The 72,089-nt window shown below is 43.8% G+C and overlaps 1 non-coding gene across 1 annotated transcript; it reads left to right on the forward strand.

Moving 5' to 3' along the window:
* Positions 1–33,622: 33,622 nt before the first annotated feature.
* Positions 33,623–33,704, forward strand: trnas-gcu (transfer RNA serine (anticodon GCU)). The gene has a single exon. It is a non-coding gene; the product is annotated as a tRNA-Ser (tRNA).
* Positions 33,705–72,089: the final 38,385 nt, after the last annotated feature.

A 72,089-nucleotide genomic window follows, 5' to 3' on the forward strand; every position in this document is an offset into this window, starting at 1 on the left:
GTAGAATACCTTGGGGTTTTCCTTCATCGCGCCTCCTAAATCCTTTACATGCCCCTTCCTAGATGTCCTAAGTCTATTCTTCAGTTCCTTCCTGGCTATCTTGTAACCCTCTGGAGCCCTGTCTGAAGCTTGCCCCCCAAACTTAAGTATGCTTCCTTCTTCCTGTTGACTAGATGTTCCACATCCCTTGTCACCTAAGGTTCTTTCACCCCACCATCCCTTCCTTGCGTCAGTGGGACAAACTTGTCCTCCCAAACAACCTCCACATTTCTGTCGTGCATTTCCCTGAGAACATCTGTTCCCAATTTAGATGCCCCAGTTCCTGCCTAATAGCATTGTAATTCCCCCTCCCCAAAGTAAATACTTTCCCATACCATCTGCTCCTATCCCTCTCCATGTGTACAGTGAAGGTCATGGAATTATGACCATTGTCACCAAAATGCTCTCCTACAGAGAGATCTGACACCTGGCTGGTTCATTGCCAAGCACCAAATCCAACATTGGATGTTGGTATCACAATAAACCACAAACCAGTCTCCAGCCGCCAGTGCTGCAAGGGCTCAGTTAGCACAGTTGGCTGGATGGCTGATGTGAGATGTAGAGAGGTGAGGTGGTACTTTGTTTAAACTCACCATCAGTTGTCTCTCTACCTCTCTCCAAGACAGAGCAGCCATTTGAATTGTGCGATTCCTTCGGTATCCCTCTGTCACAATCCTAGAGAGAAGGCTGAGAGGCGACTTAATTGAGACATACAAGATAATCAAGGGATCAATAGGGTGGACAGTGAGATCCTTTTCCCTCGGATGGTGATGGCTTGCACGAGGGGACAGAGCTTTAAATTGAGGGATGATAGATATCGAACAGATGTCAGAATAGTTGGGGGATGGAACACCCTGCCTACAACAGTTAGAGACTCACCAACTTTAAGGATATTTGAATGGTGATTGGATAAACATATGGATGAAAATGGAATAGTGTCAGATCGATGGGCTTCAGATTGTTCAAAAGGTCAGTGCAACATCGAGGGCCGAAGGGTCTGTACTGTGCTGTGATGTGCGATGTTTTATTTTAGTGACCAGTTGATCACTAAAATGCTGAAGGGTGAGAGCAAAGGAGAGACCCGCAGAGACCCAGAGATGGAGAGCAGAAGGAATGCTGTGATTCTGCTCTTCACCATCTCTGGGAGCTTCACCCTCCCGTGTTTAATCAATGTTGTAGATTTCTGATATTATGTCAAGTGAGGCATCAATCCTGATGATTACCCACCGTTTCTGTTAGTGTTCAGTATTGTTGGTTACATGCTGCAGAGGTAACGTTGTTGTACAAACAGATTATTTATGCAGCAACATTTTCTATGTTCAGAGGGAAGATCAGGAACACAGTAAATCCTCTGGCTACACAAATTCATCGCGTTCTGAATAAATAAAACTCCTCATCGAAGCCAAAGGATCGGTCCCATTGTTCCCAGACTGTGGAATATTTTTCATTGACCCGTGGAATATGGGCAGAACTAGCTGGGCCAGTGTTTTTTGCCCGTCCCTAGTTGGCCCTTCAGAAGGTGATGGTGAGCTGTCTTCTTGAACTCAGTGCACTCCTTGTGATGTAGGTAGACCCACAATGTGCCCCTTAGGGAGGGAATTCCAGGACTTTGACCCAATGACACTAAAGGAACAGCGATGTGTTTCCAAGTCAGAATTGAGAGTGGTCTGGAGGGGGACTTGTAGGGGGTGGTATTTCCATGTATCTACTGCCCTTTTCCTTCCAGTTGAAAGTGATCAAGTGGAGAGCTGACTGACCCCACTGTGTCAGGGTCACTGATGTAGGGGGAGCTACTGACCCTACTGTGTCAGGGTCACTGATGTAGGGGGAGCAGACTGACCCCACTGTTTCTGTCACTGACCCAGGGGGAGCAGACTGACCCCACTGTGTCTGTGTCACTGACCCCAGGGAGGGAAGGCTGACCCCACTGTGTCTGTGTCACTTACCCAGGGGAGAGCAGACTGACCTCACTGTGTCTCTGTCACTGACCCAGGGGGAGCAGACTGACCCCACTGTGACTGTGTCACCGACCCCAGGGAGGGAAGGCTGACCCCACTGTGTCTGTGTCACTGACCCCAGGGAGAGAAGGCTGACCCCACTGTGACCGTGTCACTGACCCCAGGGAGGGAAGGCTGACCCCACTGTGTCGGTATCATTGACTCCATGGAGGGAAGGCTGACCCCACTGTCTCTGTGTTACTGACCCCAGGGAGGGAAGGCTGACCCCACTGTGTCTGTGTCACTGACCCCAGGGAGGGAAGGCTGACCCCACTGTGTCTGTGTCACTGACCCCAGGGAGGGAAGGCTGACCCCACTGTGTCGGTATCACTGACTCCATGGAGGGAAGGCTGACCCCACTGTCTCTGTGTCACTGACCCCAGGGAGGGAAGGCTGACCCCACTGTGTCTGTGTCACTGACCCCAGGGAGGGAAGGCTGACCCCACTGTGTCGGTATCACTGACTCGGAGGAGAGCAGACTGATACCTTGTCCCTTTAAGGAGGCTGTGATAAGGGATGTTATCAACTTAGTGCCAAGGTGTATGCTCCATTGAAAGCAGAGTAAATAACTTTGGGTTTTCTTAAATTACGACCAAAGCAGAATGAGGAAGTGGAGTCTGGCTCTCACCGATCCAGGGGCTCGGTGCTGCTCTCAGTTACTGAAGTTGCATTATTTGGTGTTGAAGCTATTTGTCACAGCTGTCACCTCTCTCTGCTGTCGGAAAAACGCCTGAACTCTCTCTCTGCTGTGAGATTGTTTGTTTTGGTGTTCCCATCTTTTGGATTGGAGGAGATAGGAAGTGAGGGAAATCTGTTTTGCTGATTTTGCCTTTACTAAGGATCTGTTCATATTATGTGGCTGTATTGGAATAGTTAATGTGTAGAATTAAATAATATATTATTTTGTTCTGTATTCCGACAGGTTCAAGTTGTTTTTTTTCATTGTTTGTATTTTAATTGTGGTGTAAGAATTAAGTGTATATTGTGTCAAGCTCAACATTCTGATCAATCGAATTCCATCCAAAACAGAACACTCTAGATCTGTCCACGATGCTACCAGCGACGTCTAAGGCTCGACATGACCATTCTCAAACTCACTGAAATATAGACCAACAGAGTTCTGTACATGCTAGAAGGGATGTGAGTGCATTGGGGAGGGTGCAGAGGAAATTGACCAGGATGTTCCCTGGGCTTGGAGAGTTTTAGTTCTGTAGACAGTTTGGACAGACTGGGATTGTTTTCATTTAAGCAGAGCTGATGGAGAGAAGACATGACTGAGATGTATAAAACTATGATGGCCATAGGGTATACAGGAAGAGAACATTTCCCATGGTGTGGGGGGGGGGGGGGGGGGTGGGATTAAGGACCATAGATCTAAGTGAAGGAAACTGAACCCTTTAGTTGAAGGAGGAGTAGAGTGTCAACAACTAAATGGCTGGAGGATAAGAGAAAGAAAGTAACGTGGGCGTCTGAAAGCGCAACCTAAATGAGTGGTAGAGGAGTGAAGCCTGAAGACAATTCGGAATTATATGACTGATATTTTGAAATACCACAGTGGACAAGGCTGCAGACTGATGTAGACAGTGAGGCAAGAGGATATGACAGACAAGGAGTGAAACCCACACCTCTCTGAATAGTGGGCCCAGACCCATACCCTTCCTGGTCTCACCCCTCCATCTCCCTTCAATCTGCTCCATCATCAGTCAGCTGTTTTTTGGTTTCTTCACTGAGCATGCCCAGTACACTGCAGGGAACAAAGAATGATTCATCCCCAGCTGCTGCTGTACAGATCGCGTTTGTCTCAGAGTCAGCTCTGAGACATCTCCTGGGCAGTCTCAATCTGTATCTGTGTGTCTCTGACTCCGTGTCATTGAGCATCATCCTTACACCCGAATGTCTACGTCTACAACTGCTTTGTATATTCTGGAATATGAACACATTGTAAACTGAGAAAGGTGAGGGTTTCAGTCCTCCCCGGCTGACTCCCTGTTTGATCGCAGTGAGGCAACTTGAACTGGACAGGTAAAAGTGAGACCTCACAGAACAAGTATGACCTCACCGTGTACATCACAGAGAGAGTTCTGACATCACAACTGGTTTGTGAACTGGCTTCAACTGAGACACGATGCTGTGTCAGGAAACGCAGGGAAGGCTAGGTCACTGCACTGACCGTGTCTCGGGCTGACCTGTCTGGGAATGAATGTGATCAGAGAGATGATCAAAACAGCTGGATTTTACAATGAGAAAACAAAGCTTTGAAAACACCATCAACAATCCGATCATGCAGAAGTTGGAAAGGTTTTTTTTGGATATGAGATTAGATTCCCTACAGTGTGGAAACAGGACCTTCAGCCCAACAAGTCCACACCGACCCTCCGGAGAGTAATCCACCCAGTCTCATTTCCCTCTGACTAATGCACCGAATACTACAGGCAATTTAGCCTGGCCAATTATTCTGACCCGCACATCTTTGGACTGAGGGAGGAAACAGGAGCACCCGAAGTAAAACCACACAGACACTGGGAGAATGTGCAAACTCCACACAGTCGATCGAGGCTGGAATCAAACCTGGGACCTGGTGCTGTGAGGCAGCAGTGCTGACTACCGAGTCACCATGCCGCCCTAAAAAAGGTTAGAGTAAAATTCTTCCTCTTGCACTGACTCAGGATGTGGGGGTTACTGGGGAGTAATGTTCTAGACATCTATTCTGAGGAAGTTTCGAGCTTATTGAAACCGGTGAGATACACAGAAGGTTCTTCATGGGGGACAGAAACTATCCCAATTGTCACCCTTCTCCTCGGACCGAGGCCAATCCTTGTGTTCATCCTTTTGAAAAGCATAAAGGGTGGAGAAAATTGTTCAGTGTAGAACTGATGTGCCAACACTTTGAGGAGAGCCCAGCGACAATGTATGTGACTGGGAGGAAGACGGGTCAGAAATTGAGTTGGAGAGAGATTGATTGAAGTGGAGCTCCCTGTGAGAGAGAAGGATGGGAGAGGAGTTTGATGGTGAGGAGTAGAGGGTAAGGCATTGTGGAGAGATGATAGTTATGATTTGGAGATGCCGGTGTTGGACTGGGGTGTACAAAGTTAAAAATCACACAACACCAGGTTATAGTCCAACAGGTTTATTTGGAAGCACTAGCTTTCGAAGCACTGTTCCTGATCAGGTGGTTGTGATAAAGGAGCAGCACTTCAAAAGCTAGTGCTTCCAAACAATTCTGTTGGACTATAACCTGGTGTAGTATGATTTTTAACTTCTTGCAGACACATTTCATAGTCAAAGAACAAAGAAAATTTACATCCCAGGAACAGGCCTTTCGGCCCTGCAAGCCTGGGTCAATACAAATCTACTCTCTAAACCTGTCGCCCAATTGATAAGCATCTGTATCCCTCTGCTCCCCACCTACTCATGCATCTGTCCAGATGCATCTTAAATGAATCTACCGTGCCTGTCTCTACCATCTCTGCTGGCAATGCATTCCAGACACTCACCAACATCTGTGTGAGGTACTTGCCATGTGTATCCCCATTAAACTTTTCACCTCTCACCTTCTACGCGCGAGCTCTTATGTTGGAATCCTTCACTCTGGGTAAAAGCCTATCTCTATCCACCCTGTCTACATCCTGCTTGAATTTGTAAACATCAATCAGCCCCCCCCATCTCCTGTTTTCTTATGAAAATAAACCTAACCTACTCAACCTCCCTTCATAGCTTGCATCCTCCGTATCAGGCAACATCCTCATAAACCTTCTCTGCACCCTCTCCAAAGCATCCACATCCTTTTGGTAATGTGGAGCCCAGAACAGTACACTGTATTCTAAATGTGGCCGAACCAATGTCTTGTACAATTTTAACATGACTTGCCAGTTCTTATACTCAATACCCCGTCCGATGAAGGCAAACATACCATATGCTTTCTTGACCACTCTATCACCTGTGCAGAAACCTTCAGGGTACAATGGACCTGAACTCCCAAATCTCTCTGTTCATCAACTTTTCCTAAGGCTCTTCCATTCATTGTATAATTCATTCTAGAATTAGTCTTGCCTAAATGCATCGCCACTGGATTGAACTCTATCTGCCACTTTTCTGCCCAACTCTCCAGTCTGTCTATATTCTCCTGCATTCTTTGACATTCTCTTATGCTTTCCGCTACTCCACCAATCTTCGTGCCATTTGCAAACTTGCTGATCATACCAATAGTGCCCTCTTCCAGATCATTTATGTAAATTACAAATAACAGTGGCCGCAACACTGAACCCTGTGGAACATCACTGGTCACCTTTCTCCATTTCGGGAAACTCCCTTCAACTGCTACTCTCTATCTCCCGTTGCTCAACCAGTTCTTTATCCACCGAGCTAGCCCACCCTGCACAACATGTGATTTCACTTTCTCTATTAGTTTGCCATGAGAAACCTTATCAAATGCCTTATTAAACACCATGTATATGACATCAACAGCCCTCCCTTCATCTAACGACATCCCTCGCTTTGTATATTCTGGAATATGAACACATTATAACCTGAGAACGGTGAGGGTTCAGTCCCCTTTTATCCCTCTTGATTCCTTGTTTAAGACTGGCCATACTCTTCCGATATTCTTCCAGGGCCCGTCTGTTCTTAGCTCCTAGACCTTATATACGCTTCTCTTTTCCTCTTGGCTAGTCGTACAATTTCTCCTGTCATCTCCGGTTCACCAATCTTGCCCTTCCTATCCTTTGCCTTCAACAGGACATGCCTATCCTGCATTATCTTTAACCTCTCTTTGAAAGCCTTCCACATCTCAAATGTGGACTTCTCTTCAAATAGCTGTGTCCAATCCATATTTCCCAGCTCCTGCCTAATTTTGATATAATTGGCCTTGGCCCAGTTTAGTACTCATCCCTTAGGACCACTCTCATCTTTGTCTACGAGTATTCTAAAACTTACAGAATTGTGGTCACTGTTCCCAAAGAAATCCCCCACCACTACTTAAACCACTTGGCCTGTCTTGTTGCCCAGTACCAGGTCCAATATGACCCCTTCCCTCATTGGACTATTGACATACTGCTCTGGGAAACTCTCCTGGATGCTTTGTACATATTCTACACCATCCAGACCTCTGACGCGAAGTGTATCCCAGTCAATGTTGGGAAACTTAAAATCTCCCATCACTACTAGCCTACTGCCTCTACATCGTTCCATAATCTGAATTACCTATTTGTTTTCTACCTCATTCTCACTATTGGGAGGCCTGTAATACAGCCCCAACAATGTAACAGCACCCTTCTTATTTCTCAGCTCCACCCGTGTTGCCTCACTACTCAAGCCCTCCATAGTGTTCTCCTTCAGCACTGCCGTGGTATCATCCCTGATCAACAATGCAACTCCACCCTACCCCCACTATGACTTCCCTCACTGTCTTGTCTGAAGCATCTATATCCTGGAACATGCCAATCATGCCCCTCCTTCAAAAAAGTCTCTGTGATCATAATAACGTCATACTCCCAGGCTCCAATCCAAACCCTAAAGTTCATCTGCCTTATACACTATATTCCTTGAATTAAAGTATATGCATTTCAGGCCACCAGTTGTTTTGCATTCATCTGGTCTCTGCCTACTCTTCCCTTTATTCATGCTATCTTCATTATTCTTACCATCCACAGTCTCCATCTTATTTCCTACTTGTTTTCTCTTCTGGTTCCCAGCCCCCTGTCACATTAGTTTAAAATCTCCCCAACAGCAGTAGCAAAACCTCTCGCAAGGACATTGGTTCCACTCCGGTTCAGACGTAGACCATTTTGTAATCGTCCCATCTTCCCCAGAACCGGTCCCAATGTCCAACAAATCTGAACCCCTCCTTCCTACCCACCCCTCCATCCACGTGTTCATCTTGCCTATTTTTTTTTTCATTTCTACGCTGGCTAGCATGTGGCACTGATAGTAATCCCGAGATCACTACATTCGAGGTCCTTCCCTTTAACTTCTCTCGTAGCTCCCTGAATTCTGCTTTTGGGACCTCATGTTGTTTTTTACTTATAACATTGGTGCTTGTATGCACCAAGACAACTGGCTGTTCACCCTCTCCTTTTAGAATGCTCTGCAGCCGATCGGTGACATCCCTAACCCGAGCACCTGGGAGGCAACATCCAGGAGTCCTGTGTTCGGCCACAGAACCGCCGATCTACTCCACTCACAAGAGAATCCCCTATTACTATGGACCCATGAGTCTTTTTCACGCCATTCTGACCAGCAGTGCCCACCAGTGCCGTGACGCTGGCAACTGCCTGGTCGGCCATCTCCCTTTAGTTTCCAAAATGGTATACTTGTTTTGGAGGGAGATGAGCTCAGGGGACACCTGCACTGCCTTACTACTCTTTCTATGCCTTTTGGCCACCCATTCATTCTCTCCCTCAGCAATCCGAACCTGCGTGTAACCAGTTCACTAAACATGCTATCCACGACCTCCACAGCATCGCGGATCCTCCACAGTGAGTCCATCCGCAGCTCCAGAGCCGTTATACGGTCAAACAAGAGCTTCAGCTGGACATACTTCTTGTAAGTGTAAGGTTCAGGAACATCAGAAACGTCCCTGACCTCCCATATCAAGCAAGAGGCACAGGGCATCGTTCTGAGGTCCCCTGCCATTGTAGGCTTAGCTTTATATCAAATAACTCAACCCAAACAATGCACTTGAATATATGAAAAAGAAAGATAAAGAAAAATGAAAGCTTTATCTTACAGAATCTTTTTCTTCCAGTTCGAGGTGGGGGGGTGGGGGGATGTGCGGGAGGGCGATACTACACGTGTCGTATCTAGGGTGCAGCCATTGCCCAATTAAAAATTAAGCCCTTACCTTCCCAGCAGCCCTTTCTTCACTCCACCTTCTCTCCTCGCCGCTCTGTCAAAATGGAGGTACAGCCAATTCCATTTTCATCTGTCACCCCGTGATCAGCTTTTCCTTTCGCCCTGCCTCACAATTATCGGTCCCCTTTATCTGTCTGCCTGCTCTTCTGTCTCTTTACAGGCTCCATCTCCACCTATTGCAGCAGTGAGAAGCCTCGTCCCCCCAACCCCCCCCCCCCAACCCCATCCGCACCTTTTCCTAGCTACTTTCAGTTACGATGAAGGATTACTGGATCTGAAGCGTTAACATTGCTTTAACTCCGCAGAATCTGCCAAACCTGCTGAGTTTCTCAAGCAATTTCTCTTTTCATTCACATTCACATCCAGACGACGTTCCCAAGGTGGGACCGAACTTCCTATTGGCTATAAGCTCGAGATGGACTATGAGTTATAAAGTAATCTCACAACTAACAACAGGGCAATTCCAAACTATTCTTTCAAACATACTGCAGCCTTAGTGCACCACCACTTCCCAGACAATGTTGAAAAGAGAGAAACAAAGAACATAATAAGAATGGGCCATAAAAAGTGAATTTCACCAATCACAGTCTCGATTAGATTACCTTTCCCTTCCGATGTCTCCAGGACGGAAATGAATGAAATGGGAGAAATTCAATAACATATGACATCTAAATTCATTGGAACGATTTTCCCATTGGCCAGAAAACCAAATAATGACGAGTCGAGTCAACGCAGGACTTTGTTTCGCAACAACGATGAAATAACAGTCTCCATTCGGTTCCAGTAAAAACTCAACTTGCCTGGAACAGCAGAGCTGTTGGCGATTTTCCGCACGGGAGGCGAACACGATCATGACAGCAGAGACACTTTGAAATATTCAGCACTGTCCCACACCACAGGGAATTCCCCTTGAAGCAAGCCCATTTTTCTTTTGTTTTCAGCATCAAAACAGTGGGGACCAAAGCAACATTTCAACAAGCGGCGTCGTTGGAGTTGGTCAGCAGAAAAGGCAGCAGTGGGATTCAAAACCACGCCCTTATTGAGCGAGGAACCTGGATTCAGCAACTTAGACAGCTCGGCCACACGACTAGACACGCCCTACATCTCCAATTGTACTCCTGCCTAACAACAGATGCAAAGGGTTCCATGATCCCTCTCCGACTCGCACAGCTGCTGGGATGTGCCCGGATACAATGTCAATTTCGCTGCAGATAATGATAACCCATGAATCCAGACAAAAATCAATGGTAAGCTGAGTCTATCTTCTCAGACTCTTTTCAGCTACAAATGTATCTGTGAGTGCGTGAGAATATATGTTCGCTTATGATTTGGTCAAATAACCATGAGCTGCTTGACATTATTGCAATTTCGATTCATGCTTTGCTAAATGATTTCACCCATTGCTCGAAACAGGACAACTTTCACGTTTACACGGAACATGAAGCACACCGGACTACAGGGAAAATGCACAAAGCTGAGCAGGCCGTGTTCCACATCATACCGTGCAGCATAGTTTCAGTCACTGTGTCTGTTTTGCAGAATAAGGGTCCCAAAGAATGTTCTCCACCCTAAAACCGGAGGTCGCATTACAATCCGAGAACGACAGATCACATTGTCAGGGTGCTCTGAGCTCGGGGCCAGTTCGAGATGCCACTTTCCTTGCCTTTTACCGTAACCATGGAATTTGCTGCAGAGATGTTCACTCCTGGACATCAGCCACATGGATACCAACTGAGTTGGAAACCTGTCTGGGAATCGATGAAAAGCGACTCAATAAATTTTAATAAATTACATGGTGCTTTTTAGAAGTGCAGTTTGTGTTCATCTCAATCTAAAAGGCAGTTTCTGAACATAGTAACAGAAGTCAAAAGGTAATTACCTCACCCCACCACCACTCTGGAAGTGTGCTAACTGCACGTGAAGAGCTCTCACGCCTGAGTCACCTTCACGTCTCTGGTTGCTGAGTGAAACACAAAGAAGGACTTTCACCAGAGCTGCAACTGCCTCACTTCCCCACTCCCCCTCCCCGTTTACATTTTCCTGCTCGTCAGTGATTTAAAGAAAACCAAATGGATGCGAAGTCATTCTGTAGCCTCACTGTCGATTCCTCCGTTTCAGTTCCAACGTGGCTTAGATCTCGGGGCGCACCTCAATACTAGCGACGCTATGAAAGCACAAGTCCAAAGGTTCCTCTGAGAGTGTAATTTCTTTCATTGCTGTTGCTGATTGAATGAGCCACTAACGTGCAAACTGCTCCGAAACATGATTCAGGACCTCTGGTGCCAATTCTCGCACGTTCAATAACGACAGACACCTTCCAAATGAGGTCTTTCAGAGACGACTTTGGGGTACATTTGACAGACAGACAGATTCAGGAATCCGTGGTGCGCTGTGACACCAGCGCATCAGCTTCTTCCCTATCTTTGAACCGGGCCGGCTGCGCAAGGAATGCTAATGCGGTACTGCTTTTCGTGGAAGGATCAGAAGGGGGTAACTACACTCTCAAACAGAATAGCATATGATCAGAACTAGCTTGGAGAAACTCTTTACAATGCTTTGCACTGTAAGTAAATGGAATTTCATTAAATTTCACTACGAGAGCAGATTTGTTCAAGCAAACTCGAATGCAGGTTTGCAGATGGGAAAGCAAGCAAGAAAGCTCCGTTCTTGTCCATGTAAAAGGCTGCCTTTGAAGAGCAAAGCAGTTTCTGCTCAGTTTCGAGCTGGTGACCTTTCGCATGCAAGGCAAACGTGAGGACCACTACACTACAGAAACATGCCTCAGTCAGCCCTGCTGCGGTTCAGTGGCAGCCAGCACTGAAAGTTGAAGCCATTCTACGTTTCACCTTTCTGTTTCCAATAGCTCGTTGTTTAATGGGACTTGTTTAAATTTGGCTATGTGGTGAGCATGGACGAGATACACCGAAGTATCTGTTTCCACGCAGTGTACCCCAATAACGATGTGTTGCTTGCACCTGCTTTAAAGGATTACTTTTTAGCGGAGTTTGCCGTCGCAGTCTGTGGCAAAATCATTTAGTCTGTTCGACTGCTCACAGCAAAGGGAGCATTGTGAAACACCGCAGAAACGAACGACTTCCTTAACTTTGCTCCGACTGACCATACTCAGTGAGAGTTTCCCAGATTCTCAGTTGAGGATTTTTGCAGCTGGAAGTTACCTCAGACACCCTGTTAACTAGTACTGTACTGAGCGATTCGCAAATCAGAAAGCATTTAACATGGAACCCAAACAAAACTGGCATACCAAATCCCTTTTCAGACAGGGCGAGCATGAATGCTAATTGTGAGACAGTCCGAGGGCATGAGCCATAAAGTAATCTCACAACTAACAACAGGGCAATTCCAAACTACTCTTTCAAACATACTGTAGCCTGAGTGCACCACCACTTCCCAGACAATGCTGCAAAGAGAGAAAGAAAGAACATAATATGAATGGGCCAGAAAAAGTTAATTTCACCAATCACAGTCTCGATTAGATTACCTTTCCCTTCCGATGTCTCCAGGACGGAAATGACGGAAATGGGAGAAATTCAATAACATATGACATCGACATTCATTTGAACGAATTTCCCATTCGTCAGAAAACCAAATAACGACGAGTTGAGTCCCCGCGGGACTTTGTTTCGCAACAGCGATGAAATAACAGTCTCCATTCGGTTCCAGTAAAATCTCAACTTTTCTGGAACGGAAAGCAACAACACAGCTGCTTGCGATATTCCACACGGGAAGCGAACACGACCATTACAGCAGAGACACTTTGAAATATTCAGCACTATCCCACGCCACTGTTAAATTCCCGGGAAGCAAACCCACTTTTCGTTTGTTTTGAACATCAATATAGTAGAGATCGACACAGCATTTTAACAAGCTGCAGCGTTAGAGGTGATTGGCAGGCATGGCAGTGGGGGCACTCGAAGCCTCGCTCCTATTGAGACGAGAATCGGGAAATTCAGCGACTTAACAGCAGGGCAATTCCAAACTGCGCGTTCAGTCCTACCTCAGATTTAGTGCACTACCACTTCCCAGAAAGTGCTGGAAAGAAAGGAAGAAGGAACATAATGAGAATGGGCCATAAAAAGTGAATTTCATCAATTGATTAGATTATCTTTCCCTTCTGTCTCTAGGACGGAAATGATGGAACACACGACATTGCAAACATTTTCCCATTCGCCAAAACACCAAATAACGACGAGTTGAGTCACCGCGGGACTTTGTTTCATAACAGCGATGGTATAAGACTCGGCTTTCGGCTCCAGTGAAATCTCGACTTTTCTGAAATGAAACAGCTGCTGTCGAGCTGCTTGTGCCCGCGATTTTTCGTACGGGAGGCGAACACTGTTATGTCAGCACAGGCACTGACTCCTTTGCCTGAGTCTATATTCGCACCCACCACTGTCAAGTCTTTGAGAAGCAAACCCCAACTTTTTAACTTTGACCCACATTTCAACATGCTGTAACATTCCAGTTGATCCACTATAATGGCAGCGCAGGCATTCGAATTTACATAACAGAGAGTCAAAAAACCTCAGCACACCTCTTTAGCCCACTGTGCCATGTGACCTTGCTGGATGCTTTCAGACGTTTTCGCATTTGCACCTGCAAAGTAACAGAAGCACTTTCCCAGGGAAAGGATTACGTAATCCCTCTCCTGCTTGCATAGCTGCTGGGAATTTCTGGCTACAATATCAATTTCGCAGCAGATAAGGATATCTGAATCTATCTTCTGAGCCGCTTTTCAGCTGCAAATGTACATGTATGTGTGTAAGAATGTATGTTCGGTTTTGATTTCATAAAATAACTATGAGCTGCATGAGTTCGAGGTGCACTCGGTAAAGTTGGAGATCCCAGCCTGATGTCCCAATGTTCCCAGATCGATGTCAATCAAAGCTATTCCAGGTGAGTTTTGGGCTCCCAGCCTGATGTTCCAATGCTCCCTGTTCCATGTCAATCTAAGCTGCTCCAGGTAAGTTTGGTGATCCGAGGTTGATGTGCCAATTTTCCCTGCTGCGCAATGTCAATGGAAGTTGCTCCAGGTGAATTTGGAGCTCCCAACCTGATGTCCCAATGTTCCCTGCTCCATGTCAATACAAGCTTCTCCAGGTCCCGTTGGAGCTTACCGTCTGATGCCCCAATTATCCCTGCTGCTCCATGTCAATAGAAGCCACCCAAGTTGCTATTTGAGCTGAAGACCCGGCATCTCATGCGCCTCTATACGATCATAGAAGTAACGTGCGCTCACTGGTTGCATCTCTGGGGGGGCACAGAGTAGTTGGACTATTAAAGTTGTATCCAAATACAGGTATTTTCCGCAACATGAGAACCTTACCTTATTTTTAATAACCACCCAAGTATACTTTGTGAAAGACTTTCTTTCCAATGCCTTGTTTAGCATGTGCCTGTTGCACTCAACGGGACATAATGTAATAGTGGTAAATAGTGGATTTTCAATAAATATTACATCATATGTTTCATGCTGAGTAACTGCTATTTAGCAAGGATGACGTATTTGAGGAAATTAGCAGTTTATTTCCTGTGAGGGAATGAGTTTTGTATTCATTAAATTTAACTTGTTAAATGTGTAAACTGATCACAATAGATCTCAATTTGAAAGATGTTTGATAATGTTGTTATCCAACATGAAATGAGGCGTTGTCTTCTCTTGGCAACACCAGTGTTCGAACTAACTACCTATTCATGACAAGAGATTAAATGAAATTTAAATAATTTCACATGTTTGTTCTACATTAGTGAGGGGTTATTGATCCACAGTTTTGGTCAGTCCCTGCAGTTAACATGATGTCTGCTCCAATTGTTCATAAAGAGAGGGAGCTGGCTTCCCACTTCTTGTCTTTGTCTGCGTCTCATGTTCAGCATTCATCACTGGCAAGAGCAAAGAGAAAGGGAGAGACCAATGTGTAACTGTGTCCATGCCCATGCACAGTACCTACATTGCCAAGTTCTCTGCTGTACATTTACAGCCAGTACTCGATGTCCCTGAACCCTTCCTTTGCCGCTTTTGAAATATCTCCATTATTTTCTGCTGTCTGTCTGTGCTTTTGTCACTAAGATGAATCACTTCTACCCACTCTGCTACAGGTTTCATCTGACAAAATACTCATTACCAATCCATTGGATAAACATGCGCTTGCCATCTCTCGTTATTTGCTTTTCCTGGATCTCATTCATTGGATAAAAGCTCACAATAACTTGTCTTCGAAAGTAAACCCGTGTTCCTTTTCATTATCCGAAGTCAGTCTGCATTTCAATATCATTTGAGGGACAGATTCGACTAATTAATGGAGACTTTACGGCATCATCGATGGCAGTAAACTGACTAATTAGCACCACTAATCCAATTTACTGGATTAGTGGTGCTGGAAGAGCACAGCAGTTCAGACAGCATCCAACGAGCAGCGAAATCGAAGTTTCGGGCAAAAGCCCTTCAACAGGAATAAGGCTTTTGCCCGAAACGTCGATTTTGCTGCTCGTTGATTGCTGTCTGAACTGCTGTGCTCTTCCAGCACCACTAATGCAGTTTTGACCTCCAATTTAGCCGAGACTCAAACAAAAGCAGTGTCATGAACGACTGCACTCCATAAGCGACGAGAATGCGATTCAATCCCACGCCTGCAGAGAATCAATCACTTTAACATCTCAGACACCTCGTCACACATGCTCTGCACATCTGACCATATGTTTAACTGAGTTGAGAAAATTGTGCATAGAATCGGATTCTTCTCCCTGCTGTTGGTGAAATGATAAATAGCATAGTCCAGTTCACAAAGAATGGCCTCACCTCTGCTCGATGGGGCAAGCGCATTCCCAATGTGGCATTCTGCTCACATGATCTGCACAGAAATAAAGAAATGACGAATTAACAAGATCTGTTGAATTGAATTCTATCAAGAATTGGAGCTGATGAAATGAAAAATCACATGACAGGGGCGATGTAACACTGTCTCTGAAGAATTGTTTTCCCCACTCGAGGACAGTCCACAGTGCTTAGTTGCAGAACTAGCACTCCCTCTCTTCTGGACAGATATTTTTGACCAATCGCACTTATGCACAGAGCAAACAATTTCAAAATCTTAAATAAGACGAACTGAAAATTGAATTGAACAACGCAAAAAAAACGACAGGAGAGACTCTTTACCAGTAAAGTTCATTTTGCTCAACCTTGGCCTGTGTTCTTTTCCTGGGTTGGGTAAAGATCACAGCAACACAGTGAGCAAATGGCAGAGGGAAAATGTGTGTAGTACCACAGGGCATGCTGGGAGCAGGAGCAGATACACAGGGAAGTGAATTTCCCACAACGGGAAAACTTCTCAAACAGTGGGCTGAGATGGAAGAACTCAGAATATTATGAAATGTTATAACTGAATCCGCAGGCACTGTGGAGATCAATAATTGAATCAGTTCAAAATTAAAATTAAAGGATTTCTATGAATTAAATTCAAACTAGAAATGTCCAGGGGTTAGTGGATGGAAATATTGCAATTATATTAATAATTAATTAACTCATCTTAGCAATGAGTAGCTCATCAATTTCCTCATAGAACGTTGGAACCCCTGGTAAAGGCGATCATATAATTCCAGGTACCAGCCGTGGAATCAGTGATACTCGTTTTCCCATCCGTTTTGATACAATCATGCAATGTGGCAGTAAGCATTAATGCGTGGATCCAGTGCAGCAGTTAATCAGTGGATGGTATCTCTGTGCCAATGTAGTACGCTGTGTTGAGTGGAGATTTTAAATTTGACTCTCACATGGAGCTGCTTCAATTTGTTATTGTATTGAAGTTTCAGGATGGAAGGCGATGGTCAAAGCCAAGTTGATTGGAAAGTACCAGTTTGTTTGAATTGAGAAACGACCTTTTCTGGAAAATGACTCATTACCAACAACCATGCTGCAAAATTTTAAAACGTGACAACATGTGTGGACAGAGAACCGAAAATAATTTTTCAACGAAAGAGATCTTTCACGTAACATAAGGTTTGAAGTGACTAAATCAGTGGTATTCCCTCTTCGAGTAAATCCATAAATAGAGTCTCAGATTCAAAACCATTGGTCAATGATCCAGAAAAACTTGGATCAGAGTTTCTTCTGCTCTAGATCCACATAAAACCGGTTTGTATCATTTCTAATGTTTTTATGCCTCAGTAAACCTCAACCCTGAGTTTCCTCATGCCTTTCTATACAGGAAATTGTGGCTGTGCCCTTTCTAATGTCTTTCCATTTTTTGTTGGAGAGTGAGCACAAGGATTACAAATAATGTATGCACTGAGTTTGACCTTTAGATTTTACAGTTACATTATGCTTTAGAACACAATTTCCCTATTCATAAATTCAAACAACGTTCATTATTATCTAACCAGATCATAAACAACCTCCCCATGAAAACTTCCTTTGTACTTCCAAGTATTTTGGGAAAAGGGTTTTAAGGCCAGCATCCCTCAATCCCCTTGACCTGAATGAGTCTCAGCTTTTTCTAAAGGTAACTGAGATTCAATCACTTCATAGTGGGGCTGCAGTCGTTTTCTGTGCAGACTGGTTGTGGACATGAAATACCTGTCACAAAAGATCACCGTGGATCTAAAATCAAAACTTTCCAAAAAACAATTATCAAAGCTATTGTTTATCATCTTTCTGTGTTCTTGTCTGGTTTGTTCGTGTGCCCATATATTAAATCCTACCCAACGTTTAATTTGTGAATGGAGACATTGAATGATTTTACTCATACGCTCCCGGAGGACAGTCCTCCCATTATTGGGATGAATCCAGTGAACATTCTCAACGCATCGTCAAAGCCAAGGTTTCCCTTCTCGGAATTGGGGATCGGTTCTGCACTGAACTCAATGTGTGTGCTCATGAAAAGCAAAACAATTGCAGCAAGATTTTCAGACTAAAATTTTGCAATCTGCTTGCATTAACGTTTGTCCCAACAGTTACATTCCTTATTGTCATTTGTTTGTGGATGATAAAATTTCCTGAATCCGTCTGTTTTTATTTCATATTGGCGGATGTTGCAGCAGTTTATAATATTAGTGATTCCTAGAAGCAACCAGAGAGCACGGTAGCTGATAATGTGAAATGAGACCGCAGTAATGATTGGCCTCAGAATGAAGGTGTCGCTGGTTTGCAGTGATGACAGTGTGGCTGAGGTTCGTATTTATTTTGGAGGAGGACAGGTTGGGTCTAAGATGAGCGCTTTAAACCGAAGCAAGGTGAATGGTATCAGAGAGCGAAGTTAAGGTGAGCTGAATTGAAGTGGAAAATTGCATCAGAAGATGGGGCAGTACAGCTTCATCATGTCACTCAGACTGTAAAAGGCACGCAGAAGAAGCAAAACACCTTCAGTGCAGCACAATGACAGGTCAAGTGGGAAGGAAACAAAGCAAGATACTAAGATAGAATGTAACAAGTTCTGTGAAAGGTTTCGCAATATATTCTTTGTTAAATGCCGACTGCCCTCTCGTTGGAAAATGGAATTTCCTGCAGTGTAACGGTGGTATTTGAATTGCTCCAACGCAAGGCCAAGAGGCAAGGACACATTACCTTTTGTAACAGTGTGGCCTTGTGAAAGCACGCTCGGCCCATCTACCAGAATTCAAGACTTCAAAGATCTCCTCTGTGATGTCCAACGTATTTGCTGCTCCTGTAGTCAGATCTCAATAGCTTTACCATGTGTCTTCCTCATTTCCCTGCTTCCCGGAAACACTTCAAATGTGAACAAATCACCAGTATTTCCACTTCCAATCATTGGTCGTAACTCCCGTGCTGCCAAAACGTACAATTAACCAATTTGCCTTCTCTGGCTCTCACTCTGGTATAATCTGAATAGTGAACTGCACACTGCCTGATCCCCAGGACACCCTGCAGGATTTTCATCCTCCCTGTGACATGTATGTGCTGGGTAATATTCTGTTCTGTAGATTTGCCAATATTACCGTTATCTAACTCCCTGCATTCTGTTGGTCGAATTGTGATTCCACTCAACATCACAAATGTGTCACAAAGCACATTAGCTGTACCGGCTCTACACAGAGACAAGTGCGCTTCTCTGTTGGTATAGTTCTCTTGCCTTCTCCCTGAAACTCTGCACACTTTTACTTTTAACATAAACATCGAATTAATTTTTAAATAACTTGATTGAAAGTGTGTCTTTGTCAATGTCAGGTAGTGGTTTACAGACCCTAACCACTCCATATGTACGTTTTGATTCTTTTACTAATGCCTTTTAAAGTCTCCCGAATCGTTCTCGATCCCTTCAGGCGTGTGGAGCATTCTCCCTTCCTTATTTCGTCTGTCTAATCCACACATGTCTTGGAAAGGTTTTTCTGCTCTCCAAAGAGAACTGTCCCAACTTTCCAAATGACTTTATTTTTGCCATTCCTCATACACCACACCATTCCCATCAACCTGTCCAGCTCTGTTTCCAATCATTTCACCTTCCCATTTCCTAAAGGTCAACATTCAGAACTGTTCGAACATCCACATGGTGGATTTATTCAGAGTGGGATTGTGTGTGTGAACATCCTGTAACATTTGTTTCGCTTTCACCACATATGGTACTATGTCATGCCCACTACAATGACACTTCTGACCCCAAAACACAACGTTATTTTAAGGGGTGCAACGTCATAATTTGCACTTTTTTAATCTAACAGTTGATAGGGCGACTGGGCAAAAGTGAAATCAAAAAACCAAGGCTCGAAGGCGACTTGAAGTACGAATTCTCACATGCCAGTATGATCACAAGCTATGAAGCGAAGATCATACCCCAAACACTCTTGCATTTCCACCACTAAACCATCTGAGAGTCACTCAGATCCAACTACATCCCACTTTGATCTCCGATTTTGAAGCAGCAAAGAGTTTCAAGAATATCACCTACTCATTCCCTCTCCTTGTTCGCGGGACTTTGCTGTTTATCACTTCCGCTTGGACTGAGCTGTGTCAATCGGCAGATTATTCATCTATTTCCATCCACCTGCAGTTAGTGTGAGGGGAGGCAAGCGCGAATACGCTCTAAAGCTCTCTTACATCGGCACAACCAGGTCCCTCAAGTGCTGGAAATCAGCAAGTTTGAATGGGAACATCCTCCCAATATCATTTATCTGAGAGAGTGACAAAGATGTTGTGATAGTGGGACATATAGAAATGTACTCCGGATACTCTTCCTTCAGGTAAATTCATGTGAGGGCATTTATGTGCACACTGTTTGGTGTTCAGAATCCATCTTCACACAGCAATCCTGCAGAGAAGTTTTTCTAATATCGACATCTGTTTCTTTGCTGCAATCTGGCAGCATTTAGCATCTGAGCCCCAACTGTCCGAGATGAAGAGAATCCGAGTAAAACCCTCACTCTCTGAGAGCCATTCCCACAGCCCTGAACCGCAGGCTGCAGATAATCTGACGCGGAAGGAGGGTTAAAGATGAGACAATGTTTCACCCTCAGCCACTCTGTCCCAGAAACAGGAGGAGGGACAGCATCAATGAGTGGCGTCACTCACGCGACGGCAGAAGCCGTTCAGCCCATCGAGTCCACTGCGACTCTGCGTCGATTGTAAATCTCTGTGGTTATTCATAATTGGTGATGTATGTCCTAATAATGCGAAACTGTGTATGTGTCGTAATGCTGTCTCCAACAAGATGATCCAATTGCCATTCATGGCTTTTCATTTCACAGGGAGGACATTGCTGTGTGAAACAGCTTGGGGAATAAATGCAGAGCGTCATGTGCACAGAGGACTCTGCAACTGATATGTCTTACCTACACCAGTTTATTCCCAGATCTGGCAAGTAATTTTGCTAATCAAATCAGAGAAGACAGATAGAGAACAGGAAAAGAGTTTACAGACATTCACAAGCGTGTTTCCTCACCTGTGTAAATTTGGCAGGTGTATCAGCATGAGATATTCATTTCAGATACATTGAGAGAAAGGAAGAGGAAATTGAAACAACATGCAATACGTTGAATGAAGCTATATTATAGAGGAACACTGGCGGGGCAGTACACACACTGAAACCTGGAATTGTCAACGAGCAGAGCATGTTTTCCGTCCATTAATTTCTGGGTTATGAGCCCAGTATGCTCCCGCTGGGTTGCTCTGTTATCGCTTCCTACAGCAGTTTCCCGCGATCTTCAGTTTTTAATCTGGCATGTGCCATGTGCCTCAGAGGATGATTTCAAGAAGGACTTCACTATTATCGTGTGATACACTATGGCGCAGATGTGTCCCAGCTGTGTCAACATAACCTGTGAGCAACTTCCCACATTCTGTTGGTTTAACTCAGAATCACGAAATAGTGCAAAGTGAGGCCATACAGCCCACCTTCGCTGTGCTGGCATCAAACAATAAGGAAATGTCTGTGTCGTTCGTTTGATTGATTTTATTTGATTGATTGTCACATGCACCTGAGTGCAGTGAAAACCTTTACAATTGGTAAAGGCAGATCATTATAATCAAGGACATGTAGAACACAGCATGAGAAAAACAAGGCATTCAGGTTACTCCGCACAGGACATGCGCTCAGCAAGATCCACATTAACAGGATCAGCATCATTTGGAGTTAGAGAATCCATTCCCCAGTCTACTAACCGCTGACAAGAAGCAGCTGGTGTGTGTCTTGAAGATTCAGTATCTTGATCTGAACTCGATCTCATCGAACTCATACTTTCTGAGTCAAAAATGGGACCGGATGCAAAGCTTCAGGGCTCAAGTGTCACTTCTCGCACGTACATCACCCACTCGATATATCACACCCAAGACCAACGAGCCAGAACCGCACCTTAAGCGTGATCTATAAATCAGGTGAGTCTCTTTGTTTAAAAAATGCTTTTTCTTTTGTTTCGGAATGAAGGCAGCACTGAGTTTTTAACAATAGCTCCTTGCCATTCTGCCTCCCTTTTCCCAGGAGGCTGCGCCAGCCCTTCCCCCGCTGGCAGCTGGACAAACCCATCTTCTATTGGCAATCAGTGTTGTGGGAGAGCAAGATGAATGCGCTCTTCAGCTCCCTATCAAACACGGGCTTCTGCAGCGGGGTAGGGGGCTCGTGGGAGATTTTGAGTTATGGAAATTCTGGAAAGCTGTACAAAAGGGAGATCTTGCATGCACAGGAACTCATATTCATTCAGAACCTTGTCCAAATAATTCCATCTGAGACAGATAGAAAAGTGCAGAAATGCTGGGAAAGAGAGAATCTCTCCCAGTAAACGGGAACAGTGTCTGTGTACTTCTCGAATTCACAACGAGGGCTCTGCTGTCTGACTCAACATGGGATGTTACTGCAGCGAGTCCTGTCGCTCAGGCACATTGCACCTGATGTGCATAAACTTTACCACGTTACCCCCAGCTTAGGGAGGAGTTTTTTTCACAGCTCTCAGCACCCCAGAGTGACAGGGAACAGAAGAAAGCAATTCAGACCAGCATCTTACCACCTGCTGGGGAGAAAAGGGATTTAGGAGAGCAGACAGTCTCGCCCAGTACATATTTCCATCATTTACAATCTTGGTCTGTGTGACAACAAAATTAGGAACCAGGAACTGTTTATTTTGCTTCTTAAAACAGGCATGAAAACTTTGCAGAGCATAGATACCTGCTGTTAGTGAAATGATGAATAGCAGAGTACAGTGCACAGAGTATGGTCTGTCCTCTGTTTTATGGGACCAGCACTCTCCAACTGTGACCCTTTGCTCACATGATTTGAACACAAACAAATAAATGACTCAGTGACAAAACTTGTTGAATCGGATTCTATGAGGAATTGAAGGGGATGGAATGAAATCCCCTTGAATGCGGGAATGTTACATTATAGAGGGAATTGTTTTCCAAATTCGAGGAGAGTGCGCAGTGCTGCTTCCAATGGTCAATTCCAGGATAAATAAATTGAATCTGCGTGGGGTGTTATTGTAGGGAGCCCTGTTGATTAGACACACTGCATCTTTTGTAGAATGGTGCAAAAGCACGGAACTTTTGCGTCGAGGGGACAACTTCAAAATCGTTAATGAGACAAAATACACAAATGAGCGAAACAACACAGCAACCACAGAAACTGGTATTACATAACGGAGTAAACTCCTCTGCTAATGTAACTCCTCTGCACCCGATGTGGCCTCCTCTATATTGGGGAGACAGGCCGCCTACATGCGGAACGTTTCAGAGGACACCTCTGGGACACCCGGACCAACCAACCCAACCACCCCATGGCTCAACACTTCAACTCCCCCTCCCACTCCACCAAGAACATGCAGGTCCTTTGACTCCTCCATCCCCAGATCATAGCAACACGACGTTTGGAGGAAGAGCGCCTAATCTTCAGCCTCGGAACCCTGCAACCACAAGTGATGAACTCAGATTTCTCCAGTTTCCTCATTTCCCCTCCCCCACTTTGTCTCAGTCAAATCCCTCGAACTCAGGACCGCCTTCCAAACCTGCAATCTTCTTCTTGACCTCTCCGCCCCCACCCGACTCTGGCCTATCACCATCACCTTGACCTCCTTCGACCTATTGCATTTCCAACGCCCGTACCCCAAGTCCCTCCCCCCTACCTTTTGTCTTAGCCTGCTGGACACACTTTCCTCATTTTACAGAAAGTTATTAACTTACAACTATTTACACTCCTTTCTCTAAACCTGTCTTTAATCTTCTGCTCTACAATACAGGTCTGAAGAGCCTTCCCCAACCCGGACCCCATTAATATTTACAAAAATATTCAAATATAAGAACCAGCCAGTTGTCGAATCTTCTCGTTGTATCTTCCTCTGTAGATTTTCTCTCCAGGTCAGTGTCGATGCTTTTTTCTATGTAATCTCTTTCTCCAGATAGTCACCTCTCGTAGATCTTACTAGCATCCGACATCTGTTGGACTTTTAGCTGCTCTCTTTGCTGTTTTTTGCCACTCTGGTTAACTGTTCAACATGTCTGATATTTGTTCCACAAACAGTCGGATCGTTTCACTGATTTTAATATTGTTAAACCTTGATTGGGGCATAATTTAAACTGATTAGGCGAACTCGAATTTCTTTTTATCCATCTAACAAAGCTGTTAGTTTTTTTGACCAAATGTTGTGTTGTTACCTTGTTCTGGACTCCTTGTGCTAGCCATAAATTTCAGCAGCCTTTAAAGTACATATCCCACGACTTCATAGCACTGGGTTTTGCCAAGACAGTCTATTACGCTCAACATCGCTCTCTGTCAATCTCATGAGACTGAGATTTGAACAATCTCTGGTCTAATTTATTCAAACGACCCTGATCTCATAACCTCAGATTTAACACGCCCCCTTATGTATGTCTTATCATATTAATTGATTCCTCACTGTGTTACTTCAGCACACGTTGAGAAGAAATTAAAAATGAATACAACTTTCACCTATGTGACTGCAAATGGACCCAATGTTGCTGCAGCCAACCGATTCAGCTGTCAGTGAAATAGCCCACATCTTTCCTGAACCGCAATGAGATTGCAAAGCATAGTGGTAAATGTTCATGCGTTGAATTAGACCCAACATCATTTGTGAGGACGAAATTTACTGGGATATATAGATATGATGAGATACATGGGGGTTGGGGATTGGAATATGGTCAGGAAGGATATGGTGAGAGTTCCCTTGATACAAAATCGTTCGAGACAACGGAAATTAGATTTACTGGGAGATAAAGCCAAGAGATAAGAAATTAAGGAGATTAATGGGATGGTGGGATAGATGAAGAATAAGCGGAAAAAATCAGGGATGACTGAGTCGTGTCCTAATGGAGGTTTTTTAGCAGATGTGAGGTTGAGGTAAGGGTAAATAGGAGGCAAATTCCCTCATTGAGGTGAGTGTATAACTAAAGGTTAGAGCTTCAAAACCAGAGAGGAACGACAAAGAAGTTTACAGCAGGTACTTTCTATTCTGAGAGTTATTGAAATCGGAGATGATTTTACAGAAAGAAAAAAAAAATTAGAAGCTGTTTCCAGAATATTTGAAAAGCCACATGCGGACACACAAGGAGCGAATTTAACAGGGACAGGGATTCTGCGCTGCTTGGATGGGGATGCAAAAGTGGCACACTCACAAATTGTTTAGCTTTCATTGGAAAGAAATTGCATAACAACTGCAACTGAAGAAGTTAAGTATAAGAAGAGCTGGTGGTGTTGAAAGGTGTCGCGGCTGGTTCTATGTGAATTACTACAAATTGTAAATATACTGATCTGTTTGTTATAGCTTTACAGTAAACGGAAGCCAGTTAGCTCACTCCGCTGGCTAACTGCTTTATGGTATAGAGTGAGACTAACAATGTGGGATTAATTGTCGCACTGTCTCAGGTTGCCATAAGGATCATCATCTCTCCTACCCACCTGATCTGTAATACAATGGTGATTCTATTGAGTAGGAATGGCCCTGTAGATGTCAAGCATCATCATCATTGCCATCTGTCGCCTTGAACATTTGGTCACAATGACCAGGAACGGAACTGAATCCATTTAATACTCACTGATCTCCGCACAAAAAACCCCTCAAAAAGACTCGTCCTTATTCCTGTATGAACGCTCTGTTCTGCACAACAGCAATACAATTTGTTCTGACTTTCCCAGATTCACGAACAACATTCAATCTACCCAAAGAGATAAATCTAATTCCTTTCGAACAGTTTAATGAGCTGTGCGAGTTTGCAAGAAATGGGATAATATGAAACGAGTTTAACAGCCTTTCCAAGAATGGTATATAGTGGAGGGTCAAAGATTTGAAAAATGTCATCATGCTAAAACATTACCTCTGTTTCTTGATCCACAGATGGATAATCGCCTGTGGAATATGAACAGCTTTCCTGCTGATACTTGACACATTTCCCAAATACAGTATAATCCCACAAATCAGAAACTGTAGATTTACAATAAATGCTGCTTTATTAGAGGTTATTTTTCAAATTCACTTCAGTCTGTTGCACCAATGATCCCTGATCAACATCAGGAAAAGCAGCTTCAGATAATAATTGAAATTACAGCTGCAGCATTTCACACGATGTTAAGTGATGATGAATAGTTCCACGGGAGCAGCAGAGCGCCAACCTGTAACGTGCGCTATTCGTACCTCTGGGACCTTCGAACAAACTGTTCTAGTTTTGTTGCAATCCTGAAATTAAGGTTAAGGCAGAGGAGGAGCAACTGACCTGTGACTATTGGAACACCAGGCTCAGGAAGGGGACAGAGAAAAATGTTTTGCAAATTTGACTTGATTGAAAGCTGCATTTCTGTGGGTCACTTCCCTGTTTACAGACAATGTTACATTATCACTGTCACAGGGCTTTGCATTCGGTTGGCTTCAGTTCGGCAGAGAATTTGATTCAAAGACACTTCACTAACTTCCTTCTGAAGTTTATACAGACAACATGAAACATACTGCACTCATCATCAATCTTCACCATTCTTACATCCGAGGACGTTGCACAGTTTTCATGAATACTAAAGATATAAGAATGTTAAACATAAGTAAATTGTATTTCAGTTTAAATTGTAAAATGATAAGAATGCATAATAAGATACAAAATCACTTAAATTCAAGTTTATTAATGTGGCCAGAACTCTAGCCCAGCAATCGGGAAATATGTCCCTGAATCCACAATATCAAATGGGCTGCACAAAAATGCACTGATTTGAATTTTACTGAGGGAAGAGAGTCCACAGCCCATTTCTGTCTTTCCCACCAGCTCAGCACCTTTCTCTCTCTCTTAAATAAATGATATTTGGAGCAAGTTCACAATCAAAGTTGCTAAGTTCCAGCGGTGCTCTTGCACCTGGCTGTGCCCGTGAGAGGAAGCTTCAGAACATATCCGCACTTACATCACGTCATAATGCCTGCAAGTGGAGGGACATGGCTGAATACTCTGCCAATAGAGACAGCTCAGTCCACGGGGATGGGATACACAGCACCGTCCCGCTTGGGGACATTCTGCAGATCAGAAACAGTCCACTTTATCATTCAGATCATGCCAGAGTGAGAACAATCGAGAAGGCCAATCGGTCACTCGTACCTGTGTCAACTCGGGAGTTGCAAAAGATTGGTGAAAGTGGAAAGTGGATTTGTTCACGTTTCAAGTGTTTCCGTGAAGCAGGAAGCAGAAGAAGATACACAGTGAAGCGATTGAGATCTGACTAAAGGAGAAGCAAATAAGTTGTACAGCGCAGAGGAGAGCTTTGAAGTATTGAATTCTGGCTAATGGGACGATCATGGTTTTACTAGGCCACGCTGCTACAGAAGAAACTATGTCAGTGTCTCTCAACATTGTGATGTCACAGGCAGATATCGCCGTTATACTGCAGGAAATTCCTTTTTTCAAACGTGACAGCAGTCCATATGTAAAGGTGTAGCTTATATATCGAATCCTTTTACATATATAATTCCACTGCACCTCAGTGCGTTGTATTGTCTCCTTTCCACTTTACCTGTCATTGTGCCTGCACTGAAGTTGATTTTCTCCTTCTGTGTATCTTTTACAGTCTGGATGATGTGATGCAGTTGTACTAACCCATCTTCTGACAGAATTTTCCACTTCACTTCAGCCCGCCCTAACTTCGCTATCTGATACCATTACCGTTGTTTCGACGTTAAGCTCTCGTCTCAGATCCAGCCTGCCCTCACCCAAAATAAATGGAAAACTCAGTCACACTGTGATCACTGCATCGAGGGATATATTCACTCTAAGGTCATTGATAATTCCAAGGATAAAGTTAGGACTGCAGATGCTGGAGATCAGAGTTGGTAGTGTGATGCTGGAAAAGCACAGCAGATCAGGTAGCATCCGAGGAGCAGAAGAATTCAGGTTTCAGGCTTAAGCCCTTCATTTGGAATAAAGCTTGTGAGTCGGGCTGAGAGATAAGTGGAAATGGTGTGGGGTTGAGCGGAAATAGATGGATGATTAGGAGGGAGAAGAAAATCGGTCAGAAATAGCAGTGATGGAATGGGTCGAGAGGGCGTTGGCGAGTTGAAGGCTTGTGCTTGGGGGAGGGGAAATGAGGTAACTGTTCAAATTCACATTTATCCCGCGTGGTGTTAGGGTCCCAAGCCGGAATGTATGACGTCCCTCCTCCAAACGTTGAATGCTAATGGTTTGGCAGTGGAGGAGGTCCAAGACCTGTATGTTTTTGTTGGGGTAGGAGGGGGAGTTGAAGTGTTCAACCACGGGATGGTGAAGTTGGTGGGTGCGGGTGTCCCAGAGATGTTCTCTGAAATGATCTGCATGAAGGTTTCCTCTCTCCCTGATGTAGAGGAGACCACACTGTGTGCAACGGATTCAGTAGATGACATTGGTAGCTGTACAGGTGAATTTCTACTGGAGGTGGAATGATCCATTCGGGCCTTGGCTGAGGTGAGGGGAGTGGTGTGGGTGCTAGTTTCACCCGTCCTTTGGTGGCAGTGAAAGGTGCCAGGAGAGGGTTATGGGCTGGTGGGGGGATGTGTGGACCTGAAGAGGAGGTCATGGAGGGAATGGTCTTTACAGAATGTTGGCAGGGCTGGGCAGCGAAATATATCTCTGATGGTGGTGTCTGTTTGGAGGTGGCATCAGTGGCAGAATATGATGCGTTTATGTGGAGTTTGATGGGGTATAAGGTGAGCACCAGGTGGTTCTGTCCTTGTTGCGTTGAGAGGCGTGGCTTCAAGGGTGGTGGTATGTGAAATGGATGTGATGAACTCGAGGGCGCTGTCAACCACGTCGGAAAGCAAGTTGTGATCGTGGAAGAAGACCAACTGGCTCTTTCTGAGGTGTAATTGGTCATCCTGGGAACAGATGTGCTGGAGGTGGAGGAATTGGGAATAAGTAATGGCGTTCTTACACGAGATAGGGTTGGAGGAGATGTAGTCTAGATACATGTGGGAGTCGGTGGGCTTGTAGTATATGTCTGTAAATAGTCAGTCGCCAGAGTCGGTGATGGAGAGGTCCAGGAAGGTGAGGGAAGTTGCCAAGATGATCCGGATAAATTTGAGGTCGAAGTGGAAGATGTTGGTAAAGTTGTTGAGTAATTCAACCACCTCGTTGGAGCACCAAGTGGCCCCAAACATTCATCAACGTAGCGGAGAAACAGGTGGAGGATGGTGCCTGTGTAATTGCGAAAGATGGACAGTTCCGTGTATCTGACAAACAGACAGGCATAGCTAGGTCCTATGCGGGTGCCCATGGCTACCAGTTTTGATGGAGGAAGTAGGGGAATTGGAAAGAGAAGTTGTTGATTGTGAGGGCCAGTTCAGCCAGGTGGATGAGGATGTCGGTGGAAAGGTACTGGTTGGGATGGTGTGAGATTAAGATATGGAAGACTTGTAGACTTCTGTCATGGCAGATGGATTTGTACAGGGACTGGATGTCAATGGTGAAGATGATGCGTTGAGGGCCGGGAAAACGAAATTCTTGGAGGAGGTGAAGTGCATGGGGGTGTCACGAATGTAAGTGGGCATTTCCTGAACTGTGGAGAGAGGATTGTGTCGAGGTAGGAAGAGATGATTCGGATGGGACAGGCTCAGGATGAGACAATAGGTCGACTGGGGCAGTCAGGTTTGTGAATCTTAGGAAGGAGGTAGAATCGGGGAGTGTGCGGTTCACGGACAATGAGGTTGAAGGTTGTGGATGGGAGATGCCCAGAGGTGATGAGATTGTGGATGGTCTGGGAGATGATGGTGTGGTGAGGGGAGGAGAGTTTGTGATCGTGGTCTGTAGGAGGAGGTGCCTGCGAGTTGGCACCTGGCTTCAGCTTTGTTCCTCTGCCCGACTCACAAGCCTAATTCCTGATGAATGGCTTATGCCTAAATCGTCCATTCTCCTGCTCCTCAGATGTTGCCTAACCTGCTGTCCTTTTCCAGTACAATACTCTCCACTCATTCATTATTACTGTCTCATTTCACACTCCCAGGTCCATGCTGTCTGTTTGATTCTAATGAGCACTGTTCTCATGAACTGCGACAAAATCTGCCAATCTAAAGCAAAAACAGAAATCTCTGTAAATTCACAGGTGTGCTGGCAGCATCTGTCCAGATGAATCACAGTTAACGTTTCACATCCATTGGGTCCGTCTGTCCACAGATGCTGCCAGACGTCCTGAAATATTCCAGAAACGACTGTTTTTGTTTGATTTTCAACATCAGCATTTTTTTCATTTTTGTTTTCTTATTTACTGCAAGTATTATTTGGCTAAAGATTACGTTAAATGTTTTAAATATGACTGTGATGGAACGGCCAGATTCCACCAGCCGGCTCCTTTTATTTGGTTCACGTGACCAATGCCTTTCCACTTGGTCACCGCGCCCTACAGCTGCACTGCATATAAATTGACAACATTGTGGCATTGGTAATCAGGAGCGAGATTGATTGAAATTATTGAAAACTTAGGATAAACAGATAAAATACGGGATATAAAACGGGAAACTAAAAGGGAAAGAGAGAACAGCGCATGATAATTTCTTGACAAAATGAAATATAATTGCTCAAGATAAAGTAAGTGCCTTCATCTGCAAACATACCATAATATGAAATGTAATTTTTGGGACAACCAATTCCAACAGATTGCAAAATCTTAGTTTTAAAGTCTTGCTGCAACTGTTTTGGTTTTCATGAATGCACACATGAGACTCAGTGCTGTAATGGTCTCCTAAAATGGAAAAGGAAATCCTTGCCTTCGAGGATACGTGGGGAATGTTCACTGATTCATCCCAGTAATGGCAGGACTGTCCTCAGGAAGCGTATGAGTAAAATCTTTCACTGTTCCATGGAGTTTCGAATGAGTGGTAAAGGGAATGTCTCCACTCACAAATTAATCATTCAGTAGAATTCATTACAGGGACCCATGAAATGATGAACAAATTGAACAAGAACACGGACATACGACACACAATAGTTACGACCATTACTCTGTGAAAACTGTTGATTTCAGATCCACGGTGGCCTTTGGTGATGGCATTTCCTGTCCAGAACCAGTCTGCACAGGAATGACGGGAGACACACTATGAAGTATTTGAACTTCAGTCGCCTTTAGAAATAGCTGAGACTGACTCCGGACACGGGGATTTAGAGATGTTGGCCTTACAAACCTTTCAGACATTCCGTGGAAGAATAAAGGAAGTGATAGAAAATTTTCGTCTCCATGGAGACGATGTTCATGAACTGGATGTTTAGTAATTTACCTTATTGGAGTTTATAAATAGAGGCGTCATATTTAAAAAGCAAAGAGTTCTTGTGTAACTGCAAAATCTTTTGGTCATACTCAGTGGGAACATTGTGTGCAATCCTTGTCCTCATTATCCACCAAAAACATGTCAAGAAGTTAGAAAGGGCACAGACACTGTTTCCTGGATAGCAAGATATTACAAAGCTAAGTGACGTTGTTTTCTGAGACATAAAATTATCAGAAAGGATATAAACGGGATTAAAGAAAAAATGAAGGAGTTTATTCACGAGATTTGGAAATGCTGGAGCAGAAACACGCAAGTTTGATGTAAACAAATGAGATTTTCACATAACGCGAGGTTGGAATTAATAAATTGGGGACATTCCCTCTTTCCAGTGAATCAATAACTTTCGTTAGAGCATGAAAACCATTAGTGAATGATTGAGAAAAGTTTGGATGAGAGTTTCTTCCACTCAATATAGTTATTTAAATCGTGAACGACTTTCCAGAAATAAAACGTAGAAGCTGACTTCAGAGTGTTTTAAAAGATACACGAACAAACGTACAAGGAGAGAATTTATCATTGAGTGAAATTCAGTGTGATTGCGTAACAATTTCGAATTTGTTCACTTCAGATACAAAGACATTTGATGAACCCGTACAACTGAATAAGACTGAGTATAACAAGTTCATGGATTGGTAAGTTGTGGCGTATTATTCAATGTAAAACTCTGTAAATGGAGCTGATGTCGTAAAATAACTGCAGACAGAAGTTATATCCTAATGAGTAGGAATTGAATCGTCACTTGGAGACGCGGCACCTACTTTAAAGATTTGACCACATTCACATGATGTTATGTACATTTCGTACATTCTTAACTCCACCCAAGAAATCCACCAAGAAGACTCTGTCCTTTTGTATTGTTAACCCTCTGTACTTCTCTGCAGCACGCCATTTAAGATGAAATATGCTCAGACCAAAATTTAGTTCAATACAATATTCAAACGGTCCTATGTGATTTCTGTTTTTATTATTGCAATAACCTTTGTGAGTTTGCAAAAAAACTGTGTAACATGAAACCAGTTCAACATCTATTTTTTCCGGAATTTAACGCAGCGCACTTGGGAAACGTTATCCATCTGCTGAAAAATCACCTTCGGCTCTCTCTCCACACATGTCTGTTCACGTTTTAGGTACTTGCAGGATGTTTGTTGATCAAAAAGTCATTATCCAGAAAAGGTCGTTTCTCAATCCACAAACACGGGTATTTTCCCATAAACTTGGCTTTGCTCAATATCACCTTCTGTCTGTATCCCTCAACCCGACGATAAATTGAAGTTGCTCCATTTGAGGCTCAAAATTCCAACTTCGGCACAGCACACCCCACGATACTGGAACAGAGTTACCGTTCATTGGTCACTTTCAGCACAGGAGCAACACATTTATGCTTACCTCCACATTCCTGGTTTTACCTTAACCTTTGGGAAACCCACTTTCTCTGATTCCATGGCTAGCAACGGGGATTATATGATCATCTTCACCATTGGTTCGGTCCCCGTGTGAGGAAAGTGGTGAGGTCCTCATTGTAAAGATGGGTAGATTGATGAAATGTACAATTTCATCTTTTGCCTTCACTAACCCATGAGCTTTTTATATTGTTTTGCATCTGTAGAAATCTTAAAATCTTCATCTTGAACAGACTCAATGACAGATCTCCATTGTGTCTCTGGCATCGAATTTCATAGTGTAAACTCCCTCTGAATCCTTCCACCGCATTCCGCTGTTTGGGAAGTGTTCCTGTTGTGTGATATGCACATCCCCGTCTGTCACCTGCTGCTCCCAGTATGCGCTCTGGCACTGCACTCATTTTCCTTCTGACACTTGCTCACTGTGCTGCTGTGATCATACAGTGACTTGGTGTCGCACGGCCCAGGAAAATGATACCGATCAAGGTTTTTGCATTGTTGAGTTCAATTGTCAGTTTAGCCTTATTTTGGATTTTGAAATTGTCTGTCCTGTACACAAGTGCGTGTCAAAAACATCTGAGCGGAAGTTAGGTGTTCCGAATAATGACATTGGGCACTATGCACTCCTCCAGTCTGGAAAACAATTCCTCACAGGCAATTTAATAAACAATAGACAGCAGGTGCAGGAGTAGGCGATTCTGCCCTTCGAGCCAGCACCACCATTCATTATGATCATGGCTGAACATCCTCAATCTGTATCCTGTTCCTGCCTTAGTCCTATAACCCTTGACTCCACGATCCTTCAGAGTTCTATTCAACTCTTTATTGAAAGAAAACCTCCTGCTGTCTCGGGTTCTTCATTCCGTTGACTTCAAATCTTCACAGAATTCAACAGACCTTGTTACATATTCATTTCCTCACATTTGTTCAGATCATTATGTGCATAGTGTGACAGTGGGAGTGCTCTTGCCCCACAACCCAGGGGTCAGACCATAGTCTTGGAACCGTACTGTTTTATTTCTCATTTCACCAACACCAGGGAGAAATATCTGCTGCTCTGCATGATTTACGAAATTCAATTATTCATAAGGTCATAGCTTTGCGTGTATCTGTGACGAGGTGGCCGAGAGGTTAAGGCGATGGACTGCTAATCCATTGTGCTCTGCACGCGTGGGTTCGAATCCCACTCTCGTCGCTGTCATCAACGGCTTTCAATGGTGCTGTTTTCAGATGATCACGGCTGTCGTATGGAAACTGGGATTCTAATAGTTTTATTTTTATCTGCATTGACGCTATGACAAAAATCTCAAAGAATAGTTTGAGCCTGTTGAATAAACTACATTGCAATGTCGGTTGCATTGGGATAATGAAAAGGAGCGCGATTTTCTTTTTCAAGTCAAGTTGCTGTGAACATTTTTTCGTATGAAAGACATCCAGGAAAATCAAATACTGAGAGCTGCGAAGTGCATGTCATGCAAAGGGATCTTAATGAATGTTTTGTCAGATGAAATCTGGAGGAGGTTGAGTAGAAGTAATTCATCCTGGTGAGAAGAGCACAGCGAGACAGCACAAAATAATGGAGATATTTCAAAATGGGCATGGCGTGTGTTTAGGGGCACTGAGAACTGGCTGTAAATGCACAGTGGAGAATTGCCGCTGTGGGTGCCGTGCATGGGCACGGAGAGACTTACACATTGGTCTCGCCCTCGCCCCTTGCTCTGGCCGTTAATGAAGGCAGGACATAAGGCACAGATAAACAAAAGTGTGAGAAGCAATCTCCCTCACGTTATACACACACTGGATGCATTACATTGAACTATGAACAACTGGAGAAATCAGCATGTTACCTTTCAGGAGTGAAACTAAACTGTGGATCAATAACCGCAGATTCATGCAACATAAACATGAAAAATGATTTAAAATGTAGGTTGTAGGTTTGCTCGCTGAGCTGTAGCTTTGATATCCAGACGTTTCTTTACTTGGCTAGGTAACATCATCATCAGTGGCGACCTCCAAGTGAAGCGAAGCTGTCGTCTCCGGCTTTCTATTTATATCTTTCTCCTCGATGGGGTTCCTGGGGTTTGTGGTGATGTCATTTCCTGTTCGTCTTCTGAGGGGTTGATAGATGGCATCTAGATCTAAGCGTTTGTTTGTGGCATTGTGGTTGGAGTGCCAGGCCTCTAGGAATCCTCTGGCGTGTCTTTGCTTAGCCTGTTCCAGGATAGATGTGTTGTCCCATTCGAAATAGTGATATTTTTAATCCGTATGTAGGACAAAGAAGGAGAGAAGGTCCTGTCTTTTTGTGGCTAGCTGGTGTTCGTGTATCCTGGTGGCTAACGTTCTTCCTGTTTGTCTTACGTAGTGTTGGTGGCAGTCCTTGCATGGAACTTTGTAGATGACGTTGTTTTTGTCCACGGGTTGAACTGTGTCTTTTAAGTTTGTTAGTTTTTGTTTGAGAGTGTTGATGGGTTTGTGTACTACTTGGATTCCGAGGGGTCTTAGTAGTCTGGCTGTCATTTCTGAAACTTCTTTGATGTATGGTAAGGTGGTTAGGGTTTCTGACTGTGTTTGGTCTGCTTGTCGTGGTTTGTTCTTGAGGAATCTGCGGACTGTATTTTTTGAGTATCTGTTCTTCTCGATTACGTTGTAGAGGTGGTTCTCCTCTGTTTTCCGAAATTCGTCTGTGCTGCCGTGTGTGGTGGCTCGTTGGAATAGTGTTCTGACACAGCTTTGTTTGTATGTGTTGGGGTGGTTGCTGATGTAGTTAAGTATTTGGTCAGTGTTTGTCGGTTTTCTGTATACGCAGGTTTGTCGTTCTCCATTGTCCTTTCTTTCTCCTGTGATGTCCAAGAATGCGAGGTTGTTTCCGGTTTCTTCCTCCTTGGTGAACTTTATGCCTGTGAGGGTGTTGTTGATGATGTTAAATGTCTTTACTGTCTTGTTTTGTTTTGTGATGACAAAGGTCATCTACATAGCGGACCCAGATTTTTGGTTTGATTGTTGGTAGGGCTGTTTGTTCTCGTCTTTGCATTACCGCCTCTGCTATGAATCCTGATACCGGAGATCTAATGGGTGTGCCGTTGGTTTGTTTGTAGATATGTTGTTGAAAGTGAAGTCGGTGGTGAGGTACAGGTCCACGAGCTTCATTATGTTTTCGTTGGTAATGTGATTGATGGTTGTTGGTGTGTCTGTGATGGTCTCTTTAAAAGTGTGGTAAGTGTTTCGTTTGCCAGGCCGATGTTGATGGAGGTGAACAGTGCTGTTATGTCGAATGAGATCATTGCTTCTTCTTCCTGTATTTTGGTTTTTTTGATGATTTTTACGAATTCCTGGGTGGAGTGGATAGAGTGCTGTGACTCTTCTATGAGGCATTTCAGTCTTGTGTATAGTTCTTTGGCCCGTCTGTAAGTTGGTGTTCTGGGTAAAGAGACTATGGGTCTGAGGGGGGCTCCTCGTTTATGGATTTTTGGTAGTCCGGTTCGACTTGGGCAACACATTGATCCTGGGACAGTCTAAGCAAAGACATGCCAGAGAATTCCCAGAGGCCTGGCACTCCAACCACAATGCCATAAACAAACACATGGATCTAAATGCCATCAACCCCGCAGAAAACGAAAAGGAAATGACATCACCACAAACCCCAGGAACCCCATCCAGGAGAAAGATACAAATAGAAAGCAAGAGACAACAGCTTCGCTTCACTTGGAGGTCGCCACTGATGATGTTACGGAGCCAGATAATGAAACGTCTGGATATCAAACCTACAGCTCAGCGAGCAAACCTACACCCTAAACCTCAACCTGAGCTACAAATCTGCACAAATCTTGCGATTTAAAGTGTCTTTATACGCATATCATTAATAGACTTTTCCTTATAATAACCGTCTGGTTGAAAGAAGAAGACACCACATTTCAAGATGGATGACAACGTTACCAATTTTGTTTTGAAATTGAGATCTATTTGATCATTTTAAACAGTGAACAAGTTCATTTTAAATAATGCAAACCACATTCTCTCACCTGGAATAAAAGTGTGATTTCAATATAAACATTGTCCTTGCTAAGTCGCAGTTACTCAACATGAAAAATAGGATGTAATTTTTATTCAGCTTACATCAATTAGCACCATTATCTTACTTTGGCTTGACTGCAGTATGCACATGCTAAATAAGGTTTAAGAAAGAATGACTTTTCGAAATAATGATTCGGTGGTGACTAAAAATAATATTAGGTTCTCATGATCCGGATATTCCACCAATGGCTCCAGTCGTGGAAATGTTCAGTGGGCAGTATTTCTATGATGGTATAGAAGTATGTGAGCTGCCAGGGATGTGAGCTCCCACTTCATCTGGAGCAGCGTCTTTTGACGTGGACCAGGGAGCATTGTGACATCCGTCTGTGCGTTCCAACCACACCTGGAGCAGCTTCTTTTGACATGGAGCAGCATGGATCATTGGCACATCCGAATGCAAGATCCATCCTCATTTGGAGCAGCTTCAGTTAGCATGGAGCAGGGAGCTTTGCAAGATCCATATGTGAACTCCACTCTCACCTGGATCAGCGTTTAATGACATGTAGCATCAGGGAGCATTGGGACATCAGAGTGATAGATCCAACCTCAACTGGACTTCCTCTATTGACATGGAGGAGGGAACATTGGGATATCAGACTGGGAGCTCCAAGCTCACAAGGACCAGCGTTTAATGACATGTAGCAGCTGGGAGCATTGGGACATCAGAGTGGGAGCTCCAAATTCAAGTGGAGCCGCTTCTATTGACATGGAGCAGCAAGGAGCATTGGAACGTCAGGTTGGGAGCTCCAACATCACCTGGCAAAGCTTGTATTGACATGGAAGAGGAGGGAGGATTAGGACATTAGGTTGGGGGAAAAGTTATTCAACTGTTTTAATCTGAAGTAAAATATGTTTCAACACCTCAGATGTTAATTGATTTATGAAGAATCTTTCCCAGGAAAATAATTAATTCTTTAGATAGTAAAGACAAGTCCTGAAAATATTCAACTCAGGAAAACGCATTGGTACAGAGAGAAATGGGAGTGATGTTTCATGTCTTTGTCTTTTCTTTTCTGGCCGACTCTGCACTCGAATACATTACCGGAAGGACATTTTCACTCATTTCCTTCAAAATACGGACAGGTCATTAACGTCATCTAAAGCTGAAAATTAATGGGAATATGCGCTGTTATGATTAGGCTGGAGTTTACCTCAAATTATGGTGAAAACGCTTCAAAGTCACTTGCAATTTCCCAGATCAGCAGTGACCTCATTGATTGTCTGATCAGATTGTGAATGGTCGTTGTTTTGAGGACAATTTGAAGTGAATCAATGATGGTGATTATCTTTGTTCTTTGTTCACCTTGGGACTGTTCCTGCTATTGCTCATGTCCTTGTTAACACCACAGATCTGCAGCGTGTAAAATCTCAGCTGTGAATCTGGCCAGTGGTACGACCATTCGTACAGCTGGCTACGGATCAGGCAGTTGTAAGTTCGAATTTTACTTTGCGCAAGCGCATTGTGGAGATTCATCACAAATCCAACCTAATCACTTTTGTAATGCTGAGGTTGATAATATTTGAAATTTTCATCTTCACGAGCGAAAATTCTTTCACTGTCTTCGATCAGTTAAACATTACCAAATGCTGTCAGAGTAAAAATCAGACAGCACCAGATGGTATCGAACAGACATATTTGGAAGCACCAGTGTTCCATTCACTGATTCTTCATCAGGTATTTGTCAACTGTTGGAATCTAAAATGGCTTTGTGTGATTATTAAGTGTATCCACCCCAGTCCAACACCAACACCTCCAAATCATGGGTACCGTCGACACCCTGAACGGATCGGTTAAAGTCCAGATGATCTTCCAAAAGATCGTGCGTATTGACACATACACCAAGTTTCTGCAGAAAAACACCCACTTGATGAAGGAGCGGCTCTCCGAAATCTAGTGCTTCCAAATAAACTCGCTGGACTCTGCCCTGATATTGTGTAATTTTTAACTTTGTCGACTCAACTCAAACACTGGCACTTCCACATCATCAACAACATCAGTCATGTCCCACTGTTTGTCAGAGAAGGCAATCCTGGAATAGCCCCACACATTGCTCGTGGGTACGTTTCGTTTTCAGAAACCAACGTGCTCAATCGCTGCAGCTCCTGTGTATGAAAAGCACAGAAAAGAAATAGCTGAGACTCAGTTTTGACAATATTTTGAAACTCTTTGGGAAGTGGAATCAAAGGAGAATGAAGGATTAACTGTCCGACTGTGGAGAGAGAGGGAAGGCACTATTCCCTTCTTTGAAGAGCTGGGGTATTGACTGATCTAACGCATGAAACAGATTCCTGGTAGAGCTGCGCTCTCTGCATCAGGAACAAGAAGTCCTGATTTTCTGAACGGTAATGAAAACCAGGCCACTCAGTTAAAGCGCTGAATACGAACCACGAGACCACCAGGGATGAGGGCACAAGCCGTTGCACCGTTTCTTCATAACACAGTTTTTGGAATAATGTCACTGCAGATATGTTTCCCCTCAAAAATGATTGAATTATCGCGTGTTTACAGCACAGATCTGGGTCCCTTCATCTCGTTTCCCAACACTTGGTCTGTAACCTTGTATGCTCTGACGTTTCACCTGAGGGCCAATTTCTCTGGAACGTTTTAATCTCGTAAAACACAATAAGTGGGATTAAAGTTTGAGATGGGAACTGAACCCCATTTTTACCCATAGACTGAAGCACGCAGACACATTTCCCCAAGTGTGTCACAGGCCTCGGGAGGAAACAAGCAGAATTTAAGATTTCACCGACTTGTCTGATGTTGTCCCATTTCAGAGTTCAACACCAATGTCTGGTTACAGCAAAGAAAGGAAGCATTCATCCCCTCCCGTCCCAGTGTTCTTTGCCCATTGTTTCCCCATGACTCTGTAGTTTATACTGCCTCACCTCGTTCTTGCTGCCAAACTTGATCACTGCTCACGCCTGCTATTTCCTGTCCTGCCAAACGGTTTGCCTCAAGTTCTTGGAATGAAAAACAGGAATGGCCTATTTCAAGCAGTATTCTACTATACAAGGACAGTTTTATCACCACTGAGCAAGCACATTGCCAGCTCAGAGAGAAGGTCTCATCCTTTAGAAACTGAAATGCAAAGATGATTGGACAGCCTCAGTGTTGTAAACCAACCAACAAGACCGGAATAGGGCCGAGGAGATCACGCACAGAAGGATGGGAGAATAGAATGGCGAATCTCATGGTGTCCAGGGTGATGTTAACAGAAATCTTCCCTGGTAGTATAGTGATGAGGATTCAGTGATTTCACTGTCATGGCTTGTTAAATGTTAACGTTTACAGTAATCAATATGAAATCCTGCCTGATATTTCGAAGCAGAATGATGTTGTGTCGCAGACAGAATCGTTTCCCTGCATGACCTAATAAGAGAGCTCAGAAGAGCCAGGAGGAGACATGAGAGCCAGGAGGAGACATTAGAGATTGTTGGCGGATAGGATCAGGGTTAACCCTAAGGCTTTCCATAGGTATGTCAGGAATAAAAGAATGACGAGAGTTAAATTCGGGCCAATCAAGAATAATAGTGGGAAGTTGTGTTTGGAGTCAGAGGAGACATGGGAAACACTAAATAAATATTTTTCGACAGTGTTCACTATATAAAATGAACATGTTGGCGAGGAAGAGATTGAGGTGCACAAGGAAGAGGTTTAAGAAATACTGTAGAGTGTGAAAATAGACAAGTCCTCTGGGCCAGATGGGATCTATCCTAGAATCCTCTGGGAAGCAAATAAAGAGATTGCCGAGCCAGTGCCATTGATCCAGAAATCATCATTATCTACAGGAATAGTGCCTGAGGACTGGAGGATTGAAAATGTGGTTCCCTTGTTCAAGAAGGGTAGTAGAGACAACCCTGGTAATTACAGACCAGTGAGTCTCACTTCAGTTGTTGGTAAAGCGTTGGAAATGATTATAAGAGATAGGATTTATAATCATCTAGAAAAGAATAATCTGGTCAGGTACAGTCAGCATGGTTTTGTAAAGGTCGTGCCTCACGAATCTTATGAGTTTTTTGACAAAGTGACCAAACAGGTAGATGAGAGTAAGCAGGTTGATGTTCTGTATATGGATTTCAGCAAGGTGTTCGATAAGATTCCCACAGTAGGCTATTATACAAAATGTGGAGGAATGGGATTGTGGGAGACATAGCAGTTTGAATCAGTAATTGGCTCGCTCAAAGAAAACAGAGTGTTGTAGTTGATGCAACATGTTCATCTTGGTGTCCACTTACGAGCGGGATTCCGCAAGGGTCGATGTTGGGTCCAGGGCTATTCGTCATTTTTATAAATGACCTGGATGAGGGCTTAGAAGGGTGGGTTAGTAAATTTGCGGGCAACACTATGGTCGGTGGAGTTGTGGATAGTGACGAAGGATGTAGTAGGTTGCAGAGAGACATAGATAGGATGCAGAGCTGGGCTGAGAGGTGGCAAATTGAGTTTAATGTGGACAAGTGTGAGGTGATACACTTTGGACGGAGTAATCAGAATGCAAAGTACTGGGCTAATGGTAAGATTCTTGGGAGTGCAGATGAGCAGAGAGATCTCGGTGTGCATGTACACACATCCCTGAAAGTTGCCACCCAGATTGACAGTGTTGTTAAGAAGGAAAACAGTGTTTTGGCTTTTATTAATAGAGGGATTGAGTTCTGGAATCAGAAGGTTATGCTGCAGCTGTACAAAGATCTGGTACTGCCACATTTGAAGTATTGTCAACAGTTCTGGTCCCGCATTATAAGAAGGATGTTGACGCTTTGGAAAGAGTGCAGAGGGGATTTTCTAGCATGTTGCCTGGTATGGAAGGAATGTATGAGGAAAGACTGAGGGCCTTGAGGCTGTCCTCGTTGGAGAGAAGATTGAGAGGTGACTTAATAGAGACATACAAGATAATCAGAGGTTTCGATAGGGTGGACAGGGAGAGTCTTTTTCCAAGTATGGGGCCGGCAAACACGAGGATCACAACTTTAAAGTGAGGGGAGAAAGGTATAAGACAGATGTCAGAGGTAGTTTCTTTACTCAGAGAGTAGTTATGACATGGAATGCTTTGCCTGTAGCGGTGGTAGATTCGCCAAGATTAAGTGCATTTCAGTCATCATTGGAGAGGCATATGGATGTACATGGAAGAGTGTAGATGGGATGGGCTTCAGATTAGTATGACAGGGCTGCGCAACATCGATGGCCAAAGGGCCTGTACTGCACTCTCATGTTCTATGTTCTATATGCTACAGTTCCACATCAGCAATGTCATCGGCAATTGCCTGACGTTCAATCAGTTTAAAACAAGAACGGAGGGGTCGTCAGGAAAACGGAAGGGGAATAGTGGTTTGTGAGAGTTAACTACATGCCTCGTGGAGCCAGGTTCAATGTAGATACTGAATATCGGTTTTCCTGTTTACCTTGGTATACTGATCACTTCGGATCAATTGCCCAATATTGTCTGCCCTTTGTGTGCTGTTCTTTGAACATTTCACCTCGGTTCAGTGCTCTGGGGGACCACGCTTTTTAAAAATTTGGCACGTTTTACTCAGGTCTGTTTTGCAGCTTCATATTAAGGCCAACAATTTTAGGAACAAATAGTCACCATTCAGACCACCAAGTCTGTTCCACTATTGAATGGTTTCATATCTGATCTGATAACCTTGAACTGCACTTTCTTGCCTTTCACCATAATGCTTGATGTCTTTGCTGTTTGAAGATCTACCGATCTCAGCCTCATTACACCTAATGACACTTCCTCAACAGCCTTCTGCTCCAAGAAAGTCCACTGATACGGAACTGTCTGAGAGAATAAATGCTTCTTCATCTCTATTTTAATTGTGAGATCCGCATTGTAATACGAAGTTAAAAATCGCACAACACCAACAGATTTAATGGAAGCAATAGCGTTTGGAGAGCTGCCCCTTCATCAGTTGGCTGTGGAGTACACAGTGGTAAGGTACAGAATTCATAGCGAAAGGTTACAGTGTAATTTCACTGAAATTATACATTGGAAAAATACCTTGATTGCTTGTTAAGTCTTCCATTTGTTAAAATGACTATGTTAGGTTCATTTCTTTCTTATGTAAATCGAAAAACTTTCTTTTGACAGTTACATTCTCAGGTGGATTTTACCAATTAGTGTCAGCACAGATAATGTGTTGAAGGTGTGAGTCCCTGTGTGCTGCGTCCATGCCATAATGTTTAGACTGACGCTCATCTAAACAAAAACCAACACGCTGCAGGCAAGAATGCCTTAAGACATGGTACATTGGTGAAGCCGAGCAGAGGCTACAACAACGGAATGGGCGCTGCACAATAATCAACAGACAGGTGTACCCCTTCCCAGTTGGAGAGCACTTCAGTGATCCAGGACATTCGACCTCGGATCTTCGTGTGACAATCGTCCAAGGCGGGCTTCGGAACAGGCAGCAGCTAAAAGTGCCCCCACAGAGACTGACAGCTAAATTCGGTACCCATGGTCATTGGGTTCATGTCGCAGTACAGGTGATCTCATTGCCCTATCTACAAACAGAGACCCTCCTACACACACACACACACACACACACACACACACACACACTTACGTCTGTGGGGTGAATTTGTACTTGCAGAGTTACATTGTACTTTGCTAAAAAAACTGCATGAATCCATGTAAGACTCTGGTAACTCATTTTTATAAATTAGAATCAGTCGAAACATTATGGAACAGACAGCAGCACATGGGGGCAGACACCAGTTGTTGAACTTCACCTGAGAATGAAACTTTCAATTAAAAATTTTTGCATTTTACATATGAAAGAAGTGAAGCTAACATGGACATTCTAACAGATCGGAGACATAGCAAACAATCAAGGTATTTTTCAATGTACAATTTCAGTTACATCACACTGTAAACATATACTATAAATTCAGTGACTTACAACTGTGGACTCCATAATCACCTGATGAATGAGCAGTGGTCCGAAAGCTAGTATTTCCAATTAAACCTGTTTGACTATAACCTGGGGTTGTATGATAATGAAATTTGCATACCCCAGTCCAAACCCGGCATCTCCAAGTCATTCGCTACGAGGTGCTCTAGTCACAGAACCAAACTTTCTGCATCCAATTTATTAAATCCTTGAAAATACCTCTATGTTTCCATAAGGATCATTTTGAAGTACTGAGTCTCAGCAGGCAAAGGCAACTGATTTCAGCGTTTCTTCCCATTTGATTTCATTTCCGATATGAAATTCTCACTGACTCTGACAGAACTGCTACTTTTGTTGTTCTGTGATGTCAGGAACTCATGTTCAATTTAAGATTTCCATAAGGAACAACAATATTTTTTTTTGCCCTGACTGGAAATCAACATTGGGAAATAGCAGTGAGACAGCTGCATTTCAGCACGTTCGCACCAAGGACGACATATGCAATGCTTGGAACTTTTCTTGATGACTTTGTTTTTGGCTATTTTGTTCAGTTGAAAAATGACAAAAGTTTTTGAGTTTTTTAAAGCATGGCCAATGGTCCTTCAGCCTATTGCATCATCACCAGTTATCAAACATCTGGCTTGTAAACACAGTTTCCAGACGTGACTCATCGCCTGGTGTGTTCTTACATTTCAAGTCTTCGTTAAATTGTTATTCAATTTCTTAAGGGCTTGAGCGGAACAAAAGACATCTCTGTGAACTAACAGTTCGGAAAGACAAACTCTTTCTCGGAGCAATTTGTCAGTTTTCCTCATGATGCTGTGGTAAATGTTTCAGCGCTGACATCTGAATTGGTTTACCCTGTTTCTTCCTCAGCTTCCTGGTAATGTTAAAGTTCGATGAATAAAACCTGGAATGAAAGCCTGATCTCAGGAACAGTGGACATGTCTTTAATTTCCAGCAATCCCATTCTTGCATGTCGCTTATACAGGGGATGCTACCATCTTTACCCAATCCTGCCTACTTGTGTCTCCAGGACCTGAACAAAATAGCTGACCCTTTATCCGAGAATGACGACCGTATGGGAAAGCAGGCCATTCGGCCCTTCCAGTCGACACCATCCCTCTGAAGCACATCCTATCAGACCCACACTCCATACCTATTCCGTTCCCCTTCATTTCCCATGGCTGATCCCAGTCACCTGCACACCTTCAGACTGTGGGAGGAAACTCAAACAAGCAAAGAGAGACTGTGCAAACTGCACACAGTCACACAAGACTGGGATCGAATCCATGTCTTCTGTGCAGCGAGGCAGCAGCGAATCAGGAAGAACAACAAATGCTCTCCTGACCAGCGACATCCACACCCTGTGGGTATATCAGGAAGAATAAAAACATATTCACAACATGGACAACGGAACTTGCGTCTGCATGGACATGATTTGAACCAATCGTTCATTCTGGGTAGATACAAGGACACCGATATCACAGAGAAACCAGGGCAATGCGAGATTCAATTACATGCTGAAGTGGAAACTCATCTCCTCAGTCAAACTGGGGACAGACTATTCAACAATCCCGTGTGTGGGAAGGGATCAATGAGCAGAAGAACCTCTAGAGTAACCAGCAAGATGACATATACTTGAAGGAGATCAATTAAACTGTCAATGCTGCTGTTAATCGCAACCAGCTGCCAGTTTCATAGCGTCAAAGTCATAGACTCAAACAGCATGAAAACAGGCCTTTCACTCCTACCAGCTCATACTGAACATAATGACAAACTAAACGAGTCGCATCTGACGGCTCTTGTAACTGCTGAGTGTTAATAATGCCCTTGTGATTTTATTACTGCATTGTTAATATGAATGTCCAGATATAATTCTGTGGACACGGGTTCAAACCCTGGCATGGCAGATGCTGGAATTTTATTTAAATAAATACCTAGAGTCTAATGATGATGTTTAATCAGTAGATCTGATTCATTAATGCCTGATAGGGAAGGAAACTGCCATACCTATCTGGTCTGGTAGCTATGTGACTCCAGATCCATAATATCGTGGTTGATTCTGATCTTCGCTCTGGGCAATAAATTATGTACCAGGCATGAATTAATAGCTTTTGTTAATTCCACTGATACTTTCCAATTCATTTATCGATCCAAATATCCTGTAAATATTGTAAATGTACTTTCATTAATCACTGCCTCAGGAAGTGAATTGCACACATAAACCATCCTCTGTTCAAAAAAAGCCTCTCATGTCTTATTTTAAATCCCTCTTTTCACTTTAAACATTTGCCCTCTCGTCTTGAAGTCCCCCTCCTTGGAGCAAAGACAGTTACAGTTAACTCCAGCCGAACTCTCAATAATTTATAAATTTCTATCAGGTCGCCTTTCAAACTCCACTGCTCGAGTGAAAATATTCTCAGCCTATCCAGCCTTTCGTTATAACACAAACCTTTCCCACTAGCCATACGCTGGTATCCCTGTTCTAAACCTACTCCAGCTGAATAATTTCCTTGCTATTACTTGGCAGCAAGAACTGGACGCAGTTTTCCAGAAGACGCATCACCCAATGTCCTATTCAACTTCAACAGAACGTACCAACTCCTACGCTCAAAGGACTGAACAACGAAAGCAAGATGACATTTTTTTAACCATTCTGTCGATATATGAAGCAAACTGGAATGAATTATGTACTTGCATTCCTGGCCTCCGTGTTCCACAACACGATGCAACGCCCGTTCATTAATTGTATAAGCATACTAATATTTGATGTAGCAAAATGCAATACCTTCCATTTATCCAGATTGAACTTCATGTGACATTTTTCAGCCCAAAGACGCAATGGATAAAGATCCTCTGGAATCTTAGATCACCTTCTTTACAGTCTCCAACTCTGCTGTGCTCTGCAATCTTAAGAACCATGGCTTCTATGAGTTCTATTGTTTTCTCATATAGGTCAATGATTTATATTTATTTGTCGTGGCCATCATTTAGCAGCTTACAAATCAGGTAACAATTAGTCATGTCGTTAACCATGAGGAAGAAAGCCATAGACTGCAGGAAGATTGGAAACAATTGGCAAGAAAATGTGCTGAAAGGAATTCAATCCAGTGAAGTGGGTGATAATGAATTTGAGGACGCACAATGAGGAAAGTGTGAATACCGAGTGGTTTAAAGTAATAAAAGAGAAATTGGAGCAGACATTCACGAATGTTTGAAGGTGATTGGACAAGGGATCAAGTGGTCTCGAGGGGTTGGAGATACTTTCTGGTCTTGACCGTAGTTGGGAATATAAGAGCAGGGAAATGATGCTGGAACTTCACCAACGGCCTATTCAAGATCAATGGACAGGGGAATCGGATGGACGGAAGTGCGTACTGCAGGTGCTGGAAATCAGAATCAAGATTAGAGTGGTGCTGAAGAAGCACAGCAGGTCAGGCAGCATCCGAGTTGCAGAAAAAAATAACGTTTCGGGCAAATGCCCTTCATCAGGAATAAAGTTGGGAGCCTCGAGGATGGAGAGATAAACAGGAGGACTGGGTCTGGGAAGGATTTAGCTGAGAGTGCAAGAGGTGGATAGAGATGTGGTTAAAGGTGATAGGTCGGAGAAGAGGGTGGAGCGGATAGGTGGAAAGGAAGATACACAGGTGGGACAGGTCAGTAGGCTGGTGCCAAGTTAGAAAGTTGGAACTCGGATAAGGTGGCCGTGGGGAGATGAGGAAACTGGTGAAGACCACGTTGATGCCCTGGGGTTGAGGGTCCCGAGGTGGAAGGTCTGGCGTCTGATGGTGAGGGAATGGGGGTGGAGGAGACCCAGGAACTGCATGTCCTTGGGAGAGTCGGAAGGGGAGGGTGAGCTAATTGATGTTTTTGGTCATGGGGCGTTGGAGTTGAATGTTGCGGGTGCCCTGGAAATGTTCTCTGAAGCGCTCTCCGAGAATGTGTCTGTTGGCCCCAATGTAGAGGAGACCACATCGCGAGCCACAGATGCAATAAATGACATGTGTGGAAGTGCACATGCACATTTAATGGATGTGGAAGGCTCATTGGAGCCTTGGAAGGATGTGAGAGGGAAGATGTGGGTGCAGGTTTTGCATTTCCTGTGGTGGCAGGGGAAGGTGCCGTGAGGGGAGGGTGGGTCTTTGGAGGGCGTGGAATTGACGAGGTAGTCGTGGTGGAAAGAGTCTTTGTGAAAAGTGGATAGGGGTGGGGAGGGAAATATAAATTTCCCTGTCACTGCAGGAATTGCAAAACCTGCACACACATCTACCTCCTCACCTCTGTCCAAGGCTCTAATGGACGCTTCCACATCCATCAAAGTTTCTCCTGCACTTCCACACATGTAATTTCTTGTATACGTTCCTCCCGATGTCGTCTCCTCTCAGTTGGAGAGAGGAGATGTGTTCTCACACAGCATTTCAGAGAATATCTCCAGGATACGTACAAGAATCGACCCCAGTGCCCCATGGCCAAACATTTCAACTCCCCCTCCCACTCTCCCGAGGACATGCAGGTCCTGGGCCTCCTGTATCGCCACTGCCTCACGACCCGATGCCTGGAGGAAGAAAGCCTCATCATCTGGCTCGGGACACTTCAACCCCATGGCATCAATTTGGACTTCACCCGTTGCCTCATTTCCCCTCCCCCTACCTTACACCAGTTCCCACCTCCCAGCTCAACACCGTCCGCCTGACTTGTCCCACCTGTGCATCTTCATTCCCACCTATCCACTCCACCTACTTCTCTCACATATCATGTTCACCCCCCGCCTGTATCCACTTACAGCACTCTCAGCTAGCTTCTCCCCAGCCCCACCCCCTTCCCATTTATCTCTCCATCCCATGTGCTCCCAGTCTCATTCCTGATGAATGGCTTTTGCCTGAAACGTCCATTTTTCCTGCTCCTCAGATGGTGGCGGACCTGCTGTGCTTCTCCAACACCACTCTAATCTGAAAGGGAGTCTGTTGATTGAGTGGGTTTCTGGATATTTTCCATTGTTGACCACAGGCTGTGGATGATAGCAGAACGCTTCGGCGGGGCGGTGTGGACTTGTTGGGCCGGAGGGCCTGTTTCCACACTGTAAGTAATCTAATCTAATCTAATCTAACTTTAGCAACCACCAGTTTAGGGAACAGCTAAAGTACTGAGCACAAGTCTGGTCATGGCATAAATCAACATTATTCTTAAAATTGTCAGATAAAAGATGGAAGGCTGTAGTATGCACCTTTACCCATCAAGACCGTTTCACCAATGATTTTTTAATGATTCCTTTCCAAGTCAGGGTGCTATGGGCCTTGGAGGGTAACTTGAAAATGGTGGCGTTTCGTTGCATCTTCCAACCTTGTCCTTATAGTCAGTACAGCTGTTGAGCTTTGAAGGTTGTCAAAAATGCCCGAATGACTTACTCCAGTGCATCTTATAGTTGGTGCACTCTGCTGCAATTGTGCCTTAGTGGTGAAGGGAATGAATATTGCAGGTATTGAAGAGGGTACATTCAAGTGACTGCATTGTCGTGGACGGTGTCCAGTTCCTTAAGTGTTATTGAAGTTACACCCATCCAGGCAAATGGAGAGAGTTATATTCCACGTCTCATTTGTGCCTTGCAAACGATGTAGGATTCACAGAACAATGAGTTGAGTTTATAATCAAAAAATGTCTCAAGAACATGTTATTGTTGTCAAAGTGTTTATGTAGCCAGTTTCTATAAGTTTTTTCCCCGAAATAATAGCTCTGTGGACAATTACACGGGGTAATTTGTTTACAGTAAAGTTATTGAATGTCAATGAGATATGATTAGATTCTCATTTGTCAGAGTGATCATTACTCTATTTCGTCCTTGTGTGGACCAATCTGATTCCAGTCGCTGTCTGATTTCAAGATCCAATTCCCCTCTGTGCTCGAAATTTCAACCGTTTCTTCGCATAAATGTCTCCACCTGCCTTAATAATATATAAGGACGCTAGAGGGGACAGCAGAGATTAATGAACATGTTGTCAACACTGGAGAAAATGTAGCTTCTTGGAATGATTGGTTAGGCTGGGATTATTCTTCTTGAAACAAAGGAGAGGGAGGGGAGCTCTATAATCACATAATAACATTTATAAACGCTCAATATTCATGGGATCTTGACAGGGTAGTTACGGGCAGGTGGTTCACCCTCTGGTATGAGGAGAGCACCAGAGGACATGAACTCAGAATTCGATATTGCCTATTTAATTAAGAAATGAGGAGTAATTTCTTTGCTCATGGGCCACTAGATCGGTGGAACTTCATGCCAAAATTGTTGCTGAGGCTGCGTTGTTGCGTATTTTTAAACTGTGCCAGACAGATATTTAAGCAGAAAGACGATGAAGCTTTGTCGATGCAATGCTGGAGAATGGAGTTGAGGATTATCAGATCAGCCATGAGTTCGTTCAATGGTGGAGCAGACTCGATGGGCTGAATGGCCGACTTCCATTCCAACATCATTTGGTCTAACGCCTTATTTTATTGATACCTTTAGAATTCTGAGGGGATGGAATGAAGTAATAGAAACGGTTTCTCAAACTGATCAGACAGATCAGGAACTAAGCTCATTAGTTCATGAACAGGAAATGTGCTGTGGCCTGGATACAACAAATGGCACTGGGCACACCGAGGATGGGTATGTGCAGATGTTGTGATTGCTAAAGAAAATTGTTAGATCTAATATTGTTGCCAACTTGGTGATCACGCTGGATGATGGATCGCGGTATGATTCACACAGCAAAAGGTTGTGAAAGAATGAAAGATTCGTTTCATTGGAAAAGTTTTCTGCGGTTCCAATTCAATTGACTGTTAAAAATACTGATCAGAACTTTGTGTGGAGTGTTACATTAAAATTCACAATCCCACTGGATAAACTATTGCACCCGATCTCTCCTTATTTGTTCACCTTTCATTCGATGTAAATTCATAGAAAGTCAAGATGTAATGAAAGGAGAAAAGAAACGTTTGCACTCCTTTTCATTATCCCAATGTAACTTAGAACAGAATCAAATTGCTTTACTTCGACTTTGATGAGGTATCGATTTATCACAAATCTCCGGTGCAATGAAGGGCAAGAGCAAGATTCTCCACGTTAAATGTTGCATTCAACTTTGCTCCGAATTTATTTCAGCTTAAAGAAAATACTGATGAGAAAAACAGAAGGTTGTACTACAAAACAAGATGGCAGTTTTGATGCTCAGTTAATTTGGCAGATTTCAATGGGTATCAAATGAATCCAACATCATGGCGATCGTCCTCCCATGTTTATGGCATGGGATTAAAACAGGAAATCGATCTCCAAGAGACGGGTCACTTCCTATTCATTATGGAATAGCTGTCCTTGACAATAGACAAAATCTGCTCAGATCCATTTATAATGCTTCATGTGGAATATTAATAGAAATCTTTCAAAACTATGAGTTTTTGTTGCTGAATCTTACTCAGCTGCAGACGTTTCTGGTATTTCTTTGCATCTGAAGTCGTCCAAATTAGATATTGTTTCCTCGCACCTTCTACCCCCACACCCTCCTTTACACTTTTACCTGGCCACAGGCTATCTCTCTCCTGGTGAAACTCACTGTTTCTGTGTCTCTAAATGTTCCTTTCAAAATATTTTGGAAACGGATTGTCTGAGTGAAAGAAATTCTTTTCCCATTATTTCTTTGTCCCAAATCGATGGTTTTGAAATCTTGACTTTCAGAAATTTATGATCTTGAAAGAGTGAATTTGCCACATATTTACTCTCTCCAAACCTCAAAAACTCTGGAAAACTTTCATTCGGTTTTTCTTGGTTTAGTTTCAAATTTTCCAAAACACAAATAAATAAAACTCCATCTCCACTAAATGCCGTCAGCATCGTCTCCAATGTCTTAGCAGCCCAGTAAATGTGGCAGTGTCCTCTCTGATAGAATCTCCGATTCCCTCCAATTCAGAAAGTACAGTTCAGTCAATCAGGTCTTTAGGGAGACTCTGAACACCATCTCAACCAGACCTAGCTCCCGTCTCTACCTCCACAGGCCTCTGGCTTGTGATATCAAATAAACCTGCTGGAATAAAACCTGGCATCGTGTGACTGCTGACCTTATCACTGCGTTACCCATGGCTAATTCACTCAACTTACTGAATTCACTCCCTGGACATATCAGCGCAATTTAACATGGCAAATCCACCTAACCTATACACTTAAGAGCAGTGCGAACAACTGAACAAATGTACCATCACATTGAACACTATCTGTATCATTTACACACTGGCAACTCCGCCTAGTGAAAGCAAGCTGCGCCCACCAACCCGAATTCAATGCATCAAAGCGCGGTTCTACGCTGTACAACCTCAGTAGTTCTGCTGGAAATGTCTCTGTGCTCAGATCTGAATGGGTTTATTCTGTTTTCTTCCTCAGATTCCTGCTTTAAATAAACATATCAGTCAGGACCAACTCTATATAATGGTTTTCATTGCTACACAAACACAATGTGCAGTTGGCTGAAGTTACGTGTTTGCACTTTCACTTACACTTTGTCTTCCCAGGAGCTGCAGTCCTTCCCCAGCTGATTCAGACAGCACTGTCCTTCCTGTGACATGTCCCATCGAGAATGGAATGCCAACCATGAATAACCTTCACTGGGGAACAGAGCGGCAGGTTTAAAACATTTACGATGCCCCCAGCGGAGAATTTACCCCTGTTACAGGGGGGGACACTAACCACGATACTGTGGAGGACAACAACATCGAAGGAGGCCCTTCAGCCTGTTGTGGCCGCACTTGTCAAATACAACTGCTTAACGATCTGAATCAAGTTCCATCGTTTAGCCCAAAATCTTACAGGTTTTGGCATCGCAAATTAACATCTCAATTTTCTTTAAGGTTAGAATGATTTCCGCTTCTCTAACCCTTTCCACAAATCTACTCTAACCTTTCTGCCTTTTTCCGAAATCTCTTGGCCCCAGCGTCCCATCCCTCCATCAATAACAAAGGCTTCTTTCAGTCTATCCTATCCATATCCCTCAGCATTTAGTACATCTCAGTCATGTCTTCTCCAATCTCCTCTGCTCGGCGACAAACAACCCCAGTCTGTCCAATCTCTCCTCACAACTGAATCTCTTCAGCCCAGACAATATCCCAGTGAATCTCTACTGCACCGTCCCCAGTGCGATCACATCCATGCAGTTCTCTGAATTGCAGAACTGCACACAGTAATCTAGCTCGGGCCAAATGAAGATTTTTTTTCCTATTCTGTTACAGTATGAGGGCGTCGCTGGCTCGGCAGTATTGATTGCTATCCATAATTGCACATAATCTAAAAGAGAAATGGGGGGATGGGATCGCAGGAGGGAAGAAGTCTCTGAGAACGCGAGGGGGGCACACGCACACACACAGCGAGGGAGGGACACACTCACAGACAGCGAGGGAGTGCATTTGGTGCTCTGCCTAACATTTCTTATGACACTGTACTTATTCTGCGCATTTGCTGTGTTCGTCTGTGGCTTGCTGTGATCGTATAGTAGTTAGTACTCTGTGTTGTGGCCGCTGCAACCTCGGTTCGAATTCCACTCACGGCAGCAATTGCTCTGTGTGCCCCAGTCTTTCATGAAACACAAAGGAATCAGTTGTTTTAAAGTTTTGATTTTCTCCAAGGTGATGTTTTTTTTCCTTCAAGCTCTGCTCGCTCACATCTCTGTGTTTCATCTGTCAGAGTTCAAATCCACCCGTTCTCAGAGATTTCTTCCCTCCTACGATCACTAACCGAACTTTCCATCCCATACACCCATTTCATTAATTTGAAGATGCCGGTGTTGAACTATGGAGTACAAAGTTAAAAATGACCCAACACCAGGTTATGATCTTACAGGTTTAATTGAAGCACTAGCTTTCGGAGCGCTGCTCTTTCCTTGTGTGTTTGCGGAGTCATTTCCTACTTCACTAAGGCATTGCAGAATCTAATACAGACTCTCCCATTGATACCGATCAGTCTGTGTGGCTGGGGTCACTGTTGCTGGGTGAACGTGCCCCAACCCCACCATCGGGACCTGCAGACCATTTGATCCATTTGGTTACCACTGTTGTGAGATCAATCCTCATGTAGCAGCTTTTACTGATATGGACCAGATATTATTGGGGGGGGGGGGGGCGGTCAGGGTCAGGAAAATGGCACTGGACAGTATCGGGGAAAAGCGACTTCATTGGATAAGATCAGATTCACTGATTTTCTGCAATGCCCGAGCACGATTACCAGAGAACACTGGTCTGTTTATTCAGACACCAGGGACTGGGGTTTGACTCCGACCATGCTCGGTGGTAGAATTGGGATTCAATAAATATCTGGAATTACGAATCTAATAACTCCTATAAATCCACGCCCAATTGTTGAAAATACCAAAACCATCTGACGTCATTTAAGGAATGTAACTGCCATTCTTACCTGCTCCGGCCTCCATGTGACTCCACACTCACTACAATATGGTTGAGTTTGAAATGCCCGCTCTGCAATTAGGGATACCAATCAATACTGCCGAGCCAGCGACGCCCTCATACTGTAACAGAATAGAAAAAAAGTCCATTCGGCCCTAGCTAGATTACTGTGTGCAGTTCTGCAATTCAGAGTACTGCATGGATGTGATCGCACTGGGAACGTTGCAGGAGAGATTCACTGGGATATTGTCTGGGCTGAAGAGTTTCAGTTGTGAGGAGAGATTGGACAGACTGGGGATGTTTGTCACCGAGCAGAGGAGATTGGAGAAGACATGACTGAGATGTACTAAATACTGAGGGATATGGACAGGATAGACTGAAAGAAGCGTTTTTTATTGATGGAGAGATTGAACACTGGGGCCAGGAGATTTCGGGAAAAGGCAGAAAGGTTTGAGCAGATTTGAGGAAAGGGTCAGAGAGGCGGAAATTATTCTAACCTTAAAAAAAAATTGAGATGTTAATTTGTGATGCCAAAACATGTAAGATTATGGACTAAACGATGGAATACTTGATTCAGGTCGTTAAGCAGTTGTGTTTGACAAGTGCAGCCACAACAGGCTGAAGGGCCTCCTTCGATGTTGTTGTCCTCCACAGTATCGTGGTTAGTGGCCCCTCCTGTCACAGGGCTCAATTCTCCGCTGGGGGCATCGTAAAGGTTTTAAACCTGTCGCTCTCTTCCCCAGTGAAGGTTTTTAATGCCTGGCCTTGCATTCTCGATGGGACATGACTCAGGAAGGACAGTGCTGTCTGAATCAGCGTGGGGAACGTCTGCAGCTCCTGGGAGAGAGAGTGTCAGTGACAGTGCAAACACGTAACTTCAGCCAACTGCACATTGTGTTTGTGTTGCAATTAAAATCATTATGTTCCTGACTGATATGTTTATTTAAAGCAGGAATCTGAGGAAGAAAAGAGCAAACCCATTCAGACCTGAGTGCAGAAACATTTCTAACAGAGCTACTGAGGTTGTCCAGCGCAGGACCGCGCTTGTATGCATTGAATTCGGGTTGATGGGCGCAGCTTGCTTTCACTCGGCTGAGTTACCAGTGTGTAAATGATACAGATTGTGTTCAATGTGATGGTTCATTTGCTCATTGGTTTGAACTGCTGTTAAGTCTGTCGGTTTGGTAGATTGGTCATGTTAAATTGCGCTGATGTGTCCAGGGAATGAATTCAGTAAGTTAAGTGAATTAGCCATGGGTAACGCAGTGATAAGGTCAGCAGTCACACGTTGCTAGGTTTTATTCCAACAGGTTTATTTGAAATCACAAGCCAGAGGCCTGCGGGGATAGAGACGGGAGCTAGGTCTGGTTGAGATGCTGTTCAGAGTCTCCCGACAGACTCGATTGGCTGAACTGCACTTTCTGCATTGTAGGGGGAATCTGTGATTCTATCAGAGAGGACACTGTTAGCGTTTACTGGCCCGTTAAGACATTAGAGACGATGCTGACGGCGTTTAGTGGGGATGGAAATTTAATTATTTTTTTGGAAAATTTGACACTGAACCAAGGAAAACCGAATGGAAGATTTCCAGAGTATTTGAGGTTTGGAGTGAGTAAAGATGTGGTAAATTCACTCTTTCAAGTTCGTATATTTCTGAACGTCAGGCTTTCAAAACTATCGATGTAGCACAAATAAATGATGGGAGCAGAATTTCTGTCACTCAGAGAATCCGTTTCCAAAGTATTTGGAAAGGCACATTTAAAGACACACAAGCAGTGAGTTTCACCAGGAGAGAGACAGCCTGTGGCCAGGTAAAAGAGTAAAAGTGGGGTGTGGGGGATAGAAGATGCGAGGAAACAATATCTAATTTGGACGACTTCAGATGCAAAGAAATATCGGAAACGTCTGCAGCTGAGTAAGATTCAGCAAAAAAAACCTCAAAGTTTTGAAAGATTGCTATTAATTTTCCACATGAAGCATTATAAATGGAACTGAGCAGATTTGGTATATTGTCAAGGAAAGCTATTCCATATTGAATAGGAATTGACCCGTCTCTTAGAGATCGATTTCCTGCTTTAATCGCATGCCTTTAAGGTGGGAGGACAATCACCATGATGTTGGGTTCATTTGACACCCACTAAAATCTGCCAAAGTAACTGAGCATTCAAAACTGGCACCTTGTTTTGTAGTTTAGCCATCTGTTTTTCTCATCAGTATTTTCTTTAAGCTGAAATAAATTCGGAGCAAAATTGAATGCAACATTTTACGTTTCAATCACATAAATCCAATTCACTTCCGATCATTGGAATGGACAGAGTGAAGTTGCAGCAAAATTAATAAAATGAAACGAACAACACTGCATTTCCGGGAATTTTACCCAGTTCAGGTTCAGCCATATGAGGAAGACCATCGAGCTAAAACATCACCTTCACTTCTCTCTCCATATATAATTCTTCACGAGAGAGAGAAACTGTCTGAAGAAATTATGCGTCAAGACGAAATGTGCATGTGAATATTACGGGAATTTCATGTTTGCTGGGTCATTCTGAGAGAGTTCCGACTCGAAATAAATCAAGGACAAGGTAGTCCTTCCAAGGACGAGGTCAATCCCTTGGATTTTGCTGGTATTATTATTCTGCTGAAAGCAGAAACATAATGGTGTGGAATCGATTCCGCTCAGGGAATTTCTTATCCGCTCGGTGCACCATATGTGATCTTGACGGGGTCATATGTGAACCCCTTTGCATTGGGCTTAAGTCTACCAGGGTTTCAGGTGACGGTTTGCTCTTCCATTGTGCTGGTGTGGATTTGAATCCTACTCTGGCTGTTACTTCTATGAAACGCAGCTGTGGTTTCCCTTTGTGCCTCGCATCTTTAGGATACTTTGGACGGAGAATCTTCCTCTTGCCCTTCATTGCACCGGAGAATTGTGATAAATCGATACCTCATCAAAGTCGAAGTAGAGCAATTTAGTTATGTTGTAAGTTACATTGGGATAATGAAAAGCAGGGCAAACGTTTCTATTCTCCTTTCATTCCATCTTGACTTTCTATGAATTTTCATTGAATGAAAGGGGAACAAATAAGGAGAGATCGGGTGCAATAGTTTGTCCAGTGGGATTGTGAATTTTAATGTAATACTCCACACAAAGTTCTGATCAGTATTTTAAACAGTCAATTGAATTGGAACCGCAGAAATGTTTTCCAATGAAACGAATCTTTCATTCTTTCACAACCTTTTGCTGTGTGAATCATACCACGATCCATCATCCAGCGTGATCACCAAGTTGGCAACAATATTAGATCTAACAATTTACTTTAGCAATCACAACATCTGCAAATACCCATCTGCAGTGTGCCCAGTGCCACTTGTTGTATCCAGGCCACAGCACCTTTCTTATTCATGAACTTATGAGCTTAGTTCCTGATCTGTCTGATCAGTTTGAGAAACCTTTACTATCACTTCATCCCATCCTTTCAGAATTCTAAAGATATCAATAAAATAAGGCGTTAGACCAAATGATGTAGGATTGGATGTCGGCCAGTCAGCCCATCGAGTCTGCTCCACCATTCAACGAACTAATGGCTGATCTGATAATCCTCAACTCCATTCTCCAGCATTGCCTCGACAAAGCTTCATCGCCTTTCTGGTTAAATATCTGCCTTGCTCAGTTTGACAATACAAAACAACTCAGCCTCAACAACAATTTCGGCAAGGAGTTCTACCGATTCATTAGCCCCTGAGCAAAGAAATTCCCCCTCATTTCTGAATTAAATCGGCAATATCTAATTCTGAGTTATTGTTCTCTGGTGCTCTCCTCATACCAGAGGGTGAAACACCAGCCCGTAACTACCCTGTCAATGAATATTGAACGTTTATAAATGTTATTATGTGATTGTAGAGCTCCCCTGCCTCTCCTTTGTTTGAAGGAGAATAATCCCAGCCTAACCAATCATTCCAAGAAGCTACATTTTCTCCAGTGTTGGCAACATGTCCGTAAATCTCTGCTGTCCCCTCTAGCGTCCTTACATATTATTACGGCAGGTGGAGATATTTATGCGAAGAAACGGTTGAAATTTCAAGCACAGAGGGAATTGGATCTTGAAATCAGACAGCGACTGGAATCAGATTGGTCCACACAAGGACGAAATAGAGTAATGATCACTCTGACAAATGAGAATCTAATCATATCTCATTGACATTCAATAACTTTACTGTAAACAAATTACCCCGTGTAATTGTCCACAGAGCTATTATTTCGGGGAAAAAACTTATAGAAACTGGCTACATAAACACTTTGACAACAACAACATGTTCTTGAGACAATTTTTATTATAAACTCAACTCATTCTTCCGTGGATCCTACATCGTTTGCAAGGCACAAATGAGACGTGAAATATAACTCTCTCCATTTGCCTGGATGGGTGTAACTTCAATAACACTTAAGGAACTGGACACCGTTCCCGACAATGCAGTCACTTGAGTGTACCCTCTTCAACACCTGCAATATTCATTCCCTTCACCGCTAAGGCACAATTGCAGCAGAGTGCACCAACTATAAGATGCACAGGAGTAAGTCATTCGGGCATTTTTGACAGCGTTCAAAGCTCAACAGCTGTACTGACTATAAAGACAAGGTTGGAAATTGCAACGAAACGCCACCATTTTCAAGTTTCCCTCCAAGGCCCATAGCACCCTGACGTGGAAAGAAATCAGTGAGAAACTCATTAGTGATACGGCCTTGATGGGCAAAGTTGCATATTTCAGCCTTCCATCTTTTATCTTACACTTTTAAGAAAAATGTTGATTTATGCCGTGACCAGACTTGTGCCCAGTCCTTTCGCGGTTCCTAAACTGGTGGTTGCTAAAGTTCTACTATCATCCACAGCCTGTGGTCAACAATAGAAAAAATCTTAAAATCCTCTCAATCAACTGACTCCCCTCAAGATTAGAGTGGTGTTGGAGAAGTACAGCAGGTCCGGCAGCATCTGAGCAGGAGGAAAAATGGACGTTTCAGACAAAAAACCATTCATCAGGAATGAGACTGGGAGCACATGTAATGGAGAGAGAAATGGGAAGCGGGTGGGGCTGGGGAGAAGGTAGCTGAGAGTGCTGTATGTGGATACAGGCAGGGGGTGAACATGATATGTGAGAGAAGTAGGTGGAGTGGATAGGTGGGAATGAAGATGCACAGGTGGGACAAGTCAGGCGGACGGTGTTGAGCTGGAAGGTGGGAACTGGGGTAAGGTAGGGGGAGGGGAAATGAGGCAATGGGTGAAGTCCAAATTGATGCCATGGGGTTGAAGGGTCCCGAGGCAGATGATGAGGCTTTCTTCCTCCAGGCACCGGTCGTGAGGCAGTGGCGATGCAGGAGGCCCAGGACCTTCATGTTCTCGGGAGAATGGGAGGAGGAGTTGAAATGTTTGGCCATGGGGCACTGGGGTTGATTCTTGCGGGTATCCTGGAGATATTCTCTGAAGTGTTGTATCAGAACACATCTCCTCTCTCCAACTTAGAGAAGACCGTATCGGGCGGAACGTATACAAGAGATGGCATGTGTGGAAGTGCAGGAGAAACTTTGATGGACGTGGAAGCCTCCATTAGAGCCTTGGACAGAGGTGAGGCGGTAGATGTGGGTGCAGGTTTTGCAATTCCTGCAGTGACAGGGAAATTTATATTTCCATCCCCACCCCTATCCACTTTTCACAAAGACTCTTTCCTCCACGACTACCTAGTCAAGTCCACGCCCTCCAAAAACCCACCCTCCCCTCACGGCACCTTCCAATGCCACCACAGGAATTGTAAAACCTGCACCCACATCTTCCCTCTCACATCCTTCCAAGGCTCCAATGAGCCTTCCAAATCCATCAAATGTCCGTGTGCACTTCCACACATGTCATTTATTGCATCTGTTGCTCGCGATGCGGTCTCCTCTACATTGGCGCTAACAGACACATTCTCGGAGAGCACTTCAGAGAACATTTCCAGGGAACCCGCAACATTCAACTCCAACGCCCCATGACCAAAAACATCAATTACCACGTCCACCGACTCACCCAAGGACATGCAGTTCCTGGGTCTCCTCCACTGCCATATTCTCACCACCAGACGCTAGATCTTCCACCTCGGGACCCTCAACCCCAGGGCATTAACGTGGTCTTCACCAGTATCCTCATCTCTCCACGGCCACCTTATCCGAGTTCCAACTTTCTAACTTGCCACCATCCTACTGACCTGTCCCACTTGTCCATCTTCCTTTCCACCGATCCGCTCCACCCTCTTCTCCGATCTATCACCTTTAACCACATCTCTATCCACCTCTTGCACTCTCAGCAAAATTCTTCCCAGACCCAGTCCTCCCGTTTATCGCTCCACCCACGAGGCTCCCAGCTTTTTTCCTGATGAAGGGCGTTTGCCGAAACGTTATTTTTTTCTGCAACTCGGATGCTGCCTGACCTGCTGTGCTTCTTCAGCACCACTCTCATCTTGATTCTGATTTCCAGCACCTGCAGTACGCACTTCCGTCCATCCGATTCCCCTGTCCATTGATCTTGAATAGGCCGTTGCTGAAGTTCCAGCATCATTTCCCTGCTCTTATATTCCCACCTGCGGTCAAGACCAGAAAGTATCTCCAAACCATCGAGACCACTTGATCCCTTGTCCAATCACCTTCAAACATTCGTGAATGCCTACTCCAATTTCTCTTTTGACCTGTTAACAGTCACACGTTTATCATTGTTCCTCCCCAAATTCATTATCACCCACTTCACTGGATTGAATTCCTTTCAGCACGTTTTCTTGCAAATTGTTTCCATTCTCCCTGCAGTCTATGGCTTTCTTCCTCATGGTTAACGACATGAGTAATTGCCACATGATTTGCAAACTGCTAAATGATGGCCACGACAAATAATTAAAAATCGTTGACTAATATGAGAAAACAATAGAACTCATAGAAGCCATGGTTCATAAGCTTGCAGAGGACAGCAGAATTGGAGACTGTAAAGAAGGTGATCTAAGATTCCAGAAGGATCTTAATCCATTGCGTCTTTGGGCTGAAGAATGTCACATGAAGTTCAATCTGGATAAATGGAAGGTATTGCATTTTGCTACATCAAATTTTAGTAGGGCTTATACAATTTAATGATCGGGCGTTGCATCGTGTTGTGGAACACGGAAGCCAGGAAAGCAAGTACATAATTCATTTTAGTTTGCTTCATATATCGACAGAATGGTTTAAAAAAAGTCATCTTGCCTTCGTTGTTCAGTCCTTTGAGGGTAGGAGTTGGTACGTTAAGTTGAAGTTGAATAGGACATTGGGTGATGAGTCTTCTGGAATACTGTGTCCAGTTCTTGCCGCCCAGTAATAGCAAGGAAATTATTCAGCTGGAGTAGGTTTAGAACAGGTATACCAGCATATGGCTAGTGGGGAAGGTTTGTGTTATAACGAAAGGCTGGACAGGCTGAGACTACTTTCACTCGAGCACTGGAGTTTGAAAGGCGACCTGATAGAAATTTATAAATAATTGAGAGTTCGGCTAGAGTTAACTGTAACTGTCTTTTCTCCAAGGAGGGGCACTTCAAGACGAGAGGGCAAATGTTTAAAGTGAAAAGAGGGATTTAAAATAAGACATGAGAGGCTTTTTTTTAACAGAGGATGGTTTATGCGTGCAATTCACTTCCTGAGGCAGTGATGAATGAAAGTACATTTACAATATTTACAGGATATTTGGATTGATAAATGAATTGGAAAGTTTCAGTGGGATTAACAAAAGCTATTCATTCATGCCTAGTACATAATTTATTGCCCAGAGCGAAGATCAGAATCAACCACGATATTATGGATCTGGAGTCACATAGCTACCAGACCAGATAGGTATGGCAGTTTCCTTCCCTATCAGGCATTAGTGAATCAGATCTACTGATTCAACATCAACATTAGACTCTAGGTATTTATTTAAATAAAATTCCAGCATCTGCCATGCCAGGGTTTGAACCTGTGTCCACAGAATTATATCTGAACATTCATATTAACAATGCAGTAATAATATCACAAAGGCATTACTAGCCCTCAGTAATTACAGGAGCAGTCAGATGCGACTCGTTTAGTTTGGCATTATGTACAGTATGAGCTGGTAGGAGTGAAAGGCCTGTTTTCATGCTGCGTGAGTCTTTGACTTTGACGCTATGAAACCGGAAGCTGGTTGGGATTAACAGCAGCATTGACAGTTTAATTGATCTCCTTCTGGGATATGTAATCTTTCTGGTTACTCTGGAGTTTTTATTGCTCATTGAGCCCTCCCAACACACGGGACTGTTGAATAGTCTGTCCCCAGTTTGGCTGAGTAAATGTGTTTCAACTGCAGCAGGTAATTGAATCCCGCATTGCCCTGGTTTCTCTGTGATATCGGTGTCTTTGTATCTACCCAGGATAAACGATTGGTTCAAATCATGTCCACGCAGAAGCAAGTCCCGTTGTCTATATTGTGAATATGTTTGTATTCTTCCCGATATACCCACAGGGTGTGGATGTCGCTGGTCAGGACAGCATTTGTTGTTCATCCTGATTCGCTGCTGTCTCGCTGCACGAGAGACATGGATTCTATCCCAGTCTGGTATGACTGTGTGCAGTTTGCATATTCTCTCTTTGCTTGTGTGAGTTTCCTCCTGCAGTCTGAAGGTGTGCATGTCTGGGATCAGCCATGGGAAATGAAGGGGAAGGGAATAGGTATGCAGTGGAGGTCTGATAAGATGTGCTTCATGGGATGGTGTCGACTGGAAGGGCCGAATGACCTGCTTTCCCACACGGTCTTCATTCTCAGATAAGGGACAGCTATTTTGTTCAGGTCCTGGAGACACAAGTAGGCAGGATTGGGTAAAGATGGTAGCATCCCCTGTATAAGTGACATGCATGAATGGGATTGCAGGAAATTAAAGGCATGTTCTCTGTTCCTGAGATCAGGCTTCCATTCCAGGTTTTATTCATCGAACTTTAACATTACCAGTTCCGTGTCTGAGTCCCCAAGGATGACGAATTTATTATATAACCACAACACCACATTCTCCAGGTTGCAGTATTTATTGGGTACAAGAAGCTGATTCTGAGCTGATGCGAACAAAAGCAGATGCCAATGTCAAAACCACTGATCCAAACAGGAAAGTGAAATTTCGAACCTTGCCACCCAAAGATAAAGTCTCCACACGCTTTAGATGCGCCAATCGGCTGTCTCTGCAACATGTACTGTTTATGGTCATAATATTATAAATGGGGGCAAGTATTCCCTTCCGCCCCGCTTTTGACCAGAAGCTGTCCCCAACCTCGGAAATACATGCTCCTCTCTCCTGTCATTCCATCCCAGTTTCCAATTGGATCTTCGTGCATGCTTCACACAGTTTCTCTGATTCCGGTTCTGGAACTGAGATTATGTATGATTTCATGCAGCAGTTGGTCCCGCCTTGTGTGGGCAAAGTGATGAAGTAGCCGATGTTCAACTATAATGCTATTGAAGCATACGTTTCAACAATATTCTGCACTCTCCCAAACTCTTTGGAGAGTTTCATTAATCCCATTCTCCTGTACTCTCATTCATGGAATCTCCACAGTCTCTGGGGACGCTAAAGTTAAAGATTCGGTTCATTCTGCGTTCCCACATGCCTGCCGCTAAGTCCTGATATTGTACATTCTTCCCGACATTTCCTCTGCTACCATCCTGGTTGCAGTTTACAAGTGTTGTCTATGGAGTGCTGTAACCGTTTAGTAGTTCGTATTCTGCGTTGTGATTGCAGCGACCTCTGCTCGAATCCACATCATTGCGGTCAGTTCTCTCAAAGTTTTAATTTTGGTAAAACACGGGCAGAAATTAAACGTTTTTACAAAATAATATTCTCGGAGGTGATGATTTGTTTTCCATCGAATTTTGTTCTCTGATATTTCTGCGTTTCATGTATCAGGATTTAAACCCAAAAGTTCTCGAAGATGTCTCTCCCTCGCACTCTCCCTAACTCTCTTTTCCGTCCGTCGTCCCATTTGACTGAGACATTGCACAATCTAACATAGACTTGCACGTTGATGCCATCCGGTCTGTGCCATTGCACTCACTGTTGCCCCAATCTCTTCATTGGCACCTTCAAATCATTCGATCCATTTGGATATCGTGGCTGTGAGATCAATTCTCTTTTAGCAGCTTTTACTGACATGGACCAGAGATTATTGGAGTGTGAGGCTCAATAAAAGGGATAGGGAATAACCGGGGAAAAGAAACTCTCTTGCTAAAGATCCCCCATGAGGGCTTTCTGCGATAGCCTAGTGGTAGAATCACTGGATTTTTAACACATCAAAGCCAGGTAATGTTCTGTGGAGACGCGTTGGATTCCCACCACACCACGACGATGATAGTATATGAATGCAATAATTGCCTAGAATTAAGAATACGTTGTCTGAAAAACCCATCTGTTTCACTGACGTCAATGAGGGAAGGAAACTAGCGTCTTTATCTGGTCTGGCGTCCACGTGACTCCATTCCGGAAGGCAATAAAAGCTCAGAGCCACCCCCGATGCTGTTACAGAATGGAAATATTTTCATTCGGCTCAGTGCTAGAATTGTCCAGGGATGAGATCGCACTGGGAAAGTTGCAGGAGAGATTGACTCGGATAGTGTCTAGGCTGAAGAGTTTCAGTCATGAAGGGAGACAGGACAATCTGGGGTTGTTTGTCACCGTGCAGAGGAGTTTGTGAGGGGTATAGATAAGGTAGACTGAAAGAAGCGTTTCCCATCGATGAAAAGAACGATCACAGGGGACCAGAAATTTAATGAGAAAGACAGAAACGTTTAAGTATGTGTAGAAAAGCGGTATAGGCCGGCAGGTGTTCGAATTTGGAACACACTGTCTGTTCGGGTCAGAGAGGCAGAAACCCTTATAACCTGAAGGAATATTCAGATGTAAATATGTTCTGCCAATACCTCTAAGGTTATGGGCGAAACCATTTGTGTCGTTAAGCAGTTGCTTTTGACAAATGCAACCACAATGGGCTGAAGTGTCTCTTTTGAAACTGTTCTCCTTGCTAGTATAGTGGTTAGTGTCGCCGTATGTTATGCGGGAGTTCGGAGATCAATTTCTCGCTGGGCCACTGTAAATATTTTAAAACTGTCGCTCCGTTTCCAAGTGCGGGTTATTAATGCCTGTCCTTCCATTCTCCATGGGAAATGTCACAGGAAGGACAGTGCTGTCTGAATCAGTGTGGGGAAGGTCTGCAGCTCCCGGCCAGACAGAGTGTCAATGAAAGTGCAAACACGTGACTTCCGCAACCTACACCTTGTATCTGTACTGGAGTCTAAACCATTTAATAGAAAGAAGGAGGAAGCTGAAGAAGAAACAGGGTAAACCAATTCAGATGTGATCGCAGAAACATTTTCCACAGCATCATGAGGAAAACTGACAAACGGCTCTGAGAAAGAGTTTGTCTTTCCGAACTGTTAGTTCACAGAGATGTTTTTGGTTCCACTCAAGCCCTTAAGAAATTGAATAACAATTTTACTAAGACTTGAAATGTTAGATCACACCAGGCGATGAGTCACGTGCTGGAAACTGTGTTTACAAGCCAGATGTTTGATAACTGATAATAATGCAATAGGCTGAAGGACCATTGGCCATGCTTTTAGAAACTCAAAAACTGTCATTTTTCAACTGAACAAAATAGGCAAAAACAAAGTCATCAAGAAAAGTTCCAAGCATTGCATACGTCGTCCTTGGTGCGAACGTGCTGAAATGCAGCTGTCTCACTGCTATTTCCCAATGTTGATTTCCAGTCAGGGAAAAAAAATATTTGTTGTTCCTTCTAAAAATCTGAAATAGAACATGAGTTCATGACATTACAAAACAGCAAAGGTAGCAGCTCTGGCGGAGTCAGCGAGAATTTCATACAGGAGATGAAATCAAATGGGAAGAAACGCTGAAATCAGTTGCCTTTGCCTGCTGAGACTCAGTACTACAAAATGATCCTTATTGAAACATAAAGGCATTTTCAAGGATTTAATAAGTTGGATGCAGAAAGTGTGGTTCTGTGACCAGAGCACCTCGGATCGAATGACTTGGAGATGCCGGTTTTGGACTGGGGTATGCAAATTTGAAAATTACACAACACCAGGTTATAGTCCAACAGGTTTAATTGGAAGTACTAGCTTTCGGACCACTGCTCATTCATCAGGTGATTGTGGAATCCACAGTTGTAAGTCACAGAATTTATAGCATATGTTTACAGTGTGATGTAACTGAAATTGTACATTGAAAGAACCTTGATTGATTGCTAAGTCTCCGATCTGTTAGAATGACCATGTTAGCATCACTTCTTTCATAAGTAAAGTGTAAAACTTTTTTATTTTAAAGTTTCATTCTCAGGTGAAGTTTAACAACTGGTGTCTGCCCCCCTGTGCTGCTGTCTGTTCCATAATGTTTAGACTGATTCTAATTTATAAAAATGAGTTACCAGAGACTGACATGAATTCATCCAGTTTTTGAGCAAAGTACAATGTAACTCTGCAAGTACAAATTCACCCCACAGACGTATATGTGTGTGTGTGTATGTGTCTGCGTGTCTGTGTGTGCGTGCGTGTGTGTGTGTGTGTGTGTGTGTGTGTGTGTGCGTGTGTGCGTGTGTGTGTGCGTGTGTGTGTAGGAGGGTCTCTGTTTGTAGATAGGGCAATGGGATCACCTGTACTGTGACATGAACCCAATGATCATGGGTACGGAATTTAGTTATCAGTCTCTGCGGGGGCACTTTTAGCTGCTGCCTGTTCCGAAGACCGCCTTGGAGGATTGTTACCCGAAGATCAAAGGTCGAATGTCCTGGATCACTGAAGTGCTCTCCAACTGGGAAGGGGCACACCTGTCTGTTGATTGATGTGCAGCGCCCATTCCGTTGTTGTCGCCTCTGTCTCAGCTTCACCAATGTACCATGTCTTAAGGCATCCTTGCCTGCAGCGTGTTGTTTTTTTTTAGATTAGCGTCAGTCTAAACATTATGGCATGGACGCAGCACACAGGGTCTCACACCTTCAACATATTACCTGTGCTAACACTAATTGGTAATGTCCACCTGAGAATGTTACTGTCAAAAGAATTTTTTTCGATTTACATAAGAAAGAAATGAACCTAACATAGTCATTCTAACAGATGGAAGACTTAACAAGCAATCAAGATATTTTTCCAATGTATAATTTCAGTGACATTACACTGTAACCTTTCGCTATAAATTCTGTATCTTACCACTGTGTACTCCACAGCCACCTGATGAAGGAGCAGCTCTCCAAATGCTATTGCTTCCATTAAACCAGTTGGACTATGACCTGGTGTTGTGCGATTTTTAACTTCGTATTAGAATGCGGATCTCACAATTAAAATAGAGACGAAGAAGCATTTATTCTCTCAGACAGTTCTGTATCAGTGGACTTTCTTGTAGCAGACCGCTGTTGAGGAAGTGTCATTAGGTGTAATGAGGCTGAGATCGGCAGATCTTCAAACAGCAAAGACATCAAGCGTTATGGCGAAAGCCAAGAAAGTGCAGTTCAAGGTTATCAGATCAGATACGAAACCATTCAATAGTGGAACAGACTTGATGGTCTGAATGGTGTTTATCTGTTCCTAAAATTGTTGGCCTTAATATGAAGCTGCAAAACCGACCTGAGTAAAATGTTTAAAATTTTAAAAAGCGTGTTCCCCCGGAGCACTGAACCGAGGTGAAATATACAAAGAACAGCACACAAAGGGCAGACAATATTGGGTCATTGATCCGTAGTGATCAGTATACCAAGGTAAACAGGAAAAGCGATATTCATTATCTACATTGAACCTGGCTCCACGAGGCATGTCGTTAACTCTCACAAACCACTATTCCCCTTCCGTTTTCCTGACGCCCCGTCCGTTCTTGTTTTAAACTGATTGAACGTCAGGCAATTGCAGATGACATTGCTGATGTGGATCTGCAGCATATAGAACATTAGAGCGTAGTACAGGCCCTTCGGCCCTCGATGTTGTGCCGCCCTGTCATACTAATCTGAAGCCCATCCCATCTACACTATTCCATGTACGTCCATATGCCTCTCCAATGACGACTTAAATGCACTTAATCTTGGCGAATCTACCACCGTTACAGGCAAAGCATTCCATGCCCTAACTACTCTCTGAGTAAAGAAACTACCTCTGACTTCTGTCTTGTACCTACCTCCCCTCACTTTAAAGATATGACCCTCGTGTTTGCCGTCCCCATACTTGGAAAAAGACTCTCCCTGTCCACCTATCTAAACCTCTGATTATCTTGTATGCCTCTATTAAGTCACCTTTCAGTCTTCTCTCAAACGAGGACAGCCTCAAGGCCCTCAGTCTTTCCTCGTAATACGTTCCTTCGATATCAGGCAACATGCTAGAAAATTCCCTCTGCACCCTTTCCAAAGCATCAACATCGTTCTTATAATGCGGTGACCAGAACTGTTGACAACACTTCAAATGTGGCCGTACCAGATCTTTGTACAGCTGCAGCATAACCTTCTGATTCCAGAACTCAATCCCTCTATTAATAAAGGCCAAATCACTGTTTTCCTTCTCAACAACCCTGTCAATCTGGGTGGCAACTTTCAGGGATCTGTGTACATGGACACCGAGATCTCTCTGCTCATCTGCACTACCAAGAATCTTACCATTAGCCCAGTACTTTGCATTCCGATTACTCCGTCCAAAGTATATCACCTCACCTTTGTCCACATTCAACTCCATTTGCCACCACTCAGCCCAGCTCTGCATCCTATCAATGTCTCTCTGCAACCTACGACATCCTTCGTCACTGTGCACAACTCCACCGACCGTAATGTTGTCCGCAAATTTGCTAACCCACCCTTCTAAGCCCTCATCCAGGTCATTTATAAAAATGACGAATAGCCCTGGACCCAACATCGACCCTTGCGGAATCCCGCTAGTAACTGGACACCAAGATGAACATATTGCATCAACTACAACACTCTGTTTTCTTTCAGCAAGCCAATTACTGATCCAACCTGCTATGTCTCCCACAATTCCATTCCTCCGTATTTTGTATAATAGCCTACTGTGGGGAACCTTATCGAAAACCTTGCTGAAATCCATGTACAGCACATCAACCTGCTTACTCTCATCCACCTGCTTGGTCACTTTGTCAAAAAACCCATAAGATTCGTTCGGCACGACCTTCCCTTTACAAAGCCGTGTTGACTGTCCCTGATCAGATTATTCTTTTCTAGATGATTATAAATCCTATCTCTTAGAACCTTTTCCAACGCTTTACCAACAACTGAAGTGAGACTCACTGGTCTGTAATTACCAGGGTTGTCTCCACTACCCTTCTTGACAAGGGAACCACATTTGCTATCCTCCAGTCCTCAGGCACTATTCCTGTAGACAATAATGATTCCTAGATCAATGGCACAGGCTCGGCAATCTCTTCCTTTGCTTCCCAGAGGATCCTAGAATAGATCCCATCCGGCCCACAGGACTTGTCTATTTTCACACTCTGCAGTATTTCTAATACCTCTTCCTTGTGAACCTCAATCTCTTCGAGTCTAGATGCAAGTATCTCTATATCTTCCTCGCCAACATTTTTATTTTCTATAGTGAACACAGTCGACAAATATTTATTTAGTGTTTCCCATGTCTCCTCTGACTCCAAACACAACTTCCCACTATTATTCTTGATTGGACCTAATTAAACTCTCGCCATTCTTTTATTCCTGACATACCTATGGAAAGCCTTAGGGTTAACCCTGATCCTATCCACCAACAACTTCTAATGTCTCCTCCTGGCTCTCATGTCTGCTCCTGGCTCTTCTGAGCTCTCTTATTAGGTCATGCAGGGAAACGATTCTGTCTGCTGCACATCATTCTGCTTCGAAATATCAGGCAGTCTTTCATATTGATTACTGTAAACGTTAACCTTTAACAAGCCATGACAGTGAAATCACTGAATCCTCATCACTATACTAACAGGGAAGATTTCTATTAACATCACCCAGGACTCCATGAGATTCGCCATTCTATTCTCCCATCCTTCTGTGCGTGATCCCCTCGGCCCTATTCCGGTCTTGTCGGTTGGTTTACAATACTGAGGATATCCAATCATCTTTGTATTTCAGTTTCTAAAGGATGAGACCTTCTCTCTCAGCTGGCAATGTGCTTGCTCAGTGGTGATATCAATGTCCGTGAAAACTAGAAAAGTGCTTGAAATAGGCCATTCCTGTTTTTCATTCCAAGAACTTGAGGCAAACCGTTCGGCTGGACAGGAAATAGCGGGTGTGAGCAGTGATCAAGTTTGGCAGCAAGAACGAGGTGAGGCAGTATAATCTACAGAGTCATGGGGAAACAATGGGCAATGAACACTGGGACGGGAGGGGCTGAATGCTTCCTTTCTTTGCTGTAACCAGACATTGGTGTTGAACTCTGAAATGGGACAACATCAGACCAGTCGGTGAAATCTTACTTTCTGCTTGTTTTCTCCCGAGGCCTGTGTCACACTTGGGGACATGTGTCTGCGTGCTTCAGTCTATGGGTAAAAATGGGGTTCAGTTCCCATATCAAACTTTAATCCCATTTATTATGTTTTACGAGATTAAAACGTTCCAGAGAAATTAGCATTCAGGTGAAACGTCAGACCTTACAGTTTTACAAACCAAGTGCTGGGAAATGAGATGAAGGGACCCATTTCCCTGCTCTAAACACACGGTAATTCACTCATTTTTGAGGGGAAACATATCTGCAGTGACATAATTCCAAAAACTGTGTTATGAAGAAACGGTGCAACTGCTTCTGCCCTCATCCCTGGTGGTCTAGTGGTTAGTATTCTGCGCTTTAACTGAGTGGCCTGGTTTCTGAAAACGAAACGTGCCTATGAGCAATGTATTGGGCTATTCCAGGATTGCCTTCTCTGAGAGCGCTGGGACATGACTGGTGTTGTCTATGATATGGAAGTGCCAGTTTTGAGTTGAGTCGACAAAGTTAAAAATTACACAATATCAGGGCAGAGTCCACCAGGTTTATTTGGAAGCACTAGCTTTAGGAGAGCCGCTCCTTCATCAGGTGGGTGTTTTTCTGCAGAAACTTGGTGTGTGTGTCAATATGCGTGATCTTTTGGAAGGTCATCTGAACTTTAACCGACCGTTCGTGGTGTCGACGGTACCCAAAACGAAACAAGGTAATAAGACATTTTACATCATCAACAACACCCTCATAGGTATAAAGTTCACCAAGGAGGAAGAAACCGACAACAAACTCGCATTCCTGAACGTCACAGTAGAAAGAAAGGACAACGGAGAACTACAAACCTGCGTATACAGAAAACCGACAAACACTGAGCAAATACTTAACTACACCAGCAACCATCCCAACACACACAAACGAAGCTGTATAAGAACACTATTCCAACGAGCCACCACACACTGCAGCACAGACGAACTTCTGAAGACACAGGCGAACCACCTATACAACGTATTCGAGAAGAACAGATACTCAAAAAATACAGTGCGCAGATTCCTCAAGAACAAACCACGACAAGCAGACCAAACACAGTCAGAAACCCTAACCACCTTACCATACATCAAAGAAGTTTCAGAAATGACAGCCAGACTACTAAGACCCCTCGGAATCTCAGTAGCACACAAACCGACCAAGACTCTCAAACAAAAACTAACAAACTTAAAAGACCCAGTACAACCCATGGACAAAAACAACGTCATCTACAAAATTCCATGCAAGGACTGCCACAAACACTACGTAAGACAACAGGAAGAAAGTTAGCCACCAGGATATACGAACATCAGCTGGCCACAAAAAGCCACGGCCTTCTCTCCCTCGTAGCCCTACACACGGATTAAAAATACCAGCATTTCGACTGGGACAACACATCTATCCTGGGACAGGCTAAGCAAAGACACCCCATAGAATTCCTAGAGGCCTGGCACTCCAACCACAATGGCATAAATAAATACATAGATCTACATGCCATCTGTCAACCCCTCAGAAGACGAACAGGAAATGACATCACCACAAACCCCAGGAACCCCATCGAGGAGAAAGATATAAATAGAAAGCAGGAGACGACAGCTTCACTTCACTTGGAGGTCGCCACTGATCTTGATGTTACCTAGCCAGGTAATGAAACGTCTGAATATCAAAGCTACAGCTCA

This window comes from Chiloscyllium punctatum, chromosome 23, assembly GCF_047496795.1.
Source record: "Chiloscyllium punctatum isolate Juve2018m chromosome 23, sChiPun1.3, whole genome shotgun sequence".
Classification (NCBI taxonomy): Eukaryota; Metazoa; Chordata; class Chondrichthyes; order Orectolobiformes; family Hemiscylliidae; genus Chiloscyllium; species Chiloscyllium punctatum.